This window comes from Saccostrea echinata, unplaced genomic scaffold (genome assembly GCF_033153115.1).
Source record: "Saccostrea echinata isolate AGI-Se365-2 ecotype Australia unplaced genomic scaffold, CSIRO_AGI_Sech_v1 ptg000001l, whole genome shotgun sequence".
NCBI classification, from domain to species: Eukaryota; Metazoa; Mollusca; class Bivalvia; order Ostreida; family Ostreidae; genus Saccostrea; species Saccostrea echinata.
Window position 1 is genome coordinate 16623911 of NW_026889750.1, and position 72089 is coordinate 16695999.

A 72089-nucleotide genomic window follows, 5' to 3' on the forward strand; every position below is an offset into this window, starting at 1 on the left:
CGTTCGCGAGATCTTATAAGATGACAAAGACTAGAAGCCTTCTAATTGTGGATAGATCCAAATAACTCTTTAATGGGGCGGTCGACACAGTACTCCTCATATTTCATGCATTTTAATATCTTCGTTATTATCGTTCAGGTTCAAGAGTCATATTTCTTTGATTTTATTTTTTGTTAAAGAAATGTCTCAACTTGGTTTAGATTGTATAAAAATTTTAAATTTCATTTTGTTTTTGCTGTGATATCCCCCCTTAATCACAATGATTTATTTTTTTAAAATGTTATCATTCATAAAATATAATACTCCAATCAATCCATATGCAAATTGAATTTCTAATCTAATATGCAGATTTGTTTATCATATACCTACTTTCCAATAACACCTCTTTTTTCAGTTAAAGGAAAAAAATTCCCTCATATCTGTATTCCATGTTATATCAAATATATATGTTTTAAATAATAACATGTGATACCTATCTGATTCTCATAACGACAAAAGACGTTCTAGGGGTTTTTTTTCTTCAGAAAAAAATTCTATTTCTAGAAATTGGATTTCTAAAAAGTTCAATAAGACCTCTCCGTCATCCCCGACACAGGGGACGAGCATATACAATACTGGCGACAATTGATGGAAACATCAAGTTATAGAATTTTACTTCAACTTCAATTTTCAATTTTGACAAAGTATTACATTACAAATGAAAACAACTAACCGGCAAAATAACATTTTAAGCAAGAATACATGAATGAGAGGCAATTGTGTTACTATATCATGTATATTTCAGAAAATAGCAAAGTATGGAAGCCTCTGCAATTTGTATATAATATTATTTTATATACATGTACTAAAACAAATCTAGCATTGTATAATATTAATTACTGACACAGAATAAAATTTTGCAAAGTTTGGCAAGTCCAAAAATGACTGTAGTGTCGTTACTGTTCAATAGGTCATGAAATTTGATAACATTAGGATTCATATAAAATATTTGGTACAATTTTTTTTCGTTCGCCTTCAACATTCTAAATTACAAAACAAAGGGTTTATTAGAGTTATTTCCCTTGACTCGGTTTTTCTTCTCTCTTTCACGGACAAGGGATGTAATTCGAAAATTATCTAAATCGTTTAAGCAAAAGATAAAGTTTTTGTAAACATGTATGGAAATATTCGTTTTATTTTTTAAAACAATATATCAGACTCAACAAAATTAATTAGAAAGCAGTTCATCCTACTAGTTTTATCTTTTTGCTCAACTCCAAAGACCGGGAAATCGAGTGCAATTTATGACGTCATATTATCGTTTGTGACGTTCTATGTGGACGAATTATTTGCTTTGCACAGATTTGAGATAAAGATGAATTCGTCTTACAATATTGCATATATTGTAGCATGTGTGATCATTTTTGCTGTTTATGCAGCGCCTTTTGAAAAAGGAAATGTCGAGCAGAAGTCTTCCGATGGTAAGTAAAATTGAAACAGATGTCGAAATCATGAATGATAAGGGCCCCATTATGAAAGCCATTGTACTTCTATAAAGAAGTACAATATATTCTTTATTTAAATTTAACAAAATGATAGTTTGTATTACGTTCATACACCTCTTGACAGCTACAGCTTTTAAAATTAAACTTAAAGATTACAGTATTACCAGGCCCGTAAGAAGCAATTTCAGTTGGGGGGGGGGGCACAACCATACATTTTCAGTTGAAGGGGGCACTATCAACTACCAAAAATTCCTTGACAAGCAAAAAAAAAAAAAAAAAGAAAAAAAGTCATCAGACGTTTTTATTGAGGGGGCATATGGATACAGTAGCTATGTTTTCTTTAGTAATCTATATAGATCTATATCGGTAAAATTATTGGGGGGGGGGGTGGCCCCCGTAACCCCGGTTCCTACGGCCATGATTACAATGTAGTTGAATCCACACTTTTAAATACTTATGTCCCTTGGCCGCCATCTTTCGGGGAAAACACCGTACTAGAATTCCGACATTGACCTTTGTAACTTTCAAGTTGTAATCTTGTCATTTGACTTAAAAATAATTGTTGGATTTTATATTTTGACTGCCCCAGGTATTTTGATTGCGTCAGAGTGGTGTTACCCATACATTGAAAGAAAAAAAATTAAACACAGTGAATTTATCAAAGCATGCCCAAATTTTTGACAGGTATAAAGAAGAGAAACGATGTTTTTTTCCATTGACCTTTGACGTCTCTATACATGTATGAGTGAAAAACAACATACAATCAAGCAATCAATCAATCCATTGACCTTTTGGTTGACTCTGCAAAGGGAATCAACTTTTGCAAAGAGTGGCTTTATCTAGCTTTATTCTAGACCTATTTTTTTTTGCCTCGTAAAGCGGAAAGGGGGAGGGGGGTTGGAGTTGGGGGGGGGGGTGGCGGTGTGATTGTGGACAAAAATTTGGTAGAGGTCAGGGAAAATTTTTTCCCTGAAACCAACACCTTATATTGAGAGGGAGTTCAGGTTTTCTGTGTACACACAACTCAAGGGAGGACGGGGTGTGTGTGAAATATCCTGTAGAGTATCAGTCAGTATGCACCTGTAGTGATAATATTTTCTGGTAATAATTAACCAAAATGCCAATCTGATTACAAAAATAAACGTTTTCTACTATAAATACTGGCATTATTTATTATTATCTTAATTTTTTTTTTTTTTTGCAGATTTCGTACGCGAAAAAAGAAGTTCAGAGTTATTTCCTATGGACCATGAAGACAAAATAGCAGAAGAGGTGTGTAGAAAATATGTAAAATTTCCTTAAAAGATTTTTTAAAAAAATATTCCTAATATATAATCTCAAGATATAATTAAGTATGTTTAGGTACATGAAATCTGTTTCAAATGTACCAATCAATAACAACCGAATTGTACAAAATGATAACTGAGCTAAATTGAATATCTTTGGTTACTCACAGCCAGCTCCTCATACAGAGATGGTCAAAGGGAGATAATTGAAAGTTGCCTTTAGTGTACTAAAAAAATGTATAGATGAAATAGGTTTAAATATTTAACAGAAAAAAAGTTTGATTTTTTTAATAAGCCTTTTGCAATGAAAATTTTGTTTTTTATTTTTTTACTACTTCCTTTGTCTGATTTATGCTAAGAGTATTTTTTTTTCTCTCAGAAGAATAAAATAGAATAAACAAGAGGCCCATGCACCACAACACTCACCTGCGAAGCCTTGGTCTGCTAATCTTCTCCCCTTATTCTCAAGACAAATTGTGTCCTCATCCCGACTCAGAAATACTAACATGAGCTTACAGCTCGGGTGTACTAAAAAGGAAATATTAACTTTAGATAGTTCAATCCTGAGGTTCTGAAAATCAGGGGTTGATTACTTGAAAATGCTCACAAAAATGTCCCTGAGCTCTCAGAATAATCTGATTTTACCCATGGTATTTCTTCAAAGTTCATCATTATATAGTTAAACATAGGGAAAAATTATCAAATCTTAAATATATTTTCAGGAAACCCAAACAAAAGCACGCACTATGCATTTTCTAATTGACAATTGATCAACAAATGAGTTGCGTCAAGCGAAAAGGGACCTTCGTGACATAAACGTAATTACGTCACAATAGCGCTTCAAAGACGTGACGTTTCATTTGTGCGTTTGCCAATAAAAAATATTCATACGATAAAGCAAAACAAAAATATATTTGCGTAATACATATGTTAATAAAAATAGACACGCCTATAACTGTCCCCCAAAAAATGTATAATCTCGTCAATTTATAGATTTTCTGGTAATTTTTCAAAAATAAGGGTTTGTTTTTGTGGAGGTGGATTTGGTGATTATAGCGAAAGAGAAATAATACCTTGACCGGGATCAATCACTACATTAACAGTGATGTCAGATATTCATTTACCCCTTTGCGAGCATTAACAGTGATGTCAAATATTCATTTACCCCTTTGCAAGCAATCGTACTACTCGGTCATTTCCGTGAATAATAACTCGAGGAAAATGGCCGTGTTGTTACGAATGCCAAGGCGAAATGATTTCAGAGTAGAAACTTGTTTGGTTTTGTATTGTCAGCGGTCTGTTCCCTTGTCAAGGATCCTTTCAAATAAAAATTTTCTAGAGATTGAAGCATGGTTATGTTGATGATGTAGAAAAAAAGGTGAGATAATGTCGAAATTGAATATATTCCTTGAAAATTAACTACTACCTTTATTACTTCTATATAAATGTACATAATTATAGATATTTTTTTTTCTTCAACCTTAATATTATCACTATTTTACAATGTATACAATCATATAAATACTAAAATTTGTTCTTAGATATTGAAAGAAAAAAACTTTTAAAAACATCTAGAAAAAGTAATTTCTAGTCAATACAAAAGGATGATTTAGTAATGACGTTCCAATTATCAATGACGTTTTGTGACGTTATTCAACGTTTTATAGCGTCATCTTGTTAACATTGCATTGATTTTGTTTTAGAGTTTTAATTAGAATTTAAAAGGTATATAATAAAAAATTTGGTGTCAAAATATTCAGAAAAATTAGCTCTTTCAGAAACGGTCAAAAACCTATTTTCGAAAATTTTGTCACGAAGGTCCCTTTTCGCTTGACGCAACTCAAATACATTTTAGGGTAAAAAAAAACTATAGGTATCCAGGCTTTTATCAAAAATTGCATGTTTTTTTTTTAAAATATTTATAAGGTTCTTTAGTTCTTCTATTTACTGCAATTGTTATAAAGTATATAGTTTAAAAAGCTTGTGCTATCATTGAGACATCACAGATCAGTTTTAATTACATATGATAATAATAAACATTTGGTATTTAAGGCTAGATTAAAGGAAATTTGATAACTCTAAAAATGTATTTATTTTTGTACTTTTATGGAGTACAAATGTCAACTTTTAACAAGACCCTTTTTATGGTTTCAAAGAACCTGGATTCATATTGAGATGCATGAAATGAAAATTGTTGCATGAGAAGATTTCAATTTTAAACTTCATTTTGAGACATTTTTTAATTAAATAATTTTAAGAGTCATCGTTCCTGGCTGTGGAGCAAATATCCTTAAGGAAAGGAAAGAGAACCCAACATTAGTAACATAAATCATGGCTTAGTTGTTTCAGCTTTTTAAAACTTTGGTTTAATAACTTATTTTTGACCACATGACTGAGACACTCAAAAGTTCAAGAAGGATTACATTTTATGTTTAGAAAATAAAAAATTGATGTTAGATTTTCCATAATTTTATAAAATACCATGTATTTAAAAACTTTGATAACACTTCTACTTTTTGTCATTGAAATCATCTCTCTAGAAGAAAATGGGGTAGAGTGAAAGTGGAAAAAGGGAATAATTGACATAGAAGAGGGTAAGGGGGTGAAAGGGGGGGGGGGGTAGGATGGAGAAGGGGAAAACTTCTCTTTCCTATCGCACCTCTTACATATAATTGAATTTAACTCAGTGCAATGATTAAAATCTTTAACACACAATATTTTTCAGGACAGTAAAATAGATGAAGCACCAGAGGATCATGTACAACGCAGAAACTTGGACGATGATGATGAAGATTTGGATTCAGCAAAAGGAAACTCTAGTGAAATCCTAAAAAGAGAAGTGCAGGAGGATGTAGAAAAAATAAATGATGATGATGGTGATGATGATATAGAGAAGAGGGATATTGATGATGATGATGATGATTTAGAAAAAAGAGACGATGATGAAGATGATGATGATCTAGAGAAAAGAGGTGATGATGAAGATGATGATGATCTAGAGAAAAGGGATGCTGAGGAAGATGATGATGATCTAGAGAAAAGGGATGCTGATGATAATGAAGAAGATTTAGAGAAAAGGGATGCTGATGATGATGAAGATGATTTAGAGAAAAGGGATGCTGCTGATGATGATGATGATTTAGATGAAAGGGATGCTGTTGATGATGATGATTTAGATGAAAAGGGTGCTGATGATGATGAAGATGATTCAGAGAAAAGGGATGCTGATGATGATGAAGATGATTTAGAGAACAGGGATATTGATGATGATGATGATGATGATGATGATGATTTAGAGAAAAGAGGTGATGAAGATGATGATGAAGATTTAGAGAAAAGAGGTGATGAAGATGATGATGAAGATTTAGAGAAAAGGGATGATGAAGATGATGATGATTTAGAGAAAAGAAAAGATGATGATGATGGATCTGATGACAACAATGAAGATAAAAGAGAAACTGCTGGAGTAGAGGTTGATGATGATGATGAGGATGTAGATATTGATGTAAGTGGTCAATCAAAAAGAAGTGATGCCGGGATGAGTTCTGATGATTATGTTGAGCAAAATGATATTAAAAAAAGAGATGTTTCTGATGTCCGAATGGAAAAACGTGAAATTGAGGATGAAATAGGAGATGAAGACATAAGTGATGAAGACATTCAGGATGAAACATTACGGGATGTAAATGAAAATGATGATGAGGATATTGATTTTGAAGGAATGGAAAATAATAACATCGAGATAAGAAATGCAGAGGAGGATGACAATGATGAGAACAGAAGGGATGCAGAAGACAATGAGGTAACAGAAGAAGATGCAAGAGATGAGGAGGAGAAAATTACAAGGGGGGCATCAAATGAAGCAACAAATATGGAATCAGGTGAAGATAAAGAGACAAGGGAGGCAGATATTAAAGATGGCACAAAATCCGGGAGCTTTGACAAACTGATGGAGGAACTGCAAGACTTGACTTCAAACACAAACAGTGAAAGCAAACGAGAAGATTCAGCAAGTATAGACAATAATGCAGAAAAGAGGGGTGCTAATAACCAGGGGGATCCTAATAATACATTATCAGCAGAACAGATCCAACAGGAAATAAACAAATTATTGAAACAGACCAAATAACTAAAATGTACTCGACATGAATTTAAATGCATGCTTATCATACATTACTGAAGTAAAATTAGATTAAAGAAATAATTTTCTTGACAGTATAAACTAAATATAATTGTGATTCTATTCTTAAATTCCTTTGTACAACTATATTTTGTATTAATTTGATGTTGAATTTTTGATTTGTTTGATTGAAAGGAAGAAAAACATTAAGCTTCTTTGGTAAGTCATGACAACACAGAGAAAAGGGTTTGGTTATAGAAGATTATCAAAATAAATGATTTTTTTATAAAGCTGATTTAGTTGATTTCTGTATGATATTCAGTCATATAATAAAAAAAAAAGGATGGACAGAAACAAATTTGGCAACATAGTATTCTCAGAGTCTGTACAAAACTCACTTTACTAACTTTTATGTTGGTTTTTGATTTTGACAAAAGATGTTGCAATGGTTACTAAAAATAGAAATTTCTGTGAAATCTTCCAAAAATGCTACTCCTCCACCAGTTTGGTCTGATTTCTGTAAGAGTTGGTACACAAGTAGACTAGACTAAGATCATGATGCAAAATTCAGTGTATGAAAAATAGCGTAAATATTTCTTTTATTTTAAGCTTTGAGCTGCACGTACTGTCTGTATTTTCCAGTGTCCAAAAGTCAATAAACATCAATGTCATAATTTTACAAGCTACAGACCCGAAGTATCGGGCAGACCCGTGGAACGCGGGGGGGGGGGGGGGGTCATTTTCTGAGTATAGTATTTTGCTATATAAAATTTCCTTCATATGCTGGTTGCCCCCCCCCCCCATTTTTGTTGCAGTAAAGTCGAGAAGTGGCATATTCCAGGATTTGGACGGTTAATTACTTTTTTTTTTCAATTTTTTTGTTTGGCAGATTTGGGTGTGTGTGTGTGTGTGCCCCCCTTACTTTTTAAGTCGTTTAAACGGACCTGTCGGGGGGACACCTTTTTCTCCAAACCTTGAAACCTTGGACCTTTTACCTTGACAATGTTCATTGAAAGGGCGTTTCCCCCCCCCCCCCCCCAGCAGTATAGTCAAATTGGAAACACCCCCCCCCCCATACACAGTAATGAATAGGTTTTCAAGATTGCGACATTTTTACCTTTGTTTACACTGTATATTTTTATTATTATTTTTTACTTGTCAAAGATTTTTTTAGGTAAGTTGTCAAATAATTTTCCTGACTCCCCTCCCCCATTTTCAAAAAAAAAAAAAAAAACCCAAACAAACTACGTCCCTGAGTTTAATGGTGAGATCTTCATACAATTTCATTTTCTGTGTGAAACATTTTTCAAGTGCATTAGCAGCCAATAACAATTCAAAAAATTTATTTTCACTCGTGGCCAAATATTTGTCGAGACTTCTAAATCGGTTCCACAGCCTTTTAAAACTGTGACAAGTCTCTTCATATAGAAGGCGATAACTGGATTTCGTTGTAGAAATTGCGTAAACTTATCACAACATTACCTTTAATCAAACAAATATGTGTACGTAACCATTTAATCTCATACCTTTGTTCCTTATGGTCTCCAAGACCAGTTGACTTTAACCATTAACCTCATATCCGTTGATCTTGTACTATTGCCGCCAAACTAAACATGGATAGTGCAGTTTGACGTTTTTGAAGCTAATTCTTGCCCCGACTCTATGCAGATACAAACACTTCGTCATTGTTTGCGCAAAGGCTGGGCACAACTTCATACTAGGGCATGGTAAAACATCAGACTGAAAGTGGTCACGATGTGTAGTCACTATAACCCCAAACACCCTCCCTTCCCTTGTAATGCAGTGTTTTATGTTTACTAATAAAATAAATCACCTAATGTTTAGAACTGGGTCAGAAAGTACCTTCAGGTAGAAGCAAAACGAACCATATTACAAGTGAGCAATTAAAAATTAGAGCAACCAACATCAAATAAATAATGAAATTAAATAAATATCGAATTAAAAAACAACTATGACATAAAAAAGCAAAGATCAACATTTACTTTTGAAGAATTTGTTTGAAGGTTGAAAATATTGATCATATCTTAAAATAATCCACAATAAATCTACTTATGATGATATATGACGTGTCAAACGTTGCAATATTTGATCTTTTCCATTTGCACAGCTGCCCAGCAGGATAGCGGGAGATTATCAAAGCATTAATGCATTTTCACTCCATGATCAATAGATTACCGCCCTGAAACCAGAAACTCTGACCCAGGGAATGAATTTCACAATTTTGGAAGAGGCACCGTTGCATTTAGTTGTCTGCTAATACATGTATGCAGGGGCAGAGAAGAAGATTTTTAGAGGTTTTATACATTTTACTAAATGATCAATAAAGTCCCGCCCTGAAAAATTTTGAACTTTTGAAGAAGGAGGCATCCTTGCTGATCATAACCATGGATTTAGTTTGTCCACTAATATCCAGGGGTAGAAACGATTTTAAAGAATTTATGCATTTTCACTATATGATCAGTAGAATCCCGTCCTAAAATTAACCAAAACCTCTGACCCAGGGGCCATGAATTTCACAATTTTGCTCATCACAGTTTTGGAAGAGTCATCCTTGCTCATCAAAACCATGCACTTAGTTTGACTGCTTTATATACAGGGTGGGAGAAGAAGCTTTTCAAAGAATTAATATATTTTCACTATTATAATATGATCAATAGAGCCCCAACCTAACTCCAGAACCCTGGCCCTGGGGATATGAATTTCACAATTTTAATAAAAGTTTCATTGCTTGTTATAATCATGCTAAAGGTTTTGACTGCTTGGCGTCCAATAGTAAAAAGAAGATTTTTGAAAAATTGCATTGATTTTTATGGTTTTTGGCCCCAACCCTCGACCCCAGCGGGCAGGACCAGAAATTCAAAATTTTTCCTCCTCCCCTTTTGTCCAAAGATGCTCTATACCAGAATTGGTTAAAATAGTTAAAGTGTTTATGAAAAGAAGCTGAAAATGTTCAAAAGTTTACGACCGACGGACGAAAACGGATAGCAATAGGTCACTTGAGTGGTTAAGGTGACCTAAAAATCATTAAAGCTCAGTGCACAATTTCAGGGTGATCAAAATTAAGTTACCTTGACCTTAAAGATAAACACGACTCTCCTGTACATCTTGTGCAACAACCACAGGCACTTGATGTTTAAAACATTCTCTTCATAAGTAAAAAATCAATACTGTAATGATTTATTATCGTACGGAATGGGATTTTTTCCTTATAAAGAAAAAGTTTAAAATTAACGTCAAGTGCATGCCTAAGGCAAAGGCATATGATTCAATTCCAGTTAAGGTTTTTAATCATGATTTCAAACAACAAAATTAAATGACCTTGGCCTTGAATCTGACCCATTACACCATTAAGTTGAATTCCTACAAGTCTTGCTAAGTTATTGAACAGACACATTGTGCGACAGACAGACAACCGATGCAAAACCAGAGAGTAATCTATTATTTTTATTAGTTTCAGGTTTGAACGTATGAATTAATATGAATATCTAAAACTGTCCCATTCATAAATACAAATAAAATTTTCAAACATATGGGAACTGATAAGAATCTACTGTAGCAGATGAGCCCCCCCCCCCCCAAAAAAAAAAAGCTAATCAATTGAATGTAATTATGAATATGCAAAAAATATGTCTATAGCTACTACCTAGTATTTTGATATGCAAAGCAGACATTTTTGGCATCTTCTTGTCCTCTACATGAATATAAAGACTCGATGCTTCGTAGGTACAGATGACATTTCTTCAAAACTTCAAGTTGCCTCTGAGCATCGGAAGCTTCTTTAAATTACCTCTAAACATTCGTAAGTAATATTAGCATTGAAATGAAGAAGAGTAATAGACCTCAAGAAAATTGAAAAAAAAATAAAGATATTTACTTAAATAAAAGGTAAAATTATTTCATCCATTTGTGACAGAAAAGTTAACCCCTTTCAAAGACACTTTCGATAAAATAACTCTTAACAAGTACATCGACGAAAAGAAGTTGTCGATGGCATATTTATATTTATAAAATATATACTAGTAGTGATAAAACTGCCACTGACTTCAATGAGAGGTGACTGAATCAATGACAGAGCTCTGCCATTCTGCCACCTTCCGAAAACTTTCGGTAACCATTCAATCGACTGAAAGGTACCGTTTCATCCTGACTTATGTCTTGTCCTCAAATTCACACATGAGTCTCTTTTCTAATTTAATGAGATGTTCATACACATTAACAAATAATATGCCAACAAATGCATGAATGAATTAGATTGTTATGAACATCTGCATCACTGCAATTTGGACCATTTACTAATGTGCAAGTTTTTGCAACTACAGTGTATTTTATTTGAAATTAATTATTATAATTAATAATTAACAATTAATACGTATAAATTAACCCTCGTTATTTCAACTTTAGGCGTAATTTATATACGGCAGCAAATCTTTTGTGAATTCTCTTAACAACATGCGGGTTAACTCGTATCCATTTTACTGCCTTGATCATCTACATTGTCTGTTTCCATGTCGGTCTCATTTTTTGGGTCTTTTTTGCCTTCCATCATCTTTTCTTCAGCTTTCAATAATGCTGCCACGTCACCCTTTTCCTTATCACTCATCTCAGCCCCCGTACCCTCCTTTCCCTTTGTTTCCTCTGAATCTATTCCTAATCTTTCCTTTTCCTCTTTCTGTGAATTTCTTTTCATTTTTTCCTCCTTTTTCTTCCATTCCTCGTTGGAAGCCTCATCGATATCCTCGCCTGACTCGTCCTCTAACTTTCTTTTTTCCACCTCTTTCTGGTTTTCTAAGGATTTCTCCACCATTTTATCTACCTTTGCACTTGACACTAACTCTTTTCCGTTTGTTTCATCATCCGGGGAGTTGTAACCTGCCTCCATCTTTCTGATGTAATCTTTCAGTTGCTCGCGATCTTCCTCACTTTTGATGGTCTCTAGCCAGTAGCGAACACAGCTTTCTAATGTATTTTCTAACGTCTCGTGCTCCATTGCCTCCTGCAAAGTAAACTCCACAAACGGACGTTTGTAATGTTCATAACCAAATTCTCCTAGAAACTTCAAAATCCTGGTAATCCTTAAATAGTTATGGTACGATCTGCAAAGACAAAAAAAAGTTTCATTAATATTTCTAGTGTTTATTAGCTTTATTTGAGTGAAAATGGTTATCAGGTTCCTTAACTATCTAGCAGACAACGCAATTCTCATGTTGGCCAAAGTGTTCGCAGTATAGGGTGCATTAACTTTTATTGGCAAAAAATTTGCAAGCATTGCAAATAATAGCACACTAAATCTGGGAATGATCCAGATTCAAGGTCATACACATAAAATGCAATTTTGACATACTTTTTCATATCTATGCAGTATATTATTATCTTGCCATTTTGTGCCGATCAAGTACATTGTAAAAATGCAGTTCCCCCACGAGCTAAACACAACTCCCCACCCTTAATCTGACATTAATTCGTAATTATCATAAATTTCTCCAGTACACCTGTTGTACATCAAGGTGAAGTCCTGTTGAATCTTAAACATATAGATGCCAAAATAAAAGGATAAAATCGTCAGAAGCTACATTAGATACTGATTAGATATCAAAAACCCAAACGCTACAACTGGTTGTGCACTTGGAAAGGAATTTCTGAAGAGGTTGTTTGAATATGTTGAAGAGGCCCTTAAATTCCCTCTCCCACATAGTAGTGCAACGACAGTAAATCCTGCACTGATTAAACAAATACATCAGATAACTATTATTGAATATTGAACACTTACGGATTTATCAGGTTATCTTATTGATCTGAGTAACCCGAAAGGCATTTTACTTATGAGGTATATATCTTATGCTTTATTTCTTTTGGTAGCAGACCCAATCATGAACTTGAAATACATGTTCTAGGGGAGTTTGAAATAAAATTAACTTGCAGCTTCATTTGTCCAATTTCCGTGAGATTTCAGTGTCACCTCTGCTGTATACGTAGATGTGTAAAACAGCTGGCTAGGTCTGCTTCGACGAAATTATTCAAGATATCTTAGTTAATAAATAAAGGTAAAGAACACTGTACATGTAATGCCAGCTATCTATCCTTATTCAAAAAAAAAAAAAAAAAAAAATAACATAACTACATGAATTTCATATTGACCAAATAAAAATTACTTTGTTAATACGAACTAGCAGCAAAAGAAGGCTTATGATCAGAGTATACACCTTTCAGCATTGCCAAGTTACAGGGATCGTTTTGCCTTTTTTTTCAAATTGCATGAAAGGTTAGCCAGTTATTGCCTCGACACGATTCCTACGATAACTAAGGTTGACTTTCTATATAAAAAAGGTTAGTCATCAAAGAGGTGTAAATTGGTGTTTTATCATTGTTGATAAGCTAGTTTTGTCGTGTTTACCTATCCGTTTAGCTTTTACACAAGGTTTTGTTGCCATCTACATGTCTTTGGAAAGTATATATCAAGTTAAAGAATTGTAGCCTCTATCTAAGCATGTAAACAACTCTTTCGTCAACAGAAGCAAACAGGAGATAGTTCAATACCCTAATACATAACCATTTGTTCGTTTTTTGCATTAACTCCTATTGATGTTATTTTTAAGGTACAACCTTTCAAGCAAATGACAAATTGTGTGGAAAAAGGTGACTTTTTCTCTACCTATGGATAACACTTGCCGTGACAAAAATTAAAGTCAAAGTCATTCAAACTCTGCGTTCACTGAAATAAGCAACTTCATGATATGATCTATATCCATTTAAATTTCTTTCTGAAAAGAAAAATTATACGAACATGTACTGGATACCATGTATAATCCGTGTCCTTTATTTTAAATCACTATTACTTAAGAAAATTACATCTAAATCATTAATTCAGTAAACAGGTAACTGGTCAAAAATTTTGTGTACACTTTTTTGAAGACAATTTGAATTCATATTTATATTTTACATAATATACCCTACAAGCAGTAACTACTGAAAATGAAAAGCTCTCTCAAAGTATGCAAAGCCATTTGACAGTAAACGATCTCCGTTTTGTATACTTTTTAGCTCACCTGAGCTGAAAGCTCAAGTGAGCTTTTCTGATCACCCGTTGTCCGTCGTCCGTCCGTCCGTCTGTCCGTCTGTCCGTCCGTCCGTCTGTAAACTTTTCACATTTTCAACTTCTTCTCAAGAACCACTGGGCCAATTTTAACCAAACTTGGTACAAAGTATCCCTGAGTGATGGGGAGTTTAAATTGTTAAAATAAAGGGCCAAGTCCCCTTACAAGGGGAGATAATCAAGAAAAGACAAAATTAGGGTGGGGTCATTAAAAAATCTTCTTCTCAAGAACCACTGGGCCAGAAAAGCTGAAACTTATGTGGAAGCATCCTTGGGTAGTGTAGATTCTAAATTGTTAAAATCATGACCCCCGGGGGTAGGGCGGGGCCACAATAGGGAATCCAAATTTTACATTGAAATATATAGGAAAAATCTTTAAAAATCTTCTTCTCAAGAACCACTGGGCCAGAAAAGCTGAAACTTACGTGGAAGCATTCTGGGATAGTATAGATTCTAAATTCTTAAAATCATGACCCCCGGGGGTAGGGCGGGGCCACAATAGGGAATCCAAGTTTTACATTGAAATATATAGGAAAAATCTTTAAAAATCTTCTTCTCAAGAACCACTGGGCCAGAAAAGCTGAAACTTATGTGGAAGCATCCTTGGGTAATGTAGATTCTAAATTGTTAAAATCATGACCCCCGGGGGTAGGGCGGGGCCACAATAGGGAATCCAAGTTTTACATTGAAATATATAGGAAAAATCTTTTAAAATCTTCTTCTCAAGAACCACTGGGCCAGAAAAGCTGAAACTTACGTGGAAGCATCCTGGGATAGTATAGATTCTAAATTGTTAAAATCATGACCCCCGGGGGTAGGGCGGGGCCACAATAGGGAATCCAAGTTTTACATTGACATATAGAGGAATAAATCTTTAAAAATCTTCTTCTCAAGAACCACTGGGCCAGAAAAGCTGAAACTTATGTGGAAGCATCCTTGGATAGTATAGATTCTAAATTGTTAAAATCATGACCCCTGGGGGTAGGGCGGGGCCACAATAGGGAATCCAAGTTTTACACTGCAATATATAGGAAAAATCTTTAAAAATCTTCTTCTCAAGAACCACTGGGACAGAAAAGCTGAAACTTATGTGGAAGCATCCTTGGGTAGTGTAGATTCTAAATTGTTAAAATCATGACCCCTGGGGATAGGGCGGGGCCACAATAGGGAATCCAAGTTTTACATTGAAATATATAGGAAAAATCTTTAAAAATCTTCTTCTCAAGAACCACTGGGCCAGAAAAGCTGAAACTTATGTGGAAGCATCCTTGGGTAGTGTAGATTCTAAATTGTTAAAATCATGACCCCCGGGGGTAGGGCGGGGCCACAATAGGGAATCCAAGTTTTACATTGAAATATATAGGAAAAATCTTTAAAAATCTTCTTCTCAAGAACCACTGGGCCAGAAAAGCTGAAACTTACGTGGAAGCATCCTGGGATAGTATAGATTCTAAATTGTTAAAATCATGACCCCCGGGTGTAGGGCAGGGCCACAATAGGGAATCCAAGTTTTACATTGACATGTAAAGGAATTAATCTTTAAAAATCTTCTTCTCAAGAACCACTGGGCCAGAAAAGCTGAAACTTACATGGAAGCATCCTGGGATAGTATAGATTCTAAATTGTTAAAATCATGACCCCCGGGTGTAGGGCAGGGCCACAATAGGGAATCCAAGTTTTACATTGACATATAGAGGAATAAATCTTTAAAAATCTTCTTCTCAAGATCCACTGGGCCAGAAAAGCTGAAACTTATATGGAAGCATCCTGGGATAATGTAGATTCTAAATTGTTAAAATCATGACCCCCGGAGGTAGGGCGGGGCCACAATAGGGAATCCAAGTTTTACATTGAAATATATAGGAAAAATCTTTAAAAATCTTCTTCTCAAGAACCACTTGGCCAGAAAAGCTGAAACTTATGTGGAAGCATCCTTGGGTAATGTAGATTCTAAATTGTTCAAACAGGACCCCCCGGGGTAGGGCGGGGCCACAATAGGTATTACAAGGGGGGGGGGAAATCTGGTAAGGACAGCATGGCCAAAGTTACTCAGGTGAGCGATGTGGCCCATGGGCCTCTTGTTGTCCATACTACAGATTAGTGCCGAATATTTGTCTTCGTAAGTCTAATTGTTTTTGTTTTTCCTGGGGCTCATAAAATAATAGACGTCACTGTAAATCATGATTAATTCAAATAATGGCGCCTATTTCGAAAGCTGAGAAACAAGAGACTGTGGTATTGCAAGAAATCAACAAGACACGGGGGGAAAAGGGAAGGAGAAAGTTTATCGTTCTTCCAGACGACTGTTCATTTGTCACCCTAAGTGTGACAGGGAGATACTTCTAATCATGTATAAATATTGAATTTACACCTTTATAAGGGTCCGAGGGTGACGACCACTCGCCAAGCTATCGCGATGCAGGAGATAAATTGCCCCTAAACATGCATATTATCCCAGTACTTCTATCCATATCATAATAAAGGCGAAAGATTTCAATAAAAGGTATTTTTGCTTTAAAATTTTGTCATTCAAATATTAATCTACATATTTCACACGGAGAGCATCTTTTCCTGTACACTTGTTTTATCTTTAACTAAATGTATGGCGAAGTTTGAAGCCTGCATGTATCGTAAGACGGGAATAATGCCAAAATATAATAAAAAATACACAGTCATCGGTAGTTCACTGAAAGTCTCTGTTATCACAATGCACCTAGAAACATGACAAATCACGAAAAACGTTAATTAAAAGTAAACATAGTAACAAAGTTTGGTTCTATACACCTGTATGTATGGAAAAGATCCACCCAACATTGGAAGGTCGATTATCTGTCTTGTAGTCCTTTAAATAACACTTAGGGAGGGCACAGTCACGTTGGGGCGCTAGACTTCAAAGCAGAACTTTTCCAGGTATTAAAAACGTTTGTTGTATTTTGCACTTAAAAAAACGAAACATCAAAAGTGCATAAATCAAAGGGCATATCAACAGCTCTGACAATGTGGAATATTTCTGTGAAATGCCAGGTTACAGAACGGGGTTAAATTTCTAAATGATTGGGTGGTACATAATTTATTTTAAAGATACAGTGGAATTTTCACGACAAAAAACACCCTGATCTGTAAGGGTATATTTCTTTGGAGGGTGTTAAAATCATGCCTTGTGCTTTAAAGCACAAACATTTAAATTAAAGGTTTCCTTCATAATAGATATACCAGTAGTATTTATCTGTATGTAAAAGAATGCTACAATGCTGCAAAAAGTGTTCACTATGTGCAACTTTTAAATACACAAGACATGAGAAACCTTTAGGGACATTTAGTGCATTGGAAAATTGGGGTCTGACCAAGTTGTATCACTTGAAAACAAGACGACGTAGGATGCAAGATTTACATGTAATTACCCGTACATGATTTAACATTTGACCCATCCACCCACCCCTCCCAACTAGGTGGTGAAATATCTCTTTTGCCATAATTCCCTATTTGTTTGTCTGTCATATACTAGCATCACAGGCACGTAGTATCGGGGGGGGGGGGATGCCCCCCCCCCCCCGCTTTTTTTTTCAGACATAAGTTTTTCTATAGGAAATGTTCATTGAAAGTCCGGTTGGCCCCCACTTTTGGTTGCAGTATTGTCAAATAAGAATAATATAAGGGGAATGCAGTGTTTGAGTAAAAAAATTGGTACTAAAAGAAGTTGGAATCTCCCCCCCCCCCCCAAATAGGATTGTCGAGTTTGCACAATTTTCCTTTTTTTTTTCTTTTGCTTGTCAAGTTTTTTCAGGTATGTTGAAAATTTTTTCCTCGGGTTGCCCCCCCCCCCCCCCACTTTCAAAAACATGCTACGTCACTGCATCATTTTTGCACAATTATATATATTTTGAAACCCTTCACTGGAATAAGCTTTGTATGCTACCGCGCAATTGCTTATTTATGAAGGTGTGTCATGACATTGACTCAAGATCATTTCTGAGTTAAAATCATTTGGCAATGAATTATTTTAAAAGTTGTTAGGGCTATAAATATCTCTCACTGGTATGAATTTAGACTTTACATATAGGTATGTTGTTACCCATAAACTTATAGCATGTAAGGTGTCAGGACCTTGAATCTAGGTTATACACCTAAAAGTTCAAGGTCACTAGGCAATGTGTTTAGCCTACAATTTGCAGACCTTTTATCAAATGAATTCTACTGTATTGTTATCTTCATTTATTATTACAGAATGTCTCGATCAAAACATTGACTTGGCAATGATATGTAGAGACTGTATACCAGCTAAAGATTTGGAATCTAATTTCTGTATAAGAATAAAATCACTTGCAATGTTAATTTTCATTATATTCAAAACAATCTTCTGAATTATGATCTTTATTAAAGGACATATTATAAAATCATACAGTCAAAGCCAGGAATAAATCTGTAGATTTGTTTCTGTTTTTTTTTTTTTTTTTTTGGGGGGGGGGGGGGCATGTATTAATAACTTTTAATAATAAATTGTGTACAATTTACAGTAGTTCCAGATTTTGTCTTCAATATCTTAAGTTTTTTTCTAGGATAACCTAATTCTGAACAAAAACAAGACTAGTAATTAGAATGAGTTCCAAAAATGGTTCTAAACACTTCAGGAATGTACACTTTGACATTGAAACCAATCGGAGGAATTTGGATGAAAATATGGTCCAATCATGTAATGCAGGGGGTTTAAAAGCTAACTTACTTATGCAATGCTTTGACAACTAAGGAACATGTAATCTGTTTTTGAAAGGAACCGGTTTTAGAAAGTCTAAAGATTATTTAAGTGATGTCACTATGCACTGCAATAGAAATATCCAAATGAGTTCCATGTAACCAAGCATTGATACATCAGGATGTGTATAAGGAATGTGACAGACTGCAACTACATACAGAGACTTGCAAGCTGCTACAGCCATCACTAAAGTATTTTAATTTACACACTCAGTATTTACTAAAACAGAGTCAAATTCTGCTTTGATACTACTTGAATGCAAGTAAATTAAAAAGTGACTATTTTTCAAAGTATCACTGATACCAGCAGGTTTTAATTTTTTATCATCACCCCCCCCCCCCCCCCCCCCCAAGGGGAGGGGGCTTATAGTGACAAAATTTAATGAGCTTCTAGAAAACCATCTTAGCACCATTGTCTTCCTGTCAAATGAATTTGTAGATGTATGCAGATGTAAATAAATGAAATCTCTTATGGTCATCTACAAATAAAAGTCTAATATGATTTCAACAACTTTAATTTACACAATGAAACCTGTCTAATCTAACAGCAATGAGACACAAATTTTGTGTTGGAATAGACAGTAGTTAGGTGTCGGACTGCCAAGTGTAGAGAACATGAAAAATAGTTATTTAAAAGTAGGCATGAAAAATAATGGTCAGAATTCACAGTGAAATGGATTGCACAGGTGTCGGATTAAACAGTTTTTACTGTAGTATACTGAGGCTAGATGTTGACTTTACAAAGTGTAGTCTTCTTTTTCTTCTGAATGTCAATATATTTCTGTTTAAAGCTTTGTCCCCTATTTGTGCCCCCAACTTAGTTCCTAAGGTCATATGGTTCGAACAAACTTGGATAGATCTACATGAGTTGCATTTTAATAACTTGACAATCTGCACCCCTGCTCTCTTGAGAAGATGATTTATTGAGATTTCTGAAAAGATGTTCAATGGAGATTTTTACCTAGATACCAGTAGCCACAATATAATCTAGACTCTTTAAGGAAACTTACACCCAAATTTTATCTTTTCTGTCGTTGTGGATTTTATAATGACCTAACTCTATTTCTTCATTATCTCCCCTTGAAGAAGGGTATGGCTCTCCATCTGATCTATTTTCAAATTAAATTCCCTTCAATCAAGAATACTTTGTACCAAATTTGGTTAAAATTGGCCAAATGGTTCTGGAGAAGAAGTCAAAAGTGGGAAAAGTTATTGACAGACGACAAATGAAACAATACACACAAACAGATGGATATCAAACACTTTTTTGATTGGAAAAGCTCATTAGAGCCTTCATCAACTAGGGTGAGCTAAGAAGGGGATCATCAAACTAAGTTTTAAATGCAAAGACAGAAAATAAACAAACTAAACTACAAATGTACATGTACATCAGCAACTCAGTAAAGCTGTTTGCAGTGAAGACTGTCCCTAGTTTGTTTTTAGCATCTACATGCATGTTTAGGTACTTTTATTGATTTACACAGAGGCTTTGAGGAATGAAAATTTTGGCTAAGAGGGAAAAAATTTAAAAAGAAATTTAATAAAAAGAAAAATGCAAAGAGCAATAGCCAATCAGTAAATCTCCAGTTTTAATTTGCATACTCATACATTTGGACCACAGTCCAAACGTTACAAAGTTAAATCCCTGGTATTTAAGAAATTAGTTTCCTGATTTGTGTCCTTATCTTGCTCCTTAAAAGAATTTACCTTCATTTTACATCATTTATTTTTTTTTCTCTAAAATTCCCTATCTATATAGTCACCACACGAAATAACTGGGGTCTAATTTAAAGAATTTGTTGGGTGATTTTAACATTCCAAAGGCTGTAACTCTCCAGGTAGCCTTATTTATGGGGACTAGGTGAGAAGTGGTTCTCTTTTACACTGCTTCTGTAGGGTTGCTCAGAACTTGCATCAAAACATAGATTAAGCGTCTCAGCACTGATTGACAAATAGCAGAGTATCACGGATAAAGTTGATTATGTGATTTGCGTTTATTGAACTTCACACAAGTAGATCATGAGAACTATGTGAAGTATTACGTGACATTGGGTCTCTCCTGCAAGTTGGTTAGATAAGCTTTAGGAGGAAACATTGTACTCATGAGTATAACATTGGTTGCGTAGGCCAAATTTCTTAAATTCCAGTCAAATTTCGGGTCTCTCTAAGGTTATTCTGTATGACTATCTGAAACCTGTTTGGGTTATTGACGTCTTTGATGGCAATTTACAGCATAATGCTTCTAAATGGTGGTTACATAATGCTCTGTTTGATCCACGTTTTATCAGATTTCATCAAAATGAATTACGGCTTTGATAAATGACTGAGGGGTGAAAAATGCGCAATGTGGATTTTGCTGTTTATTGCTTTTTAAAAGGCCAAGTGTTGTCAATTTTAAATTAGGTAGAAAATCCATGGACTCATTTTTTTTCGCCCATGACACTGTTTACAAATTTATAAGGAATCAAGAACAAGAGGCCCGTGGGCCACAATGCTCACTTATTTACTTTAGCCCTGCTGCTCTTCTTCAGATTTTTATATTCCCTTGAAAAATTGTGAACCCATATTATTGGCCCACCCTATTTTACGGGGTCTCTGAATCCACACACCATGGGGATGCTTCAGTATCAACATGATAACATGGCCTTGCAGTTATACGGAGAAGAAAGTTCTCTTCCTGTACATGCATAATGTAAAATTTGATCCAGAGTTTATAGCCAACTCTAACCTGGGATCCAAAATTAAAAAAATAACTTAATTCACATAATATGGGAATGTTTGCAAATTGATGGTTCTTTTTTGTTTCTTAAGAAGACTTTTAAAAAAAATCTTAGATAGTTCCATGCAAAACTTTTATCCCCTTTTGTGGCCCAACCCTACCCCCAGGGCCATGTGTTGAACAGTTAAGAATCTACACTACCTTGGGAAGCCTTCACATAAGTTTCACTTTTGGTCCAATGGTTCTTGATAAGAAGATTTTTTTCTTATGAATTTCAATGTAAAAAATTGATCTATTATAGTGGCCCCACCCTAACCTTGGGGTCCATGATTTGAAGAATTTACAATCTATATTTATGTCTAGAAACATTCACGTTTCATCTTTTCTATTCCAGTAGCTCTCGAGAAGAAGATTTTTAAAGATTTTTCTTATATATTTTTAATTAATTTTAAACTTTGACCCCTTATTGTGGCCCCATCCTACCCCAGGGGTTATGATATGAACAATTTATAATCTATGCTTCCACACAAGTTTCACCTTGTATGGCCTAGTGGTTCAGTTCTTGAGAAGAAGGTTTCTAAAGATTTTTCTTTTATATTATTGTAATGTAGAACTTTGATCCCCTTACCGCTGGGGTCACGATTTGAACAATTTAGAATCAACACTTTCTAAGGAAGCTTCCACATGAGTTTCACCTTTTCTGACACATGGGTTCTTGAGAAGAAAATTTTTTAATGACCCCACCCTATTTTTGCCTTTTCTTGATTATTGCCTCTTGGAAGCGGGCTTGACCCTTTAAAGTAAAACAATATATTTATAACAAAGGGTTACTAGGTATTATGCAGGAGTTTTGACAAATCCTTGTCCTATTCAATTGATGGAGCTAACAAGCAAATTCAGAGAATTGTGGTCCCTAGTTTTCAGGTGTTATTGGTTGAAGTGCAGTGATCTACAGCATATTGTAACTGTGTTGTCTATCCATCATACTGAAACAAGTTCTATACTTTTTATACTTCTTGATGTTATAATATTCTGGTGTGAAAATTATGGCCAAGGTTAAATTTTTTTTAAAGTAGATCACACTTGAAGGTCAAGGTCATCAGGTCAAAAATCACAGTACATTTGGAAGGTCTTGTCATAGGTAATGCATATCACAGGGTGGGTGGTGGTGGTGGTGGGGATGGGGTCCTGTCAACAAGCACCTGTGATGCACATCTGAAATGTATGAAAATCCTATCTTTCTCATGCAAAAGCTATGTCCAAGTTAAAATTTTTGAAAATGAGATCAAACTTCAAGGTCAAGGTTATCAGGTCAAAAATTATAGTATACTCAGAAATGCCTTGTCATAGATAATGCAAATGTGAAATATGACGTAAAACCTATCTCAAAAGTTATGGCCAAGGTTAAAGTTTTTGTGACAGACTGATTGACAGACAGACAAATGAGATTTAATGCCTCTGTGCTTTCATGAAAGCGGGGGACAATAAATGCACTTCTTCCTAAAATAGTGCGACCCTAACATCCACAACAAGTCTAACAATATAATCACACATGCAATAGCTTAAGAAATGGAACTGTTGCTAATTAAGCCCTCAAGAAGTTCCTGTCTGTAGTGTTTTACCTTTATTTCAAAGTAAAGGGTAAGAGATCAATTGTTACAGGCTTTGGGTTGATGTTTATGACAAATCTCTGTGGACCTTACAATTAAATTTTAATTTCTTTTATTTCAAAGCAACATTTTTATCATTTGAAATGGTCAATTTGGTGGTTAGCCTGTTCTTTGGGAAAACACTATCTGTACTTGAGTCTTTTGACTGAAACTTGCAGTGTAATTGAATTTTAACAGCCTTTGATATATTAAGTCTTTGCTATAGTTACTTCAGAATATACATTTAATTCTGGAGGAAGAAAAATTCACTTAAAGAAATGACTTTTTCACCAGGTTCAGGGGTGCATGTCTAATGAGTCAGAATGTAGGAGTTTTCCAAGCACTAGCTTATGAAAAATCAGCTGTATATGTACAGTGTGTATATACTGTACATCCATCTTATAAATATAAGAACAGACTTTGATATGTTACAAAATACTGGAAATGCACATATTTTTATGGGGTCAAATTTTAGTGGGTTGAGGGGAAAACAAATTTGGTTCTTGGGAGATTTGATTTCATGGTTAAAGAAATGCTGAATTGTTATAGAATGTGTATAAAATTTTACATTTTGTAGAAGCCATGAATTTATGGGTCTCTATATACCTCAAAAACAACAAAAATAAACCCCCATGAAAATTAGTAATTTCGCAGTACATGTATTGATAATAATACAACTTAAAAGTAATAAGAAATCCTGTTTTACCAGAACACTGACAGAGACATATTGATACTAAGATGATACAGACTGAGGAGCTTCTTAGGAAATTCTGCTTTATAATTTGAAAGACAGGTCTTCTTTACATCACTTAGACACATAAATGTTAAAAGCTAGCTTCAAAATATGTTTTACATTCATCATAACCTTGAGCTGTTCTTGGTTTGCAGGAGAAAGAAAGGTAACTCTTGTAAGTTTTCAGAATGATACATGTTCCAGATGAAAATACCGGGGTGGTATGTTCCAAGTATATGGAAAAGGTTTAATGCAAATATGGAGTGTAGATCTAAATATACCATATCTAAGAATTCTCTAAAATAATTTCTTACTCTTTTATTCTTTTACCTATCAATAAAGAATACACTTTCTTTACATAACTATATCTAAGTCAAATAAAAAATTTACCTATTTAGGTGACTAAATCTTGCTTTCCAGTTTTTAGCTCTGCTAACTTGTCCTGTCTTTTCATCCAATTTCATTCCATAGAAATCCAACATCATCTCATATGATTTCAGCACCCGAGCAAAAGCCTTTGGGTCATCCATTATTTTCTGCAGCGATTAAATATCTATCATGACTTATGTCACCTAATTTCTTGTAAATATTAATCATAACCTCACAAAATAAATTCCATATTGTATTTTATTAGTGCAGTACTATATTTTTGGCATGTCAATATTTTCATCATTGACAGAAACTCTGATCTTTCATACAAACCTCAATTTCAAACATTTGTAGTTCTTGTGCATGGAAATTCATCCCAGTTTCTCTAATTGGAAACAACCTGTTGGGAGAAAAAAGCTCTATATAAAAATTATATGATTATTTTTCAGTTCTTCATGTCACATTTCACACAAAATTAGCATGAAATACAAGTAGTCTATTTGTATATACCTAGTAGTTTGTATGAAAAATGAAATGTGGAATGTAAATACAATGAGAATGCAAGCATAAAACTGCATGGCTAACTTAATATATATACATGTAGTCTGAATGTCTATAAATTTCATTTATTGCTGGTACATTTTAAAGTTAAATAAATTACCATTGTACATAACCATGATGCCTCTCAAGCCTCTCATAATCTCCCCACCAATTTTTGTGAATATTATCTATGAAGTCACCTACAAAACAAGCAAACACATTTTACAACAATATAACAGTATTTTGCAGCCCTGTCAATATTGCAGACTAGTGAAATTTAGATGGTATTGCAGCTTGAATGAAACAGCTATGATATACATGCCTAAAGAAAGTATATGATTAAAAAAATGAAATGGAGAAGAAACACTTAACGAGATTAACGCATGTGAGTTACCGCTAGATATAGGTGTTTCTATGCAAATGAGCTTATAAAAAGGCATAAGAGGTAAATTTATTATTCAGAGAAAGTTTTGATTTCATTTCTTATACATATTTAGTACCCACGATATGTCTTAGCAAGTACACATTATGACGTCATATTATGACATCACTGATCTTACCTACTGGAGGTAATAAAATACATCAACAAAACAGCTTCGGCACAAGGGATTACCCTATTTATTTTTACATAAAAATTGTATAATGCTAAGAAGAATATTCTATAGATTAATAAAACTGCTGCATAAATCCTAGGCATTTTCTCATTTGCTTGGAATTTGAGGAAACTTATACCGGACTGTACATTTTTACCCTTATTCAACTTAAAACTTTACAAATAGAAATTATTCAACTGAGCTGTTAATATTTGTGCAGCAGTACCAACAAACTTTGGAATATTTTGCTTCTAAATATACCTTGTTTCAGTTAAATAAAATAGAGCATGCCCTTGCGCCAAACCATTTTTGTTGATGTCCACTATAATCTCATGTAGTAAAGAACAAAGACGTCATAGTATGATGTCATAATGTGTACTGGCTATCTCATATCGTGGGTACCAAGTATGTATTAGACAATAAGTTTTAACTTTCTGTGTATAATAGATATAATCCTTAGGCATTTTAATTAGTTTATTTGCATAGAAATTCTTTACCTAGCCTTAACTCACCTGCGAAAGCCAACACTGAGGAATTGGCCTCTCTCAAAAAGGTGAAAATTCATCATTTCGCAAGTTCTATGGTTGATACAATGACCTTGTCAGCAAATACAATCTATCATTAAGTTGAATGCTGATTGACATTTTTCGTACTAATTGTTGAGCCATTATTTAAACACTGAATTGTCTACAGACTTTTCCATTTCCTGATCATGACAATGAGCAAACGGCAGGTGTAACTGGTTGACAGGGGATGCTTACTCCTCTATGGCACCCGATCCCAGCTCTGATGATTTTTAGAGGTCCGTGTTTGCTCTGCTCCAGATTTGTATTGTTTCAATGTACTTTTGAGCTTGATTGCCATTCGTTATCTCCATATTTCATTGATACAATCATACTGTACATTTATGTTTAAGTTATTAAAATGCATTAACTTTTAGGTCCACAATAAGGGGTTTCAATTATACATTCTTTATTGTCAAGAAGAAAAAATTGATTCTTGTGAGCATTACGGCCCTTATAGGCCTCTGTTTTCAGTGTCATTCAGTTGGTTAAAATATTTTGACTTGTCATTCTACAGTACATTTTGTGGCCATGTTCACTCATCCCCAGACTGAAAGTGGCCTTGCTTCTCTTCAAAAGTTCTGCCATATATTAAACGTAGTAGCATTTTCAGGCAATATACTTTACCATCTGGGTAAGACTTCATTTCATTTTTGTAGAACTTCATGTTGTCTTGCAATTTCTTGTTATCCTTTTTACCCTGAAAAGTTGAACATATTAATATACAAGTATACCTCCCAAAAAAGTAGAGTAAATCAAACAAATTACATGCAATGTAATGTAATTACAGTGTAACGTACAGTATTTCTTTTTTTTTTAATTAGGAAAAAAGATACCATTATGATTTATGAGAGTTTAGTCAAACAGTGTTGACAAAAGAGAAAACTTTCCTTGCAGACTTCATAAAGCAAATTAAGTTTTTGTGATTCAAACACCAAATTCAAAACTTTTTAAAGTTCAAAGACATGCAGGTACAAGTATTTTTACTTGATGCAGAATTTAATTTTGTGGCACAAGAGCCTTTTTCTGTTTACAAAATTTTTATTTTGATATTAAATTGGTGATGTATTTATAACGATATATTCAATATCTGCAGTATGATAATTTTTGGACAAAACCATAAAATTAAATTCTGCATCAAGTAAAAATCATCTGCAGCTGTTCCAGATAGTGTAATTTATACTACAACCACTCCTTGCATTGACTGCATAAAGGTATTCCAATAAACCAAAGCTAATATAGCCTCGTGCATTTCAATGACTAAAAGCATTGTGACATCATCTAAATTGCATTGTTTACGCCATGGCATCATAGTTTCAACTGCTGAGCTGTGCCCAATTTGTTGAAAATAGCTCATTTTAGAGCTGAAATGGAAAACTATATTGCAGGATAAACAAAATACATAATAACTGTGAACTTGATATATAAACAATACTTGGGCTTGGTTTGAGCACTCAAAGAGGGCCCAGTTAGCCTTGCCCTCTATCAAGTTTTCTTACCCTTGCCCAAATATTGCTTATATTTTCAAGACAGTATAATCATGTATTTTATGTATATGACTGTGTCTCTTTTCATGAAAACAAAATTTAACTTACTGGATATCCAAGTCTGTATTGTTCTAAATCATTCCTGCGGTAACTTGTAAAATATGATGATTCATCATCAAGAACACTTTTCTTTTTTTTCATCTGCAATGACATGATATAATTATAATCCTGGAGATCAAATAGTTCTTGAACTTAAAAGCGTCATATATAAATATACATCAGCACTTGAAAGGAGGGATTTTACTTAGATAGTATCACTGTTAAATACTACAGTGTTTACTGCTAGTAAAATTGGGCAAGGGTAGTGGACAATATAAATTGTCTTGCATTACATTAGTATGGTCATATAAAAGAAATAAACAATATTGCCAAGGGTCGGGTTGTTAGATATTGATTCACATTTAAATATACTGAGCAATTAACATGCTTTCGATTTAGGAGGAAAATTATAATTTCATTTTTACTTTCTTTGGGCTTTCTTGGAAATGACATGACGTGTTTCTGTTTTAAAACCTCAAACATATCTTAGTAATCTTAATCTTATCTCTGCAAAATGGTTCACAGGTTAACAATGACACTGACTGACTTTCTTATTGACAGTGATAAAAACATACACTCGGTTTCTTCGCAGGTTTGCTCCCTGAAAAAAAATTTCCCATTGTTGTTTGCTTTAAAGAATCATTTTTGTTTGTATTTATAGAGGATGATTTCCCATCACTTTTGGGCATTTTTCCGCTTTCGGTTTCGACCGGAAGTATCACAAGTTATGCAGTAACTAATGTAAACAAAAGTGCTAACCAAGAATTAGGATTAAACCAAATTGTTTTTCTTCATAAGACATCAATATTTTTTCAATGATAATGTATCCTTTAAGAATATCAAGTCCGATATTTTTTACGAAAGTAAATATCACCTAGCTTTGCAGAAATGGCTGCCTCTATCATCATGTGAAAATCATTTTGACTGTTGACATCTTTAGGTTTCAATTTACTCTTTAGCACACTCAAATTAAGATGACATTGGTTTCCTTATTAAGAAATTCTTGTGTCTTAAGGTAATATTTAATAAAAAAAAATCTTGATCTATGTAAAATCTATAAAATCAGCTAAGCTTTGAAGGTTGTTTAGAATAATGTTCGAATTTCCTCACATACAACAGGTTAGACACAAACCACCAATGTGGTTTAACCCCTGTTTGTTGGTCAATTGCCCATACCGGAGACAAAATTACTGACCAAATAGTGGTCTTCTTATTCGAATCCAATTTTTATTGAAATAAAGCATAGGTGCATTTGGATAGGCATCAGGGAATGTTAGTGAACATATTCCTTCCACAATTTAAACAGTTCGGTCGATTTTCTATGTGAAATTTCTGATGAACTTCGTAAGAACGACTCGAAAGCTGTAATGGCCGAACTTCTTACTCAATTAATCAAAAAAAAAAAAAAAAATTCTTGCTATATACTCATTTGAATTGAGACAAATAAATTTTTATCATTTTTTTATCTCATTCTGTCACACAGATTGAGAAAAATAATTAAAAGTATTAATCCTATATCAACAGTAAATATTGATATCAACTACTGTAATTTGCTCCAAATTTGACCTCTACTGTCTGGTCAGAGACCAGAAGACCTTATGCTATAGTGAGGTGTCCGTCCTCCGTCCATCTGTCTGTCTAGCTGTCTGTCGGTCTGTAAACAATTTTTCAAAAATACTACTCCTCCTACAGTTTTCGTCTGATTTCAATATAACTTAGCATACAAGTATACTACACTAAGATACATAATTCAATGCATCATTTTTTGATTTCGATGAAACATATTGCCATGGTTACTAAAAATAGAAATTTCTGAGAATATTTTCAAAACGCTACCCCTCCTACAGTTTTGGTCTGATTTCAATAGAACTTGACACACAAGTAGTCTACACTAAGATACATAATTAGGTGCATCGTCTTTTTGATTTTGTTGAATGATGTTGTCATGGTTACTAAAAATAGAAATTTCTCTGAAATTCCTTTAAAACATTATCCCTCCTTTTTTTTTTTTTTTTATTTTTTTTTTTTACCTTTCTCACGTATGTTTCCATTTGCATTGATAAAGCAACATATTTTTATATGTAGAGACATTTTGACTCTCAATGTAAAAGTGCTATATACTCAGTATACTAGTATTGAAGTTCAATGTACATGTAAATAGCATCCCTGAATTTATCTGTCTTATTCATGAGTTGTAATTTTTTAACACTAAAGTGAAATTACATTGAGTTTGCCAAACATATGGAAAACAGTAGATTCTAGTCATCTGCAGGACTAATTGGATAGACATGTAACTAGTCCCATTAAATTTAACTAGTACCCCTCAGACTACAGGATTATGTTTTGCATTGAACCCTAGCTTCTTTAGCCCTCAAAGACACCAACTCAGACCCTTCCCTTGCAGATCTTTCTCCTCTCATTTCCAGAGCAATGCACTACATGTAACAAGAAGGGAGAAAGGACATTCAAGACCAAGATGAAAATCTTGGTCTCCTTAGGTATAGAGATATGCTGTGTCAGCCAACTGGCAAATATAAAAGTGTTTCATAAAAAATAAGTTGTATGCAAGTTCTTGGATCCGACCTGGACTTCTATCAGTAGGAATTTTTAAACTCAAAAGTGTTTCCAATTGTCAACTTAAATACATTTGTGGCAGGTAGTTTTGTTTGCCAGAGCATGACAAGGTAGTTCTGTAAAGCATCCATCTAGAGTTCATTGAGCAATGCATATGGGTTCAAATCCTTGTCCATTTTCAAATTTTTCGTACTAGTTCAAGGTATACAGTATTTCTACTCATGTGTGTAACACAACATTTATGGCAAATGATTATCAAATTGAATTTAAAAAAGCTTAAAGTAAAAGTAATATTAATTTGTAAATATCTTTTTTAGGAACTCTTTTAGAGATATTTGTCACAATGTACATTGAGAATATACTGGTACATGTTTCTAATGTGTGTGTGTGTGTTTTTTTTTTTGAGGGATATGTTGTAAAGGGTGTGGCCTTAAAGTTTGTAAGAAATGAAATTACCGTAAACATACTTATTTTAGCTGAAATCAACATGATAAATTTTAGCACCTTTTAATAATTCATGTACATGCTAAAATATATGATTCAAAATAATACTGTACATGTGATATTGCAAGAATCAAGTGTGCTAATTTATGATTGCATTAATCAATTGAAGAGGAAGATTGCACTGAATTTATGTACGTTTACAGTAACTACATACTTATTCTAATTTAGTGCAATAATATATGTTTACAGTTACTTATTTGAATTTTGGTAAAGTTAAAGTATAATTAGCTACAGCTAAGAGTAAGTATAAGACATAAGTCTTGTTATGTGTATATTAAAATTGCATAAAATTCTTATTTCTTAAAGTGAATTTTAATTTTAAGCAGTGTAATTTTTTCTAGATTGTTTAATTTATTATTATTATTTTTTTTTTTTGGTTAGATTTGTTCACCGTGCTCCCCAATTTACTTTAAAATTTCAACAAACATGGACCCACACAGGGAAGTCCTTCCTGAAGAACATAAAATGGAATTATTCCTTCACACGTAGAAAACCATTATTAGGAATTAAAAAGTATGTTCTGTCTCTGCCTCTGGGATATGGTTTTGTGACTCTAAAATTTAAAACCCGAACTGTTGAATGTGCACCTAAAGTCAGACATTCTCGTCTTGTGGAGAAAAATGGCAGTGTGGGACCTGATGCCAAGTTTGACTGGAGACAGTTCCTGCAGATGTTGTACCCAGAAATGTGGTATCTACTGGCTGCAGTCATTGTAAGTTATTTATCTCCAAGTTTTTCTGAAGGTTCAAATCAGCATTTTTGATTCAAGTTAAATTTTTCTGTCCAGGCAATTTGAAAAATGCTGGCATAGGTCTGTTCAAATATTCATTGCTTGTTTGTTTTGTATGTTTTTTTTTGTTTAGTTTGTTTGTTAATTTCTTTTTTTTTAATTGTATTTTTTTAAAGAGGGGGTGGGATCTCAGTTACTTTTCTTTTATCTCACATTTTGTGTTTTAAAAAAAAATGTATAAGAGAAACTTTTAAAAAAAAAGCATATGGATGTCTTGATTTAATTGCTTGTAAAAATTTCTGTACTGATATATCGTATCCCTGGTACAATGTACTACAGACATTGTTTCTTGCTTTATTCTCCTAATCTAATGATCAGTTTAAGATGTTCTATGCTTTTATTTTCTGTACATATATCTTTGACAGGCTGCAGTGTCTGCTGCTTTGGTTAATATTAAGATTCCTCTGTTGTTGGGTGATGTCGTTAATGTGGTATCCAACATGACAAGAGAAGCTACAGGGGATTTCATCAATAACCTCAAAATCCCAGCCATCAAACTGATGATGTTTTATGGTTTACAGGTAAAAGTTATTCATTGTTAGCCATTGTGATCTTTGTTTTTTTTTTTTTTAATGTTTTAAATTACACATAAGTTTTTGTCATCATGTTTTTTACTGAATGATTCATAGAAAGTTTAGAGTGATTTTTAATGTGAATTTCAAGAATTAAAATGATTTATATAACTTTTAAATCAGACTTCTTAGATCTGCAAAATTTGTTGTAGCATAAATAAGAATACAGTCAGATTATCAAGAGTTATTGCCCATGACTATGTTATTTACTAAATTTTTCATAGTAGCCTTTCTTGACAGTAAAATACTTTCCAGTATTTGGAAAGAAGAAGAATGTGCATGGTAATTAAAAGCATGTTTTTAAGACACTTGTGAAGTATGCATGATATGGCTCTGTGGTCAAAGATTTTGGGCAGTAAACCAAAGGTTGCTGGTTCAAAGCACATTGTGGGCATTTGATGTTGTGTGTTGTGTCCTTATATAAAGCACTTTATTTGCATTGTCTCAATCCACCCAGCTGTGATGGATATGGGCTTATACTGGCCAAGGGAGTTAATCATTGATGGACTGGTGTCCCATTCAGGGAGAGTCAATGACTCTAATCCGCTTTGCATAACATAAACCAGGTATAAGTGCTAGTCCTATAAGTCTTTGGTTCAGAAGAAGCTTTAACTTTTTCTTTGAGACACCAAAATAGTTTTGTCACAGTTACTTAGGTAGGACATTAAACTTCTTACAATAGGTGGGTACATGTAAATCTTGTCATCTTTACTTTCATTTGTATAGAGAGACCACCTGAAACATCTGTTCATTTTAAATACAATTCATGGGCTGATAAATTCAAGATTTGTTTTTTTTATCTCTTTCAGCTCCTCCTCTATAATATTGTTTTAATTTTAACAAAATGTATGTGGATAATGATACATACAGTACATGCAACTGTTATTATCCAAAGGAAGTTTGAGGGGATATAGTAATGTGCTTGTGTGTGTGGGTAAGTGAATGAGTGAGTGCGTGCCTAACGGAATTTACACAAGTTATAATTTGTATGGGGATCGTTGTGCTTTTTTGTGACGGGATGCTCTGCTTTGCGATGCCCTTGTTAAAAAAGTAATTAAGCATTATGATATTTGAAGATACAAATGCTTGAGTTGAAAAGTAAATTTGTCATTTATAATTTTTTTCCAGGGCCTATTAACATTTACTTACATATCCCTGTTATCAACTGTGGGTGAAAATGTCGCTGCTCGAATGAGGAGGAGACTCTTTGACTCTCTGCTACGTCAAGATGTGGAGTTTTTTGATACACACAAAACTGGAGAGCTGGTAGACAGGTCAGGTGAAAGATTATAATCAAATTATATGAAGTATTAAGTACACTACCACTGATTAATGTATTCTACATTTAAACATTACATTTGTGTTTATTTAAGTGGATGCATAACATGTAAAGTTCCGCCAACACAGATATCTCTGGATTATTTCTAGGAAATGATATTTTAGAAGTATTATTGTATCGTTTAAATTTGAAAGGACAAACTCTTAAGAGTGCTAAATATTTATTGGTTTGTGAGAACAAAATTTTGTGGGGAAGGCATCTGATCATCATAGGCACTCCCCAGCTTAATTTGTAAATAAAAATATATCTAATATACTGTAAACATTACTTGGATTCAATGCTTAATTTAAGGTTTTAAGAAATATTTTCAAAAGGTTTTAGTTTCTTTTAGTGTTTTAAATAAATTATTTGAATAATTAACAACAATGTCAAATTTTTTATTACAGATTAACTTCCGATATCCAGGATTTTAAGAGCTCCTTCAAACTTTGTATATCTCAGGGACTGCGAGCTTTTACACAGGTCAGTTCTGCTGTAATTTAGTGACAGATGTACACATTCTGTCCTTAATACTTGACTAGCTGGGCAATAAGCTGACCCAGTGGGCATTATACATGTATGTGATATCTCAATTTATATATGATACAGTAATGATATTATGTGATGTTTTATTTCAGAAATATCTGACAGACAATAGGCTGTGTGTTTACGTTATATGTGATATCTCCCTGTGTTATATGATACAGTAACATGATGTTTTTATTTCAGACAATAGGCTGTGTGTTTAAGTTGTATGTGATATCTCCCTGTGTTATATGATACAGTAATGTGAAGTTTTTATTTCAGACAATAGGCTGTGTGTTTACATTGTATGTGATATCTCCCTGTGTTATATGATACAGTAATACGATGTTTTAATTCAGACAATAGGCTGTGTGTTTATGTTATATGTGATATCTCCTTGTATTATGTGATACAGTAACATGATGTTTTTAGTTCAGACAATAGGCTGTGTGTTTACGTTGTAGGTGATATCTCCCAGTGTTATATGATACAGTAATGTTTTATTTCAGACAATAGGCTGTGTGTTTACATTGTATGTGATATCTCCCTGTGTTATATTATACAGTAACATGATGTTTTTATTTCAGACAATAGGCTGTGTGTTTATGTTATATGTGATATCTCCTTGTATTATGTGATACAGTAACATGATGTTTTTATTTCAGACAATAGGCTGTGTGTTTACATTGTATGTGATATCTCCCAAACTCACCGTTCTGATGGTGACTGTGATTCCTGCCATCATTGGGGTGGGGACGGTGATGGGGTCGGGGTTACGGGCTCTGTCCAAAGCTGCTCAGGATCAGGTAAGTCCATAGTAACATACCAACAGTATAAAAGAAGCGAAATGTTAAGGGACACATTGCTGTGTTTCACCCTTTGTATTCAAGGAGAAACTCACACCATTGTGACGTCACATGAGACTTGTACCAAGATGTAAATGAAGTTTAATATAAGGTTGCTGCAAACACCAATCTTTAGTGCATTTTGACTGTTAAAAATAGTATGTAAATAAATGGAATTTTATTAGTGGGTTTTGTAAATGTTATTGGTGACAGACTTGTCACATAAGAATGTTTTTCATGAACCCTGCTATAGCAGTTTACCTGTTTCATTGCTGTTATCAAATTTTTACTTTATTCATTTGATTTTTTTAAAATTCATTTAATTTTTTTTTTTATACCTCCCGCAAACGAAGTTTAGGGGGGGGGTATATTGGAATCAGCTTGTCCGTCTGTCTGTAGACGAGATTTGGTCCGGACCATTTCTTGGAAACTGTTGCGAGGGTTTGTCTGAAAATTTGTACACTTATTATTTGCCATATGAAGGTGTGCACCTGGTATTTTCATTATGATTGGATATTTTTTTTTGCATTTTACAGGTGTTTTTTCCATTCTTATGTGGTTTTGTCCGGATCTCTTCCCAGAGACTATTGCATAGATTTGTATGAAAATTTGTACACTTATTATTTACCATATGAAGATGTGCACCTGGTATTTTCAACATTATTTGATAATTTTTCTGCATTTTACATTTTTTTTTTTTCATTTTTATTGACTTAGTCATTTCGGGTTTATGTCTAAGGTTTGAGACATAGAATCTAGAACATCTGTACAAAAATGTGAACTACAGCTTAAAACAACTCATTAGAACTAAAAAAAAAATCACAAAGTATTAAAAACAGTTTTTACATTACACAGCAGATAGTGTAAATCCATTTGTGCCTTGGGAGTAATGAGTGGACATGCATCCAGTTAAAGATTAATTAATGAGTTCAGTGTGGGAAGCTGTTAGGGCATCTCTGATCAAGCAGGTCTTATCTATATCTCTTGGGAATTGGGCAGAAAGAAATAAAGATCTCTGTTGTCTAAGTCTCTTAATTGTAATTTATATCTGTCAAAATACGTAGTTACTGGAACCAGCCTTTTCTTTTTAAAATGAGTTTGATATAAAGGTATTAAGATCAATTTGATTTTGTATAATTAATTATTATAAATTTTTTTCCAACAATCAATTTGCAGAGTGTCATGTCTCACAAAGATGACAGATAGTTGCAAACTATTTTTTCAATGTAATAAAAAACACTGTAATTATATTAGTATTGATGTTTTATTAGGCTGCACCTTAGTTTCATTCATTAAAAAAAATATGAGTAATTAAATTTTCACTCTAAATGTTTAAGCAAATTGTGAACACCTCACATCTAGAAAACATTAGTGATTTGGTACCTTCTCTGAAAAACCCAGCGGGGGGTATTTGTCCCTTTTGGACAGTTCTAGTTTTTACTTTATGCATTGTGCTTGATTCAATATAATAACAATTAATTTATTGCATGAATATTTTGGAGATATGAGGATTTCTTCACCCATGAAAAACCACATTCCCCCAGCCCCTTGGCTGTTTCCCTCAGGAAATATGATTTTTCTTGGGTGAAGAAATCTTCATTTACCCAAACATTCATGCAATAAATGTAAACAGTTGAATTGTTCACACTTTTACAAGAGTTGTGTTTAACCTTTTTTTTAAAATTTAATTTTGTAACATTCTTGTAGGTAGATTGTATACAATTTGTGTCATTGAATTGTACACAAGATATGCAGCTGACATGTTTTAAACTTCTTGGTAAACTTAATCACTGATTTATTTCATGCTTGTCGATACATTGTGTACAAAGACAAGCAATACATGTATACTGTATACAATATACAGGTACTGCTGATTATTTTTCAATTAATGGACAGATTCAAAATGAGGTGAATTTGACAGAAACAGAGTTATCTCTCTTTAAACACAACTTTAATAAAAGGCAAAACTCTTTGCAAGTGTGATAGTTTTGTACAAAAATAACATGAGGCAAAAATAAACCTTTATAGAGTAATTGTGTAATAATTGTTCTGTTCAGTTGTTCCACAGACCTTGGTGAAGTGAGAACTAATGGTACTCCTGACTTAGCCTCATGTCTTGTTAACTGTTGTGTTAACAGTTAATGTCTGATTTGCTCCATTATTTCAGGTTGCCACAAGCACTGCTGTTGCTGATGAGGCTTTAGGAAATGTCAGGACTGTGAGAGCTTTTGCCATGGAAACAAAGGAAAATGAGTAAGTCTTAAGTATGTTGGGAGTTGGCACTATCTAGAAAAAAAGATTGAAAATTGAGTGTAGAAGATTGATTATAAGATTTTCATTCTTCCACACCCACTTTAGTGTTTGTGATGCAGATTATGAATAATATCATTAAAATTAAATTCCTTTCTTCTACTTGAAAGTTTTTTTATATTTGACCGAAGGTTTTAAATAATGCATATTTTGATTAATATTTACCATATTATTTCAGGTTATTCAGTCAGCAAGTGGAGTTGTCAAGGAAGATGAATATTAATTTAGGTTTTGGCATTGGAGCATTTCAGGGTCTTGCTAATGTAGCTCTAAATGGTAGATATTTTTAATCTGATTCATTTCAGTTGAACTAACATGTAAGATCATGATCAGCTTCTCTTTTCTAACCAAGCAAACTCTCTGCTCTTTATACCTTTCCAAAGTCGGATTGCTTATGGTCTCAATGCTTAATTAACTTCATACACACACAGTTGAACTTTGGTATCTTAACACAGATATTGCAAATTCCATAGATATGTCAAAGTCTCTTGGAAGTCCCAACTATTTTTTCTTTATGTATTTTTACCTCACTATCTTGAATCCTTGGATAAGTCTAAATTTTTTCTCAGTCCCATCAAATTCAAGATAATGAGGTTTGACTGTAGAATACTCCATAGACAAAACATCACAGTATTTTACAAGTGATTACTTGTTCATAAAGAATTGTCAACAAGTATTGGATCAACATGAAGAACAAATTTATTTTATAGGGATTAATACTGTAGTGAGTACATAGAGGATGTTCAATGTTTTGTAGATGAATATGGACTTTATTTCACGAGTGGGACAGGATTTTTTATACGCCCGTCTTTAGACGGGACATATTATGTTATGGTGATCATGTCCGTCCGTCTGTCTGTCCGTTAGCTTTTCTCGTGTCCGGTCATAACTTTAATACGATTAGGCCTAGGATTATCAAACTTTGTCAGCTCAGATTTTCTTGCACTCTAAACTGTTTATAACTATTGAACAATATTTGACGGGCATATCATGCTGTGGCGGGGCACTTTTTGATATTTTCACAAGTGCGAAGCACTAGTGAAAATATAAAAAGAATCCTGTCTCATGAATGAAATAAATTCCATATTCATCCACAAAATATTTAATTTTCTGTTTTTTACATTTTCTTTGATTTTCCCTTTGACTCTGTCTTCATAACACGGTGTCATAGGCTATGACATCATAGTTGAATGGTTGAGACGTCATAGCTAAGCAATTGCGAGAACGTTGTAAACATGGATTTTTAACAACATATTTGGAGAAACTTTGGCAGTTCTATTCTCTGTCAGAATGGTTTATTTACTCTCTCTATATTATAACAGGCCAGGGAGTTTTTTAAAACACTATTTGTGATGGGAAGGAAAATCGAGAACTTTGCCGCACTCCTGATATTCTCAAACTGTGAGAATACCATTTTGATATCTTTTCACACTGTGTCAGAATATCACTTTTACTCAATGAATAAATTACAGTATTTCACTGTTGGAAATGTAATAAATTAGGTAGTTTTATCCACAAAGGAAAAAGCACATAGCTTGTTTCAAAATGTTTAATGATCAATGTACAAGGTACATACGTGTCTTGCCTCTTACAAAAGGGGTAATAATTCTGACATAATGAAATGGGGATGGGGTCATTGTAAAAATCTTGACTTTCTAGAACCACCTATCCAAAAATGTTGAAACTTAATTTAAAGCTTTTTTCCCCTTATACAGATAGAATCAAGTTTTGTTCATACTCATGCTCTTCAAAAGGGATCAGGAAAAGATGGTCCAAAGTTTTACATAGTAAACTTTTTAAAATTTTCTTCCCAAGAACTTCATGGCTACAATTTAGCATATATGTGAGAGCTTCCTCGTAGTGCCGATTCAATTTTTCCATCCATGGCCCCAGGGGGCTAGGATGTGTCCAGAATTTTATGTAATAATTAGTCAGAAATATCTTTCAAAATCTTCTCAAGAACTTCTATGTACATGTACAAATTGTTAAATACACAAGCACCCTCATGCAGTGTAGGTTCATGTTTTTCAAACCATGGTCCAGTGACAGGGTCGAACCAAGAGAAGAGAGTCAAAGTCTTACATAAAACTTTGTACATGTAAAATAATTCTTTATAAAATCTTGTCCTCAAGAACTATAAGGCCAACATTGTAAATGAAGGTTATTTTGATGGTGATTTATCAGAATATACTGTTGTAAGAGTAATATTAATATACAGTAGAATTACTGAGAATCATTATTTTCATTATTTAAAGCTATATTCACAAATACAGCCCTTGCATTGTTTTGTAGGAATTGTTTTGGGAACTCTGTTTGCTGGAGGACACCTGATGTCTGGAGGGGAGATAACTGCTGGGGATCTCATGTCCTTCCTGGTGGCCTCTCAGACTATTGAAAGGTACAGATCCATTCAAGTCTCAAAAACTAAGGGGAAAATGTCTTGTTTGTATCATATATATTTATCTGGAATTATAAGATAAATTACCATCTGCTAAAAGAGATAACTCTCATGCAAGAGAGGTAACTCCCATGTAAGAGAGCTAACTTTCATGTAAAAAGGTTAATTAAAAAAAAGAGAGATAACTTCTATGTAAGAGAGATAACTCATGTAAGAAAAATATACAGTCCCTGAAACGTTCTACTTTCCCATTTTTCCGTTCGCTCACCGTTCGTTCACCGTTCGTTCAGCGTGCGTTCACCGTTCGTTCACCGTGCGTTCACCGTTCGCTCTCCGTTCACAGTTTTGCGTTCACCGTTCACCGTGCGCTCGCGTTCACCGTTCACAAAGCGTTCAGCGTTCGCTCTTCGTTCCGTTCACTTTGCGTTCACCTTGCGTTCAGCGTTCACCTATCGTTCAGGTTTGATTGTCATTCGGAACTCCGAAGTGAAAGGACTTATCTTTTTGTAGGTAAGGAGTTACAGGTTTTTTTAATTTAATAACTAACATATCGTGTTTGAAGAATCATTATTTCATGGGGAAAAATATCTACGATATATATATTTATTATTCTAACTTAGCTGTTAGGTTATTTATTAAATTACTCTGGAAAATAAATGTTGTTATAAGCACATTCTGTACCTATGTAGATCGATGCTGAAATATTAAATTTTACTTAGGGCAATGTGCAAATACTTCAAGCACTGCAACAATTTGTTGTTTTGTTAAAGACCACAAATCGTTAATGGTGATATAATTATCCAAATAAAATAATTACGCAGCAAAATTACGAAAATATTTATTTCTAACACTTTTTTTCAATTACTACAGAAAATATGATAGAACTAGTTCTGAGAGTTATACATAGTACTGCGGATATCCTGTTAATTTATTATCTTTGGAGCGAATTAAATTGATAGTGTGGTTAAAGGAAATATTTATTAAAAATGTAATACACTACAGAATTTTCTCTACTATAATATGTTAAGTTTATATATAGTTATAGAGAAAAAAATTCTTTCTTCACCGTAACTTTATATGTTTGCCATTCGATATGATTAATAACCCCCCCCCCCCCTTTCCCCCTAAATCGGTTACTTAGTCAGTACTGTATTTCCAGAATATTTTAATTAACATTTAAAAAAAATGTTAAGGTCTTTTTTAGAACAAAAATTTCAGTCTCAAAACAAACATGCATCTAAAAAAAGTCACAAAACAATAGTAGTTCAAAATGTACACGTGTCGGCGGTGGTATTTGAAATTGGCAGAGAGTATGTTTCAAAGTCAAGTGCTAATGCCCAATGTATTTTATTCATTTATTATTCAAATGTTGGAATCAAATCTAGAAATGATAAAAATAAATGTTATAACTTGTTGGAAATACTCGCACTTCGTCTTCGATGTGACGAAACTTTCACACCTGCAGAGTGTCGAATGACTTTGATTGACAGGACAAGCACGTGGACTTCGTGTGAACTTGAAGCAGGAAAATAAAAACGAGTATGACTGTCAAACAAATGGATATGATTTGTTGATAAAAAAAAAAGTTACTTTCACTGTCTGATATATTTAGAAAAAAAATTCAAAGTTTTTGTTTTATATAGGTACAAACATTTAGTGAAGCCTGAAAGGAGGGGGGGGGGGGCTAAAACGGAATCTCTCTCTCTCTCTCTCTCTCTCTCTCATTTGTCTGTTTAATAAACACTATAACAGCATATTACTTAAATATAAAGTTCTGAAAATTGAATTTATAACAAATAATATGAATATGCATCTTTGTATTATCTTGTCCAAGTATAATCACGGCCATCTACAGATACATGTAGAAGTCTGCTCAATAAATCATCATGAAAAAGTAGAAATGACACACAATATATTATTGTATTAAACATTTAAATACGAGCGTATAAATGCAAAACGTCCACTGACCTTTGTAATTATTTTTATTTTCATTACTTTACACGAAATCGCCTTGACACGGAGATATATGAATGGATGTTACAACCGCTTTAATTCATTCTGTAAGTCAGAAGTTTTCTCTGATTTGTTATCAAATAAGAATAAACATTCTTTTTTTCCAACTAAAAAAAAACATCTTTTTAATATATTCGATCAGTGCATATTATCTATTCAAGATATATTACTAAAGTCAGGTACTCTTCACACAATTGCTCCGAAGAAAATAGTTCCATTCATGATCAGTAGATACAACATTACAACAAATGTTAAGAATAATGATGTATATTTAATACGTTAAAGAAAACAAAATTAACGTAAAAAGATTTTAAGAAAATCACTTTTCCCAAGAAAAGGAAATAAAAAGTTTTCATATTCCTACGCTCGCTGCCTCCTCAGTCTTTTTCACGAAAATATATAGGTCATCCTTCGATTGATAGTGATAAATCTTTTCACCAATTATATAACTGTCATGATTATTGTTCGTTAATTGCCGTATATTTTCTTTTGAGTGAGAATATTAATCATTAACTGTGTGTGTGTGTGTGGTTTTTTCTCTTTTTTTAAATAACGGAATGGTTATTATGTTGTTAAACACCTGCAATCGTAACTTCTCGGCAAAGCAACGTGATTTGCCGAGCTCGTCTGAAAGGATCTTCACACGTGTGTAAACCTAGTCTATTTGGTCTTGCAAGCACAGGTATGTGCATCGTTCGCTAGTGACGCTTAGATCATGTAGACTGGGTATCAGTATTTGCTACGGACATGAAGAAGAACTATACACCAGTTTCATAACAAGTGCAGGTTTTTTTACTCAAGCCCTAGACTGGGCTAAAGGGGCTGAGTTACCTAAAACGATGCTAGGTCATTGATCTACTCAGTTTAAAAACACGAAAATATACTATTTTTGTAAATAAAAACATTTCTAGAAACAAAAATGAAGTTTATCTTCAAAACGTCTCTATATTCAAAATCTATATAAAGTGTTAAATGTCGGATTTTATTCTATGACGAAGGAGTGATGCTCCACAGCCGCAACCGATCTCGCGCTTTCCTTTGCGTTTAACAACGGCCGTCAATGCATCTCTAGACGAGTTCATTGATTACTCTTGTTGACCCATCTTTAACATCTGCCTATACTTTGAGTTAAAGTACTTTAATAGGACAAAATTAAAAAATAAATTAAAATCTATCCTTGATAGATCTATAGTTTTGCTATTTATAAAAATTGGACTATCTTTGATCTTTGCTTGGACTTGTTTCGAATTTTTACAGAAGATTCTAACATTGGAAAGTTAGATGGTACACATGTAGCACAGGCCCATAGTATGCGGGATTTTTTCGGAGCCCCCCCCCCCCTTTCACTTTGAAAACGTTGCTACAGGCCTGTAACATGCTATTTGGATTAAATATTCCTGAAAATGAGTGAGCTGTTAAATACATCTTTAAAATTATACGGTTAATTATATTTAGTCTATGTTCTATGTGAAATTAAAACTTTTTCTATAGGCATCTGCAACGTTGTGATAATAAAAGTCACTAATCGCATGTAACGTTATATGTACATGCAGTTTCCTTAGTACATGCATATTTTATTCAACAAAAGATGTTGAAACCCAGTAGTCTAAATATTATGTCATTTTAGGTTATTTATGGCCATTGTATAGTTGACTTTCTACAGCTTGAGTATCTCTGACGTTTTATCAGTAAATAGTTTTTTTTTTTAAAAATTAGAAATCATCTGAGCACAATGAAAATTCGAATAAATTAAAAGTCGAATATCTTGGATATGGGGTAACCCATATCTATTCTTGTATACTTCAGCGTTCGGCAACAATTACAATGTTATAATGCGATAAAAATCGTGTGATTAAAAACTTATTGTGCATGCATCGTCTTTCTTAGGACAATTTTGGAGAATTTATTTTATTGACTTATTTATTCATTCATTTATTGGTTTACTTATTTATTATTTATTTATTTATTTATTTTTTGGCACCTGACATTATAATACAATAAAATAGTTTCAATGCAAGGAAAAGATCAGAGGCATTCCGAATATATCGTTCATCTTGCGTTCACCGTTCGTTCACCGTTCACTTTGCGTTCGCGTTTGCGCTCCGTTCGCGTTCTGCGTTCGCTCACCGTTCACACATCGTTCACCAAGTTGCGTTCAGCGTTCACACATCGTTCACTCACCGTTCGCTCTGCGTTCGTTCACCGTTCGTTCAGCGTTCGCTCACCGTTCAAGTGGGAAAGTAGAACGTTTCAGGGACTGTAACTTCCATTTAAGCCCCCGTTCACACATAGACGCCGCTGCTACTACGATCAAAGTGTGGCCGAAAACTTGGCCGATCGTGACAAATCGCAGGAGAAACGAAGTGGAGTCTTTATAAGCGCAGTATGATCGCCGTAGGGTGTTCATGATCAGAGAGCTCTACGCTCTTGCCACGCTTATTTTGAACATGCTCAAAACAAGCGTAGCGGGATCATGGCAAACAAGAATTGGGGTAAAGTCGTAAAAAGAGCGTAGTAGAAGCGCCGTAATCGTACAAGCAGCGCGGAAGCATCGTGGAGAGATCTTCGTGATCGTGGTAAAAGCACAGTAAAAGTGTAGTACATTCGGGAACTTATCAAGTATACACTCCTACAACGCTCCCACTACATTCCCACTACGATCTCTCTACATTCCTGACGATCCTACGAAGACCTACAATGACCTTACGCCGATCATACCACAACCTATCAGGCAGCAGTTTGTTTTTATAGCGCTGATATTTGACCAAGCATCATCTGTCAACTACACGTAAAAGGTGACACTATACTTGACGATCATTTGCAGTTGAGACTTCGAACTTTTCACATCTTGTTACAGTTACAATTGAAAATGCCCCGTAAACCCTGTGGTAAAGTTTGGACAGAAGTGAAAAATATGTTTCAAACCCAAGATTTTTATACATCATCGCCAAAATCGTACTAGAAGCGTAATACAATCGTAATATGATCGGCACCACCGTAGCGATATCGTCGTACAGTCAGGCAACGGTCTGCGTAACATCGTAGTAGAAGCGTGTTAGCAGCGCGTTTGACGTAGGGGCATCAAAGTACGGTCGTAATGAAGACCATAATTTGCCAAATTGCTCGATTTAGACGTCGATCGGCTCCGATCCGCCCCGATCTAAAACTTTTTCAGATCATGGCTTGATCGGGATGATCGTCGTAAAGTCCCAGCTCTGTGTGAATGGGGGGTAAGAGAGATGACTCCCATCTAAGGGAGATAAATTCCATGTAAGGAAGACGACTCCCATGTCAGAGAGATAACTTCTATCTAAGAGAGGTAGCTCCAAAATAAAGAACTGTTTCCTTCAGCAATGATGCCCAGTATGATGTGAAACTTATGTGTATATAAGCCTCTTGACGTAGTGTAGATTCAATTTTGTTCAAATGAACCTTGAGTAGGACGGGGCTGCACTAGGAGATCAAAGTTTGACAAAGGATTATATTGGAAAAAAAACTTGAAAAATCTTCTGCTCAAGAACAGCATATAATTCATATTTATATGGAAGCATGCTCATGCAGGTAGGTTAAGGCTCCCTGTAGAAAATCACAATGCACTCTGTACCTTCACTTCTCTGAACTACCAAAATATGATGTCATAATGGAAAATGACGTCAAGTCAATGCCAACTTGAGGTGTTATGACGGGGAGAGTGTCATAAATTTTACACTTTATTTCAAACTGCATGTAAAATGCTAGACACCTTTTGCAAAATTCACTGGTCCTTAAAGGTTTTTTCAAGTCTTATATGTATAATTTTTTAAAAATACATCGCTTACGTACCCTTGATTGAAATTCAGCATGTTCAAAATGCTTACGAAAAATATACTTTTGAAATGTACTCTGTTTTATAACTGTGGTTTGAGGTAGAATTTATTTTGTGCGTATAAAAGAGTCTGGCGCAGGTGATTAATGAGGATTGATCTGAGATTCTTTGTGGAAATCTGTAAGAAGAGGTTGTACTCTAACTGAATCTTGCTTGGGAAAAATGTGTGATGGCTTTGTTTTAATACAGAGTACGATATTGTGTGGAAAATATCCTCAAATTTGTAGGCAAGTTGAATTTCTAACGAAATATTTTGTACCCAAGTAATACTATGACTTTTCCCAAGCACATTTCTGGTACACAAGGAAACGATGAGTTTATTTATATAACAAAATGTTTATAATTATTGTGTTAATCAGCTGCGCCGAAGCGATTTATATGAAGCACTTCAAAAAATTATAAATGACTGTCATGTGATCAACAAAGTCATGTGTTATCATAACAAACATGTTAGTTTATAGCCGAGGGAACCATCTATATAAATTGGAAGTACTAAAGTACAATACTTATAAATTAAAACCAAAACTGACCTCGCAATGAAATGTTATGTTTTGAGCGTATTTTAAAGCTTCGGGAAGCCTTAACATTGCTGCGCAGGTTTTGTAGATTCAAATTTGTTCAAATCATGACCACTGGGCATAGGGTGGGGCCACAATAGGTAATCAAAGTTTTACATAGGAATTATTTAGGAAAAAATCTTGGAGAATCTTCTTCTTAAGAACAGGAAAGCCATGATTAGGTATATTACTATCGAAGCATCCTCAGGTCTTAGATTCAATTTTCTTCAAATCATAACCCTGCGGGAGTATTAGTCTTATTAGGACAGTTCTAGTTATGATAGCTAAAACATTTTTTTGATTTAATGTTTGATTTTTGTAGATCACTTGCCCAGATGTCTTTCTTGTTTGGAAATGTTGTTAAAGGAATGAGTGCTGGGGCTAGAGCATTTGAGGTACGTCTGGATAAAAATAGTATCAGTACATGTAGATTGTAATTTCTTTGTAAAGATGCATCTTTGAAACAAGAATAACAAAGCTGCATAAATATAATACTTTATATATTTTATATATTAAATTCAACATATTTCAGTTTATCAATCATCAACCAAAGATCCCAATAAAGGGAGGAAAGATAATCCCGTACTATTCTATGCATGGTAATGTGGAATTTGAACATGTCAACTTTTCCTATCCAACTCGAGCAGAACAGGTAAAAAGCAGAGCTGCTCAAATTTTCTTTATGATCAGATGTAGTTACAATTTACATATTTCATTTCCCTTTTACTCCTGCACACATCAGTCTGTGGAGCTCACTCATCTACACTGACAAACTAAAGAAGGCTTCAGCAAAACTGACCATTCATATGACCATCATATCACCAGGAATTCTCCTTACTCATATTGATGTTGCTTACATCAAACCTTTTGTTTTTAGTAATTAAGCTGTATTAATCTAAATATTTTTAGAACATCATCGTAAATATTTAATATTAGTGTTTAATAATATGGAGTTGTACGTACCGGTATATGACATCAAGCTGTCATTATAGAATTTTTCTCTTACAATATCTTCTAAATTTCAGAAAGTTTTAAAAGACTTTTGTCTGAAAATCCCAAAAGGAAGTGTAGTTGCATTGGTGGGACTATCTGGAGGAGGTAAATTAAGCATTGTGTTGGAGTTATCTTTCTTTTTACATCTACCACATTTTCTTGTTTTCTTATGTAACTTTTTTTTTTAGGTAAATCGACTGTGGCCGCTCTGCTGGAGAGGTTCTATGACATTGAGAGTGGGAGGATCTGTATAGATGGAGTGGATCTACGAGAACTGGACCCCTCATGGCTACGGGGCAAAGCTATAGGCTTCATCAATCAGGTACTGTGATTCTGTACTTAACAGTTATTGTATGATCATATACTGAAATGCAACATCCTATTTTAGGGGGAAAAAATTACATATAGGGTATAACTTTGTACTTAAAAAGTAAGGACATCTTCAACTTTGCGAAATTGGTAATTTATCGGTTGAATGGTTTTCATTCCATTACCGGAAGTTAAGTTTGAGCCCTCTAAACAGAAATAAAAAATTGCATGATTAACGAATTATTTGGCAATAATTTGGATTTTTAAAGGTTTGTATCTGTTAATCATAAGTATTGCAGTAATATTCTGAAAAAAAATTCTCCTATTTTTTCCCAAAATAATGCCAAGGCTTCCTCAAAAAGACGGAAAGCATGCGTTTCCATTGCTCTAGCTGGAAATTCTCAAAATAAAGTTGAAGGAGAGTTGTAGATGCAAATATGCAATACATCACGCCTCACCATGCTTATACGTATCATAAGCATGAATGACAGTCCATGTTCTAAAGTTAAAATTCAAATCTCTAATGTTTTTAAATCAGGTTTTACCTAACTGTATTCATTTTTAAAAACCATTAGGTAAAAATTCCGATATTTGTAGTTTACATCTTGTTGCGTTTCTTTTGCGTGTCAGTGTATTTGTAAGATGTGCTATTTTTCCTTAGATGAAAAGACCAAAATTGGATATCATAGCAGTTGTGAACACAATACTATTTATAGTTGCATACATGTACATTATAGGGTAGAATCTGCATGGAGGCAAAAAATAACAGAAAATCAACTTATTGCTGTTTTTGTTTGAATATTAGAACTGCATGATCATGTTTGGCAATTTCATTTAATATTCTTAATCATGCACACATGAAAAATCATTTTTTGATTGTTTTTTTGAGGAATGATAGGACTAAATTTTGTCTGCATGATAACCACACAAGCAATCTTTAAACTGTGTTAATTTCTCAAATAGATGAATGTGGAATGTTGTTGTGGAATTCGGAGTCACTGGGTTGACTAATTGTTTGACACAAATATAGGTACATGTAATACCTATGGTTATAATGGGTATAAGGATATTATGGATGAACAATTTTATGTAAATTTCTGCCGATTTAAACTGATTTATTTGCTATTACATGTATCAGCATATCAGTATGTGTATATACCATGCAGTTCCAGGCGTACATTGATCCTGAGTGATGTCTTCATAATAGAATTGGATCAAATCTTGTCAAGAATGTTCTATATATTTGTCATTCATTATATACTGAATTTGCCACTTAGTGAGGAGAAATTTTATAGAGCACAGTAACCAAGGATTTTATAGGTTATATTCAAATTATTATGCATTAATCCAACAAATTGGCAGATTACGTATTTCTGTATAGCCAGATTTTGTTATATTACAGGTAATCTGTTAAAATCATGCAGGAATGTTGATAAGTACCCAGTTAGAGGATTGACAATCATTTTTCAGCTATTAATAACTTTTCAATTATCTCATGATTAATCATCAACTCAGAATGCAGAATATTCTATGAAACTTTAAATAGATTGCAAAAAAATGTGCATATAATCTACAATATAGTGCACTTGAAGGCTTTAACTATATATACATCTTTTTTGTTCATGAGAATCTTATTTTACATCAACCAAATTGATTTTTGAATTAAGTACCATACCTATATTGCATTCCAAAACTTCATAAAAATCCTTACAAACAAAGATACATAGCAGGATCTAACAAATGTTCTAACAAACTTTTTTCGTTATTTTCTCACCAAAATATTAACAGCAGTGAAGGGGAAACAGTCAAACTTCAGCAGCAGAGGTGGTGTTAATCAAATGTGGATACTTAAAGCAATTCTCTGAAATGACTTAACTCTTATATACATGTAGGAGCTGTGGCATGCATAGTCACAGAATTTCTTCAAACTCACTATGGTAAAAGTATTTGATACCATAAACTCATATCAGGCAAAAGCTGGTTGCTATGTGTCTTGGTTACCATGGCAACATGCCCTAAATTTTGATTAAAATTATCATTTTTGACCATGTTCAGAGTCCCATTGTTAAAGAGTGCAGCAATGCAGAAATGTTACAGTGACTTTTTCCAAAAGTCAATGCCTTGATGTCTTATATGCATGATAAAAATATTTGGGAAGACAATTCTAACATATGATACCATGGAAACAAAATATTGAAATGCAATAATTTTTTCATTCATTTAGATTAGTCATATATTTCACAAAATAAAAGCAATTTTAAGTTTAAATGTGACCAAATAATAGAAAAAGATCCTTGTAACATATTTTAAGGAAGAAATTTGATATTTTTTTATTGGTTTGCAACGGTTTCTATGGCAGTAAAACCGAAAAGTGATTTACAATTAACTCTCTGTATGTGAATTCTGAAAGGCAATGATTTAGTCTGTATTTCCTCACTTCAAAAAAGGTCATTAGGTGGAATGTTGACTGTCTTTCATACAAATTAATTGTTAGACCATTATTTTCTTACTGAATTGACTACAAATTTCTCCATTTACCTGATCATAACAAAGGGCACAAAGTGGGTGTGACCGATTGACAGGGGATGCTTACTCCTCTATGGCACTTGATCCCACCTTTGATGTTTCAGAGGTCTATGTTTGCTGTGCTTACATTTTGTATTGTTTCATTGGACTTAAAAAAAACTGTAAATCAAACAGCAATAGACATGGGTCTATGTACTTTAAGGGATACATGTAACCCCAGTTGTCCATTATCTCACTAATTATTTCTATTTGCATAAACGTATGCCTACTTGTCTTTTTTGACTTGCAATTACAACCATATGCCACGAATTTTCAGTTCTGGAAAAATGTCAGTACATGCAAAATCCCCTCTGGAGATTTTAAAAAGACTGCATGTATGCATGATTATTACACTTAAATTGGACTTTAAAAAACTGTAAATCAAACAGCAATAGACATGGGTCTATGTACTTCAAGGGATACATGTAACCCCAGTTGTCCATTGTCTCACTAATTATTTCTATTTGCATAAACGTGTGCCTACTTGTCTTTTTTGACTTGCAATTACAACCATATGCCACAAATTTTCAGTTCTGGAAAAATGTCAGTACATGCAAAATCCCCTCTGGAGATTTTAAAAAGACTGCATGTATGCATGATTATTACACTTAGATTTAATTTTAAGTATACATAATGTTAAGTTGACTGAATCTTATAACCTTTAGATTTTAATTGTTATTGCATGAATACCACTTTTTTCAGTCAAGAGGCATGGTGATAACCAGTTATTACTCCATAATATCAATGAGCATATTTCCATTCATACACCAAAAATTATTCAAATGTATTCTAAAGTTCATTCATGTAATAAGACTTTAGACTTTGGTAATCACTTTAAAAATTCCTGTACTTTATTAGTCACCTATTTCATATAAATATGCTTTCTGCACTGTTAAATGATTTATCACTTACATGTACAAATGCATTCACCTGGAAAACAATTTACCCCCAATGAAGCATTGCTGTAGAACTTTTCACTATATTCTTTTTTTGTGGACCATTTGAAGCCCAAAATAGATTTTGTTTCCGTCTAATGTGAACTAGGTAACAATTTGTGAGGTCATAAATATTTCACATGAACATTAGGTTTTTCCCACTTGGAAATTATGCTGGACTGTGTTTATTAAGAATTTATGTTTTGTTTTCTTTGTTCGTTCATGTGGGTGTGTGATATACATGCAAGACATGCCTACATATCAAGGCCCCAGTTGGGATAATTAAATTTACTTTTAATTACTCCTTATTAACTTTGCTCTTTCTCCAAGTGATGTAGTAGGTTCGATCTTATTATTACAAATGATCTGGAAAGAATAAATCATCAAAACAATAAAATTCAATATAATGATTATGAATAAAAAATGACGAAAAATTAACTTGTAATCTTACTGGGTTTCATTTATCAATTTTGCTTCAATGCATCACTCTTCACCACAAGGCTCTGCACAACCTTTTGAATTTGTATGATTGAATTTAGTATTTAACCATCAGTTAATGCTAATAACTCGAGGGTGTATTGAGACTCAGAAAGCGGAAATTTTAAGGAAGTGGAAACGTAAATATAATCATGATAATGTATCCAATAAAAACACCTTGTCTATTTTAAGGAATCCCATTAGGTCTTTAAATTTGTTGTTGACCTAGATGTTGATGACAACACCATTAGAAGATGGTTAGTGGGCAATGTAATTTTGAATTCACCTGAGTTCCCTGGGTAACCTACATGTGTTTTTCTCATTTTTTACATCTCCAAGAACTAGACCAATTTCAACCAAACTCTGAAGCTTAGTCTCCTTAGAATGACAGAGATTCTTCATCATCAACTGAAAGTCAAAGGGGAGATAATTACAAAATAAGGAAAATAGACTGGGGCCCATTTAAATTTGTTTTAAAGGAACCACTGTGCCAGAAATAAGAAAAACTTTTGTGGATCCATCCTCTATAGAGGAAAATAAGATTTTGCTTAACTGTGATCGCACTAGTCAAAATGAGACCACAACAGGGCTGCAAGTTTTACATAGAATTATACATGAGGAGAAATCAAAACTACATGGCTACAAATTGCAAAATCTACTTGCAAGATTCTTCAAATTCAAATTATAGCCCCAGCTAGGACACGTCAGGTCAGTCAGGCTAATATTTTACATGCTAATGTACACGAAAAAATTCAACAAGGCTAGATATTTTCAAACATTTAAAGATCCCCACATATTGAAAAGTTAAGATCTATATTATGGTGACAAAGAAATTACTGTATTTTAACACACATGCAAGGTCTTTGCAGGAAACCAGATTGATAATGATTTTCCTTTTAGCTTTGCTGGTGACAGCTAGACCAGAAGAACTTATGCAATGGTTAGGTGTCTGTCTATCTGTCTGTAAACATTTTTTTTCAAAATGCTACTCCTCCTAGTTATAGTCTGATTTCAATAAAACTTGGTACACTAAGTTCCATCATTCTTTTTAATGGTTTTTTAGTTTGACAAATACCATAACATTGCCATGGTTACTAAAATATTCATGTGAAATTCTTTCAAAATGCTATTCCAAACACAAAGTTTTAATTTCAATTAAGCCTGGAACACAGGTATATTACACTATGGTGCACATTAAAACTTTTATGAACAATATTGATAAAAAATAGAATAATGTATCAAATTCTTTCAAAATAATATTATTGGCATGGTAATTCTATCAGATTGTAGTTGGAAGGTCATGGGTTTGTGCCCATGCCTTTACAAACCTATTAGTCTATAAAAGATAGGTTACGACTGTTCCTTTGCACTATTGAAGAAGATGTTTTGATTCTTTAGGATTAAGCCTTTAAAGCTGAGGCCCCAGGTCACTGCTGGGATTGCCATGCTAAAGAATCGTCAATGCCCAATGGCCTTGAGTGCCGACTGCTGAGTAAAGGTCTAATTTTGAAGCCTTACACCAGCAACTAGTAACATCTCGTGTGAGTGAAAAATCTCCGAAGGGACATAAAACAACAAACAATCAATCAAAATGCTTCTCCTCCTGCAGTTTTTGTCTGATTTCAGGATTAAATCCTGGTTCACGAGTATACTACTAAACTAAGACAGATAATTCTAGTTATCGGAATTGCCATAGGTACTAAAAACGAATATATATATATGTGAAAATCTTTCAACGTGCTTCCCATCCTACAGTTTTGACTTGATTGCAACAAAACTTGGTACAAGTATAGAAGACATCAGTATACATAATTCTATAAATCTTAAGCTAAAAAATTATCCAAGTTCTACCTTTTCTCTTCCTTTTATATAAGTAGAAACCAGTGGAGCTACAGTCTCATCAGAGTGTTCTAATTTGAGGTGTAATACTTTATTTCAAACAAATTTAGATTGTCTGATATTTCACAGGAACCAGTTTTATTTGCTACCTCTGTGATGGAGAACATTAGATATGGCCGTCCTGATGCCACAGATGTGGAGGTATGTAGAGCATACACTTCATGTAAATTTGGGAATACCAGAAACTGTCTTCTCATTTGTTTTTTGCAACTGTTAATGCTGATTTAATAATCGCAAACAAAGTTCTACTCGTGACGCGTAAGTGGTGCCTGTAAAATGGATGTTTGCGACCTTTCAATCAAAATTAACAATCGCAAATAACAAATGAGAAGATATTTATTCCAATTCTAATGCAATCTAGGCATTTTGTTTGATGTTTACATCTTATTGAGTTCTGTTAGATGAAATATGTCGCAGTGTTGTGTTTTTGCATCTATGTATTACAACATCACAATCAAAAGTTTTCACTCTCATTAATGCTCATTTACCAGCCTCAGACATCAGTGTATTAGCGAATCAAAATGCAGTTTACTTAACAATTGCACTGGAATATACTTCAAGCAATCTTTCCTTTGGTGCAGCTTTATTTCACAATTCTGTCATCTTAGGTGATCAAATTTCAAACTCGTATAGGTTAATCACTTGCTAAAGAATGTTGACTTACTCAATTTCAGATACTTGATGTAATATTGAACAAGAGCATGGAAAGGAAAGTTATAATTGAAATTTGTTTGAATTGTTGCAACTATTACATGTTGTCTGGTTATTTATGCCCCAATAATCAAAGATTCGGTGGCATATAGTTTTTGCCCTGTCAGTCCGTCTGTTTGTCTGCAAAAACTTTAACCTTGCCTTTAACTTTTGATTAGTTAGAACTATAGCTTTCATATTTCACATGTGTATTCCTTGTGACAAGACCTTTCTTTGGGTTCCATTATACTTGACCTTATGACCTTGGCCTTGGAGTTTGACCCAGTTTTACAAAATTTTAAGCAACTTTAACCTTTGCCATAACTTTTGAAAAGTTGGTGCTAGGGCTTTCATACTTCACAAGTGTATTCTTTGTGACAAGACCTTCTGTTGGATACCAACAACTTTGACCTTTTGACGTTGACCTTGGAGTTTGACCTACTTTTGAAAAACTTTAACTTTGGTCATAATTTTTGCATGGTTGACGCAAGGGCTTTCATACTTCACATGTGTATTCCTTGTGACAAGACCTTCTGTTGGATACCAACATCTTTGACCCTTTGATCTTGACCTTTAGTTGGAGTTTGACCTACTTTTGAAAAACATTAACCCTGGCCATAACTTTTAAATGGTTGATGCTAGGGCTTTCATACTTTACATGTATATTCCTTGTGACAAGACCTTTCTTTGGATACCAAAGCATTGACCCTTTGACCTTGACTTTGGAGTTTGATCTACTTTTACCTTAACCTTGGTCATAATTTTTGAACGGTTGATGTTACATTGTAGGACTTTCATACTTTACATGTATATTCCTTGTGACAAGACCTTCCTTTTGATACCAACAATTTTGGCCGATTGACCTTGACCTTGATTTTTCACTTACTTTTGTAAAACTTTAACCTTCTCCATATCTTTTCAATGGTTGGTGCTATGGCTTTCATATTTCACAGGTATATTCCTTGAGACAAGACCTTACTTTTGTTACCAAAATTTTTTATCTCTTGACCTGAAGTTTGACTTGCATTTGAGAACGTTTAACCTTCGCTATAAGCTGCCATATGGGGGCATCAGTGTTTCACAAACACTTCTTGTTTTTCACTGAAAACAGACTTTTTTCATTGTGAAACAGATAACCTAAAACTTTGTTGATATCGATTCCATTGATGTTTAGTTTATATTCATATCTAGGTGATAGAGGCTGCCACCCTGGCTAATGCTGATGGTTTTATTCGATCCTTTCCAGAGGGGTATAGTACAGTTCTCGGGGAGAGAGGGGTCACAGTGTCTGGGGGACAGAAACAGAGAATTGCCATAGCCAGGGCACTCATCAAAAATCCCTCCATAATGGTGCTTGATGAGGCCACAAGGTAATTTTATGTTTTATTGAAACAATAATTTTTTTTTTACTAGATGTCAAGAAAAAATGATGATCAAGAAATTGTAGCAGCATAATTTTTCTTTGTGGAATGATTACTTATACATTTGTATATAATTCAACTAGAATCTCAATCTTTACAAGTCTGTCTTTAAACAGACATATTGTGATATGGTGTGTTGTCTATCATTTGTCTGTGAGCAGTTCATTATATCAATTCAATATATCTGTAAAATATGAAAGCCCTAGTTCCCACTGTTCAAAAATTATGGTGAATGTTAAAGTTTTTCAAAAGTAAGTTAAACGTTAAGGTCAAGTCAAATGGTCAAAATTGATGGTGCCTAAGGAAAGATCTCATCACAAGAAATACATATATTGAATATGAAAGCCCTAGCACCAACCATTCAAAAGTTATGGCCAAGGTTAAAGTTTGTCAAATGTAGGTCAAACTCCAAGGTCAAGGACAAAAGGCCAAAACTGTTGGTATCCAAGGGAAGATCTTGTCAGTAGAAATACATCTGTGAAATATGAAAGCCCTAGCACCAACCATTCAAAATTTATGGCCAAGGTGAAACTTTGGTAAAATTTTGCATAAGTGGGTCAAACTTCAAGGTCAAGGTCAAGAAATCATATATGTTGGTTCCCAAAGAAAGGTCTTGTTACAAGGAATACACATGTGAAATATAAAAGGCATAGCTCTGACCAATCAAAAATTATGGGCAAGGTTAAAGTTTTTGCAAACAGACAGACCGACGGATGGGCATGACAAAAACTATATGCCCCAAATCTTTGATAATGGGGCATAAAAAATTTTTATACATGTATTCCAGATTACCCACTGGTTTACTATGTGATTTATTGTACACATCTAAAACCATGAGTCATTATGCCCCCTGTAATCGAAGATTCGGGGAACATATAATTCTTGCCTTGTCTGTCTGTCAGTCTGTTTGTCTGCAAAAACTTTAACATTGCCCATAAATCATGATTGGTTGGAGCTATGGCTATCATATTTCATATGTGTTTTTCTTTTGACAAGAACTTTCTCTGAGTACCAACATATTTGACCTTTTGACCTTGGAGTTGGACCAAAATTTTAACTTTTGAACAGTTGGTGCTAGCTAGGGCTTTCATACTTCACATGTTTATGTCTTGTGATAAGATCTTTCCTTGAGTACAAAAAAATTTGACCTTTTGACCTTGGAGTTTGATCCACTTTTGAAAAAACTTTTAATTTGGCCAAAACTTTTGAATGGTTGGTGCTAGGGCTTTCATATTTCACATATGTATTTCTTTTAACTAGACTTTCCCTTGGGTACCAACAATTTTGACCTTGGAGTTTGACCAATTTTGAAAAACTTTAATCTTGGCCACAACCTTTGAATGGTTGGTTCTAGGGCTTTCATCTTTCAGAGGTGTATTCCTTGTGAGAAGACCTTTCTTTGGATACCAACATTTTTGATCTCTTGACCTTGGAATTTGATTTGCATTTGAGAAACTTGAGCCCTTGCTACAGGCTGCCATCGTGGGCATCAGTATTTCACAAACATGTCTTGTTTTCTTTTAGAAAATCCTGTGATTAGAAATGAGTAAATTATTGTTTTTACGTGTATTTTATAAATTCCAGTGCTTTGGATGCCGAATCAGAGAAGATAGTTCAAGCAGCATTAGATAATGTAGTAAAAGGTAATCAAAGAAATTAAAACACATCTATTTTTTATCACTGAGTTTGTAATGTTTTTCTTTGCTAAAAGTTTATAACCTTTTTTTTTTCGTTGCAGGTAGAACAGTTCTAATCATAGCACACAGACTTAGTACAATCCGTGATGCTGATATAATAGCAGTCGTATCTAATGGGCAGATTGTGGAAGTAGGTCAAAAGTAGTCATATTGAATATTTAATTTTGATTTCGATTATTGTAATTGGCATCATGAGTATTCATGTCTTAGTTAAATTTTGACACTGTAAAAGATTGTACTAGTACTTGAAAAAATTTGTGGTGTCCATTGCAGCAAGGTACACATGACGAGCTCAAGAAGAAGAAGGGGTTGTACTGGGAGCTGATTAAGAAGCAGGAATTGGAGGAGGAGATTGAGACCCATCAATGGGGGAGACCTGAATTCTAGACAGAATGGGGGATTACCTGTACTGATAACACAAGAGGATAAGAAATGTGATTTTAGAATTGAAGGACAGAATTAGAGAGTTACATTTAGAATAAAACCACAGTCTCACACAGTGAGTGGTAATCACACCACGCTTGACAGAACACCCCCACATAGATTTAATGACTATATTACACATATATACTATGGTTCCTGTAATTGTTAAATGTGCCAATAAAGTGGGTGGACATTGATGAGAATTATTATTAAAATATTTTTTTTGTTTTAAACAGACTTAGTTTTTACCATAGATATAAGAATTATGAACCATCTGAGTGACCCTTTGGTAGTCATGAAGTGTTTATTTTTAATCAAGATTGAAGCAATATTCATGACGTTGGGTGCTATGCATTAATGTTTAGAGTGGGCAGTATGTTTCACTATTTATAATTCATAGTATACTCATTTGTAATTCTTCTAGTTTTTGAATTAACTGGTGGGTGTAAATACAAATTTTAGAACATGACAATGTTAATCTTATTTTTTGTTCTTACACCCACCTAAGTAAAAAATTAGAACATGATATTATGAAAATGATGAATTGAAATATAAAGTACTGAGTAATGAAATACACATTAATATTTAAAATAGTATTAGCATATTAAATAGATGCATTCACATACTTAAAACAATTCATTTTTACTCTGGTAAGAAGACATTGGTGTACTGTATATATATATGAAACATGCAACCGAAGTAATCAGAATTTTAAATGTCAACTATACATGTAAAGTGTGTAAAAAAAAAAGGGGGGTCTTTCTGTGCAATTTGTGATGAATGTAGTGCACGTGCAGACCAAATAAATAGTAAATTAGCTGAACTATTTATTTACGGGCCATTAATTATTATGTGGAAGTAGGATATGAGCTTCACAGACAGTTATCTCAAGTCAAAGTGATTATAATTGTTGTTGCATGATGTTAAAAATATGTACATGTACGTCTACTTTAACTCGTTAGAATGACAAACGCTCTTAAGCTTGAAACACCTAAGTATGAAACTGTTAAGGCTATCAAAGACTAATGGAAAGTTGTGTGCGCGAATATTTCGCTTCGCATTTAGACCACATGAAATGTGATTGCAAATTACATGTAATACTATTAGCATTATATCTTGGTACGAGGGATTAAGCATTGTGCAAGGGTGGTGCTAATGTTACATACTTGCCCTCATGTTCCTGTCCTATCGCTTTTCCCCCCTCGACCTAGTGGCACTAGGTCGAGGATAGTGGCCCTATCAGTATGGTGCTGTTTCATACATTTTGTAAAGAATACTATTAAAAGAACTACTACAGTTATGCTGAGAAAATATATTGCCAATTCAGAACACTAGCAAGTTCCAATGAAAATATTTTCATTCCCTCTCTCTTTTTCTCTCTCGCTGGAAACCCCTTCTTTCTATTAATGACTTGTTGGAAATTACCCATCGAGTTAGAAGCTGAATTAACAATGAATTGTAAATAAAAAAAAAAAAGTGACAGACGAGACAGCTTAAGAAACGAATCGTTTGACACAGGCTGTAACCCCCTGTCGAGATGTGAACATGTGAACTACTTTTCCGCACTACAACGAACTCTTCTGCTTGTTGAGTATCATTAATATTGATTCCGCCGTTTCCCGCAAACATGCCAAAGGTCCGCTTCAATCACGGACGTCCTGCTGTAGGTAAAAGCGTGTTACGTTATACACAGCTATAGGTGAAGGTAAAGTGCAGAGATTTCTAGAGAGCAGACATAGCCCAATGATTACACAAGATACATCATGCATCTGTTCCATGAGTACATGTATGCTTGTAAAAATACTGAAAAAACATGGATATTATGTCCAAATGCAGGTGGATATTATATCCAAATGCAAGCTTTGGATTTGAATTCGCACGACTAGATATTAAAAGAGAAAAATTACTGATCTCGCATGAAAAAAAAAATTACTGATGTCGCATGGTGTAGACAAACTAGACATATGGCTTCCAGTAGATTTCTGTTCTGGTGTTGCGTACCTTGATTTTGTGTTTTGGAGCAGATTATAAAGTGTGACAACAAATGAGATATTTTCAATTTGCTTTTTGAAAAGAACTCTGATATGCAATGTATCAGGCTGACCTTATCGTTGCTAAGCCATCAAAAGAAGATATTTGATTGGGAGGGGAATTTGAAGATACAATGTATATGCAAAAATAAATTTAACTAGATGCTGTCATAAGACAGTAATGCCCACATGTAGGTGTTTGCCTTTAAATGTACTCAATTTCATATTTGAGTAACAAGGGAAGAAGCCACAATAATTCTATAATTTAAAAAAGTCCTTTATCGACCCCAATCGCCTCCAGGGTAAAAATCGAAATGCCAAAACCTCAATGCACATCTACAGGACACTCCAAGGATTAAACAAAACAAAAAAACCCACGTTTTTTTATCCCCATTTGGCCCTAACAGTGAAAATCGGAATTCTGAAACCTTATTGCACTTCTACAGGACACCACCAATTACCATCCAAAAGATGGTTTGCTTACTGAAAATTGTAAAAGGTACAGAGGAGTTCAAGGGAGCAGTTTTGTAGAAAAACGTCTTTTTCTATCTCCAAATCACATTTTTTACATTTTCTCGTGATTTACGTTAACTTTGACAGTTTTAGGGGGTGGGCGCGCTGGTTGCGCCCTCTTAAATCCGCCACTGTTATTGCACATATACAGGACACTACCTGTCATATGATATGGCTACTGCAAAAAATGTAAGAGTTCAGCTAAGGAACTAGGTTTTTGTAGAAAAAATACAATGTTTTTCCCCCAGTCGCCCCCAGGATGAAAATGAAAATTTCAAAAATCTTTTTGCACATGTTCAAGGCACCACCCATCTTATTCCAAAAGATTGGTTGGATACTGCTTAAAATGTGAGAGTAAATTGAGGAAGACGATAGTTTGACAGCCGGACGGACCAGGATAACAATAATTTACTCGTACTTTCTTTAGAAAGTGAAGGCATAAAAATTGTCCATTTCTCTTTAAATGTCTGCTTTTCATTGCATGATAAATGTAAAAATATACATGACGCAAATTGTGATAAATGGTTATCTTTGCATTTTATATGGAGTGTAAAAGTGAGGATAACAAACAGCGATCGATCTAAAACAAACAAACAAACAAACAAACAAACCAAGCAAATTCAAAGAATTGTGGTCCCCCGCTTTCGGTGTCTTAAGCTTTTGGGATGCAATTACTTATGGCATATTGTAACTGTCTTGTTTGTGTGTCCTTCAAACTTCTAGATCAATATCATGAAGTCAAAAATTATATACCTTTCTTAAAATTGTTGTCATAGGTAATGTACATGTAAAATATGGAAGCTCTATCTTCTGTCATTTAATAGTTATTACCAATATAAAAAAATACGAAGAAAGACTATAGGTCACGAGGTCAAAAACCAGAGTACGTTCGGAAAGGTCTTGAAACAGGTTTCGCACATGCCAAATATATATACCCAATCTTCTCTCATTCAAAAGTTATCAGTAATGTTAAGATATCTGAAAATTAGGTCAAACTTCAAGGCCAAGGTCATGGGGTTAAAAATCATAGTACATCGCGAAAAGTCTTGTCACACGTAACGTGCATGTCAAATATATCTGTCCTTTCTTTCGTTAAAAAGTTACAAACAATGATATTTTTTAAAAATAGGTCAAAATTGAAGGTCAAGGTCACGGGGTCAAATATAATAGCACATTCCAAAAGTTTTTGTCTAAGGTAATGCACTTGTCAAATATCAATGACCTTCTGTCATTCAAATGTTATGAAAAATGTTAAACTTTTTAAAAATTAGGTCAAACTTGAAGTTCAAGGTCATGGGGTCAAATATTATAGCTTATTCCAAAGCTTCTTGTCACAGGCAATCAACTTGTCAAATATGAATGCCCTATCTTCTGTCATTCAAATGTAATCATCAATGATAAAATTTTTGAAAATTAGGACATACCTTAAGGTCACGGGTCAAAAAATCATAGCTTGTTTAGAAACATCTTGTCATAGGAAATGCATATGTCAAATATGAATGCTATTTTCATTTAAAATTCATAAGCAACATTAAAATTTTTTAAAATTAGTTCAAACGTTCAAACTTCAAGGTCAAGGTTACGGGGTCAAAAATATATTTGGAAAGGTCTTGTCACAAGTAATGTACAGGTGGAATATGAAAGCCCTATTTCGTCTCAATCAAAAGTTATGACCAAGGCAAAGTAATGTTCTTTTTTTTAATTAGGTCAAACTTCAAGGTCAAGATCATGGGGTCAAAAATTATAGTATATTCGGAAAGGACTTGTCACAGGTAATGTACATGTGAAATATGAAAGTCTTGTCCTTTCTCATTCAAAAGTTATGACCAAGGTTAAAGTTTTTGTGACAGACAGGCTGACAGACCAACAGACTGACAGACGAATGAGATTTAATGTCCCCTTGGTTTCGCGAAAGCGGGGACCAAAAAACCCTACAAACAATACAAACTGTGAACAATGCGTCACCATTATAATGTAAAATATACCTAATAATATAATAATCCCTGCTCTGACTTTTCATCTCAAAAGTGATCACAGGAACAAACATACACACACGTAACACTTCTGCTCGAAAGTTGTATTATTCTACAAACGTGGATCCAGGAATTTTTTCCCTGGGAGTGGTGGTGTCCCACCCCTATTAAAAAAATTTCCAACCCAGAAATTTGTTGACAAGCATTTAAAAAAAAGTAAACTTCCTTCCCAAGGGTGAAAAGAGGTGGGGTTGGGGTGGTGTTGTGTTGAGCCGTATGACTCTTTCTGCCAGCTTAAGAGGGGTCCGTGTTTTCTAGGGGGTTTAAGGTCATTTTTAGTTACTTTACTATGTACATTTAACACACTGCAACAAAATCCGGGGGGGGGGGGGGTCAGGAACCCCCACTTCCGACCCCCTCTAGATCCTCACATGTACAGACAAAAATATTAAATATTATTAACAATAGGGTTCTCAATGCAAAAATACTCTTCCTTATTAAAACTTTTACTCTTTTTGCCTCTGATGTGCCCAGATGCAGAGAAGATTTTTAAAGAAATAATGCATTTTTATTACAGATTCACTATATTATCAATAGAGCCCCCCCCCCCCTCCCCAGCAAGAAACACCAGAGCCTCTCACCCTAGGACCAGAAGTTTGCTCATCATAAGTAATCACTTTGTTTATCTGCTTAACAATAAGAGCAGACAGGATTATTTAGTAGAATTAATGCATTTTCACTATATTATCCAGAGCCCCACCCTTACACCAGCACATCTGACCCAGGGATCATGCAATTCACTACTCTGAAAGAAGCACTCTTGCTCATCATAACTATACACTTAGCTTCTTTGCTTTTTAACCAGGAGCTGAAAAGAATATTTTTAAAGAAATTTTGCTTTTTCACTATATAATCAATAAAGCCCCACCCCCCTTTTCACAAGAACCCTTGATCCTGGGGCCATGAAATTCACAATTTTGGAAGAGGCATCCTTGCATATCGTAACAATGTACTTAATTTGTTTAAATAATACCCAGGGGCAGAGAAGAAGATTTTCAAAGAAATAATTCACCTTCACTATAGGATCTATATAGCCCAACCCTAACACCAGAACCCCTGATCCTTGGGCCATGAATTTCCCAATTTTGGAAGGGGCATCCTTGCTTATCATAACTATGTATTTAAAGAATACCAAAGAGTAGAGAAGAAGATTTTTCATCTTTCGACAACAAAAATATCTCTCGAAAAGAAGATCATTGTTCCTCTTGAATATATTTGATGAAAGCCAGAATAATGATAACTTTCATAATGTAGATTATTTGTTAATATTTACATTTCCAGGTATTTTTCCTTAAGATTCTTTGCAAATTAGAAGATTGTTCATTTTCTCATGAACTACCATGAGATGAGCATGAATATCTCCATTATTACTTCATAATACTGTACTTGACGTTAAAACTATAGTGCAAACTGTTTTGCTTCAAAAATGACAGTTGAATCTCGTAACTTGTGGAAACTCATCAGAAAAATAATGTAAATATAAGAAATGAATTTAATTTTTGAAAATTCATGAGGTACATGAACTATAACGCTTCACGCCGGCATATTTATCATGAAGCGCTAACGCGTGTTTCGAAAATATTCATGAAACCTCTTTCTACCAACATGCTTTGTTGCAACCACTACTGAAATAAAGACCACTATTGAAATAATTATTTCAGTAGTGGTTACAATGTACAAACAGTGTTTGGTTTTGAAATGCACTCTCAATCACTAATGAAATAATTATTTCATAGTGGTTGCAACAATGATTATATAAAGCATTATCTTTATGTAACGTGTCCACCTGAATTAATGAGAAGTTTCATGAGATTTTAGTCATTTTTTAACATACATCATCTACATTGTCGACTTTAAATACGTCAGAAATACAAAACAAATAACTTCGAGTACTAGTATACATCCGTGAATTCTATTTCTGTGATTGAATTTCTCAGAATATATAGCAGGAACGATTGCTATATCATGATAACAACTATGTTTTATTGTATTTGATAAAATTTTACTTTACGTTTTATTATTCATATATAACAAGAAAACAACAATGAGATCAGTACAAATATTTACACATATTGAAATAGAATACACATATAATAATTCTGTTGTTATCAAAAAGTAGGATACCAGTTGAGTTAATACCGAGATCAAATAAACCATTCATCTTGTACATAACTTCTAGCATCAAGAGATGTCTAAAGAAACATCCAGATAAAGATATCTATCTTTCATAAAATACTTTGTCTATTGATAATAAGAATCACGGGTATTTTAAATAATAAAATTCATATTTTTAACTTATTTACTCGAATTGATGGTACAGTTTATATGAAACCTCTTTTTTACACCACGAAAAGCAGCGCATTGGTCCTTCTCCGTGGTTTTGATATGTTGTGAAAAGACTTCTTATGGTCAAAACAGGCATTTTAGATTTAATATCACAGTGCTTGAATCGTATCACAACCACAAATGCAATACTATTTATAGAATACACAGTTTATAAATCACAGATAGGCTGGACAGAATTGGTAGACGAGGCGTTTGGAGTTGGCGGTTTTCTTGATGATGCCTTTACGGTAATATTGTCGTATTGAGCGACTTAATTTGTCGTAGTTCATTGCTGGTCGATTTTTTCTCTTACCCCAGAGTTTGGCTACTTTTGGGGAGTCCTCGATTTTGAAGATCCCTTCTTGACGATTGACCCATCGGATGTACCTATCATATCTCTCTGGCTGAAGCAGAAGTTCCTTCAGGAAGCGCCAAAGATGTATCGTCTGCTTCTGTTGGTATTCTACAGGGTAGCCTGGGAGATCATCTGAAATACAAAAACGTCTGTAAATCAAATGGATTACTTACACTACATCTGCTTCGACAATTTGGTGTGTGACTTATTAATGGAAACATTTAAATAGAGCCTGAAAACTTTGTTGTTGCAAAAGTGTATTTTTTTTCCTTTGAGACAAAAAATCCATGGTATGACGAAGCTTGCTTTTTATCTATCAGTTGAAAACTCACAAAATGATGGTATAAATGGTCATGTAACTTACCAGTTTGTGTGTAAGATGTATCTGGGTGACTGTCATAGTAGTTATAATCCGTATAACTGTAGTAATCGGAGTATGACGACATTGCCTCGTTTTGAGATGGGTAGTCAGGATGATACCCCACCGGCTGCTGCATGGCGTTGGAGGATGTGGGATACTCAGTCGAGGAGGATTGATGGAATATGTAATCGTCCCTCCTCATCACGGCCCCCGAAGCCTCGCTACATTCGCTAATCGTCGGGGACGATACACTGTTTTGTCTGTAGTTATAGTAATGGGCCGACGGTGCCACGGGCATTTGCTCTCTTCTCGAGGATAATTTACAAGCTAAAATAAGAAAATAATGTACATGTATATAATGATGGAACATAAATGTTAAAAAGACTCTTTTTTTTAAATACTTCTGTTTCTCTTCATGTTTATAATACATTTTGACATAATTCATTCTTTATTATTATATTACCAATTTTTGACGATGGGTACTCATTTAATTAAACGTTTATAATATAGATTCTTCTTTTTTTTCTTTTTTTTTTTTTACTTTTTTATTACATACTTAATTCTTTATTTTGTTTTTATACATGTGTACTTTAATTACCACGGAAAACTCTGTTTTATTTTTTCTTAAATAGCTTTGAGAATTATAACAATTTAATTACTACACATGTATCAAAAAAATAAATAAATAAATAAATAAATAAATAAATAAAACGGAAATTTAATGATGTATCAATCACAATATTTTTTTTTTTATTTTCTAAAGCACATTTGGACGAAGTTTTGACATTATTTTTATTTTTATTTTTACAGATCAATTAAATTGAAAGTAAATAAAACTTTAACTTACCATTTTTCCAAACATCCAGCTGAGCATGAAAGTTAGCTCCTGCATCCTTAGATCTGTGTTTAAAGTCCTCCAGAGTGAGGCGGCAGAGCTCCTCCCCACTCATACGGAATCTGTCAGTAATCCCCTGAGGGGCACCAAACTGATCCCCGTACCATACGATCCATTTGTTCACCTCTTGATTTGTCCATTTAGTGGGATCTTCAAAATTAAATTTTAATGTTAAGATACAGAAAATATTTTTTTTCTTAAAAAAAAAAAAAAAAAAACGAAAAACAAAACAAAAAGCAAAAACAAACATACATACAAAGATAAATATTTGTTTTAAAAATACTACATGTGAAAAGGTAACATATGAGATTTTAATTTATTTTTTAAGAAATGGTATTGTAATAATTGATACATAAAAATATGTGTGTATAATTCAAAATGATTACACTCTAGTTTTCAATCAATTAATATATGTTGTGTACCTGGACAAATTTCAAGAATCTGGCAAATGTGGTCGATCTCCTCCTGGAGTGCCCGCAAAACAGATTCCTCAAAATTGTCTGGTTGATGTCCGGACTGCGACATGTACCCCGCGTGTGGTGGCGGTACAGTAGGAGAAATATCTTCAAAATGTGTTTCAATTTTAAGCCCTGGTCCTCTTGGGGAGTTCTGAAAGCATTTTTGCATTGGATCGTCGTACACTAGAGGTGGTGGCGACCTTTCGAAGTGTCTTGGAATCTGATCGTCTGAGACTCCAGCCATCAAAACAGGACTTGGGTTCCGCTGCATGGGCTGTAGAAGGGTGTAACAGGGGCTAGAGTTATCGTAATGTGAAGTCGGATTTTCTTCGGATGCCATCATTTCGGTCTTGACAATACTGTAATTCACGTTACAATTGGCTCCTCCTCCTCCAGATAAGCACGAGTCCTCCAGAAGTGACTGGACGAGTCTTGGATCAGGAGAAGACGGTACAACAGCCGACATTTATTTTCTATAGTGTTGCCCAGCATAGGAACGTGAAGAATGGGATAATTATTACTTATGATTGATTTTAAATGATGGTATGTAACCACGTGAGTTGACCGGAAAACTTCAACATGTCCTCTTATCACACAAGAGCGGACATTTCCGGACAATCTACTTGTCAATGTATTGTATCTGCAGCACTATAAGATACATTCCTTCACATGGCCAGAAAGATCAAAATTGATACATGCTCTCAAGGTCTCTATTGGCCGAAGATGTTTCCTTGAAATGGTACTTTTATTTATTCTGACTACTTAAATAATCCACTAATCGTTACTTTTTTTATATATAAAAATGAAAACAGGATTCCGCTGAAATGGACAAATGAATATTTTTCATGATGATGCAGTCACATATATATAAATATTTTGACCCCATTTTCACCAGAGGTTCCGTTTTGTACGTGTCCAATTAAATGTCTGCTATTATTTTACTCTCATTTAATCTAATTTTTGACTCAATCGTAAACGAAATTATGTAAAAATAAAAATCTCAGTCTAAATGCGTATAGAATAATGCACGATGTTGAGGCACGCGGGAATCACCAGGATTCGTATCTGCTCTGAATATTTAAATGAAATAATTCAGACTTGTCAATTACCACTTCATTATTGAAATGAATATTGTGTAATTAATTAATATACATTTATTTTATGTGTTGAGCGTTATTTGCTAATCGGGAACATTTAGCATCTAAGATCTTTTCTTTTTCATTGACATATTTTGTGTATTTTGAAGCTATGTTACAAAAAAAAAGTTTTTTCGCAAATCATTGTTTTTGCATGTGCAATTTATTTTGTTCTCTTCCCATTAAGAAAAAAATGAAAATTAAGAGAAATTATTACAATCCTCAGTCTATGAAGACAATTTTCCTTTAGATTACGAACTAGACCTATGTAAAATATTCTAATTTCACAAACGAAGAACGTCAATATTTAAAATATTGTAGCAAAAGATTTAAATTATTTTAGGAAAAGAAAACCGTTTGTATTTGGGGAGGGGGTGTCTAAATTCCCAGTACGATCATACGTGATTTGCTCAATGTGAAAAGAAGAGAGAAACCATTTGGTTATGGTTCCTATGCTGCAAGATTTTTACTTTATTTCATTGAGAATAGAATTGAGGGGGGGGGGGGGAGGTACCAAATATGAATAGATGTAGAAACTCAAGCAGTAATTGATTAGAGGTGTACAGTCATTCACTTTATTACTCTATTTTTTATAATAAATGAATTAAAAAACAAAACAAATTATATTATAACTATATGTGATGACAATTTTTCCTCCGTTTAATAACTAGTCCATGTAAAATATTCGACTTTCTCAAATTGCTTAGCCAATGCAACTTATTTAAATCTAAAATATTGTTGTAAATAATTTATTTGTTAAACCGTTTTGGGAAGGAGAGGGACTAACACCCGTGATTTTCTCTATGCTTACAGAGTTAAACTAAATTTTACTGCAAGTAGAATTTGGGGGAAAATGTAACAGTATAGATGATTAGAGGTGAACGGACACCCACTTATTCTCTATTTTTACAAAATCTCCCCACGTAATGCATGTATCACGAATACGAATTTGTTTGATTCTATAAATGTGGTAAAGTGTGTTTTAAATCATAATAAACTCCCTGACATAATAAATTTTAAAACAGAGCTACTTGAATAAACAGGTTATGCATGACGGATTGAAACGACGAAAAATCCCCTTTCTTTTTAGAAGGTAAATTGGAAATACTCGTATCTCAAGAAAACAATTTCAAAATTAAAATATATATGTGTATGTATGTATATATGTATGTATGTATAAAACACGAGTTAAATTAGATTTTATAACATGGACGTAAAAGAATGAGCATTTTATGCATCGTTGCCCTGAATCTAGATATTCATTATAAATTCACTTCTGTTACTTACATGACAGATGCAGTTTGATAGCAAGGCTTGAGCGAATTTAACCGACCCTCTACGTGGAAGGGGGAGGGGGGAGGGTCCTAGAAGCTTAATTCCTCTACAAAAAGAACCAAAACTAATACGTGTAAATGGCAAAAAAAAAAAACAAAACAAAACAAAACAAAACCAAAAAAAAACCAACAAACAAACAAACAAACAAAACAAAACAAAACAAAACAAAACAAAAACAAACAAACAAAAAACTAAAAAAAACCACTACAAGAATTAACTGGTTTATGACCTATTTCGTATTGAATTTAAATACGGAAAAAATTTATGAAAGGATCAACATGTTTTTAAGGATAAATGTACGTATAAATTTTAATGAACAAATATGACACAAATTAAGATAGATTTAACATTAAAAAAAAAAATACAAGTATTTCTTTGGTCTGTTTATTATTAATTTTACTTTGATGATATTTTAAAAAAAAATCTGCAATTGGGACTTTTGTTTCTATAACTCTAAAATTTCCCCCCAAGAACCGAGAATTTGTAACCAACAAAGAAAGTCCCTTTTATGCATTAGATAAGATAAAACGATTACGATCTTTTTCAAGTGGATTAATTCATTACAGTGTTGTTTTTCCTCTGTAGAGATTATGAATGAGAAAATATATACTGTTTTTATTTTGCTAAAGTACCTATTTTAAATACAGAAGACAAAATGTTCATGTTGAAAAAAAATACGACATTGAATCTTAAAACATGTTGATGGTTTACAAAATAATTATCTCCTGTTTATCAAATTCAAAAAAAAAAAAATAATAATAATAATAATAATACACAAGTGATGCAAAGCATCAAATAGGCCTCAAAAATATATTTCATTTTAAAGAATTTCCACAAGAAAAAGTCCAAAGAAAAAAAAACAAATAGAAAAAGTATATGATACATTTTTACACTTGCTAATTTACTTTAGAAGTGTGCATTTTTTTACACGAGTTTTCAGTGGTCAATTGTTGAATATTTATGCAAATAGAACATCGGACTGCAATAAAGGATAGGAATGAATTATCATCAAATTATTTGATTCAAGGACAAATGCAACAAATATTTAAAATAATTGATTATGAATATCTGAATGACACAAGCTTCACGTGCTGATACCCTGGATTTTTGTCACTTTATAATGCCGATCAGTATTGTGATAAATATATGTGAAGTGCAGAAAAAATATTCATTGTGTCACTTGCAATTGCAGTGTAAATTCAAACAAAATTCAGTTATTATTCCAATTTATTAATTATTTTAGGCACTGTAATTCATATCCGGAAGCTCAATACGTTTTCTTTTTTATCTAAGGCAAGCCCATGTTAGGGAACAGTTCATGAAATAACTTTTTTGTAAAATCGTTAAATTAATAAATATTTGACGAGAAATGAAAAACAAAGCGAAAAAGCGAAACATCATGACAAATATATAGACTTAGTTTTAAGCAAATTTTTAAGGCTTTTATTCGTAACTTTTATGTTTTTTATAATGCAATAAGGAATTATTCCAACGAAGCAATAAAAAATAATAACGTCTCATTTCCTCATGTGCACATTCTAACACAACCACAAGTAGATCGGCCGCTGTTGCGGCCGATAATAAGACGTATATCTTATTTTTGATAAGAAGCAATTTTATTTATCATCATGAGCAAATGTTACAAAATATGCTTAGGTTCACAGAAAGACGAAACCCACATGTAAAGAGATGTGGCGTAATAGGCGAATTATTGTGTGGTCGAGAGGTGTCAAGTTTTCCGGCCTTTAACCTTCAGTAAACCGAGGGACATGTACATTTACTCTGCTAGTGATATTTCAAATTTTAGGTTTACGTAACCGTGAAGACAAAGTTTTAGCAATGCTTCAGAAATATTTGCATCTGTATTCTTCAGCTTTTATCCATCTCAGGTTGTGAAAAAATATAAAATTTTTGTTTCGATTTACATGTACATTAATAGATACGGATGCGCAGAAACTAAAGAACGTGGAGAAATTTGTGAGAAAAAAAAATCAGTGACATGATTAAAGTCAAAATTACCACGGTATAAAAACGGTGCATTTGTTATGATTCGAAAAATACAGATTTAAGAAGATTTGTCTGTGAGATGAACGACTCTTGCACCATATATTTTCTGTGATTTCAAATGATCTTGATTCGTGGTCCTTATTTATATTCATATATCTATATATTTTCAAGTCAACAACAGTTTTTTTCTTCTTCTATTTTTCCCATTTACAGTATTACTAACCATATATAAATTAATTCCATCTTTTTACAATAATATTGATCTTGTTCCAGATGAGGTTTGGTCAGAGTCTTCTTCACTCACCCTCTCATTACAAGCTTCCTTCCTGGCTGGGACAGGTGTTCTACAATTCCAATTCCTGTGATCTCGACCTTGGTTCAGGGTCACAATCACCCTCAGTTGTAAGCTTCCGTCTGACCAAGCACAATTCTTGAAGTTTATTAGAGCGAATTTAAAGACTCTGTCCGAGAAAAAGGAGAGTCAGAGAAGCAGACCAAAAACAAAATGGATGAACTTCTAAACTTGTGTTCATAATGACAATTCATAAACATTGTGCTATAAATGTTCCTTTTCAGGATTTCAAAGTGAAAGACTTTAACCTTAAGTTAACTGTTGCCAAAGGCTGAAGCAGAAATATAAACAGTAGATCATAACCGTGATACTATACACATGTAGATATATGTATGTGTGTGCATTTGATGTTTAATATATATAATGTTAAATTTAAAATGGTATCAATTCTTTCTCCATCATTTATTAAAATATGTATCTAAATACAAATAAATTCAATATAGAAATTAACAGGATTTGCACATAAATTGTGTATTTTGATGAATAATGACATTGATGATTAAAATATAAAACATCATTTCAAAATGGTAAAATGATTTTCTTCAAGTATAAATTGGGAATGATGTCATACTTTCAAATGATTATTACTGTAAATATTTAGAGACATGAACTCGTACAGACACGTTTGATGAGGTGGAGGTTTGGTCCCGTCAGAGACTTCTGATTTCAGAGATATAAAAGAGGTTTCTCACTACTTTACATTTGACAAGAATTGCAGCTAATTTTAAATCAATATAATATAAAATTATAAAACAATAGGAAATTTTGTAAATACACAATTTACTAATTTATTATTTACTCAATGAATATTCATGATGTACACAATGTTAATTTCTACACAGTTAACAATATAGTACATTTCTATTGTACATGTACATCTATGATTCTGCGGGCTTGGATGTAAATATCGTCACCTCACGAACTGGTCCAAATCTGGACGAGCAGACAACATCAGTAGTAAACAGGAAGACCATCTGGAAACTGTTATTTGATTTTACGTGAGTACATGCCAAGCCATAGTGATGAACCGGTGACCGGTCTCGACTCCTCAATAGTGACGTCAATAAATCATACAGATAGGTTCAATACTATCAAAACATCTTATCT

At 33.7% G+C, this 72089-nt stretch overlaps 4 protein-coding genes across 5 annotated transcripts; 2 read left to right on the forward strand and 2 right to left on the reverse strand.

The window, feature by feature from the left end:
* The first annotated feature begins 1320 nt into the window (after window positions 1-1320).
* LOC133185903 (serine-aspartate repeat-containing protein F-like) lies at window positions 1321-7180 on the forward strand. Of its 2 annotated transcripts, XM_061321205.1 has the most exons (4): window positions 1321-1460; window positions 2689-2756; window positions 5496-6075; window positions 6226-7180. In XM_061321205.1, the coding sequence occupies exons 1-4, from the start codon at window positions 1355-1357 to the stop codon at window positions 6897-6899; spliced, it is 1428 nt and encodes a 475-aa protein (XP_061177189.1). In that variant the 5' UTR covers window positions 1321-1354; the 3' UTR covers window positions 6900-7180. The 2 variants fall into 2 exon arrangements, with proteins under 2 accessions (XP_061177189.1, XP_061177183.1); XM_061321199.1 differs by having other exon boundaries at window positions 5496-7180.
* Window positions 7181-11172: 3992 nt separating this feature from the next.
* LOC133191878 (opioid growth factor receptor-like protein 1) lies at window positions 11173-28213 on the reverse strand. The gene is made up of 7 exons (XM_061327660.1): window positions 28078-28213; window positions 27512-27604; window positions 26544-26616; window positions 24882-24960; window positions 24554-24620; window positions 24242-24387; window positions 11173-12004 (listed from the first exon to the last, which is right to left on the reverse strand). The coding sequence occupies exons 1-7, from the start codon at window positions 28189-28191 to the stop codon at window positions 11368-11370; spliced, it is 1209 nt and encodes a 402-aa protein (XP_061183644.1). The 5' UTR covers window positions 28192-28213; the 3' UTR covers window positions 11173-11367.
* Window positions 28214-28429: 216 nt separating this feature from the next.
* LOC133185921 (mitochondrial potassium channel ATP-binding subunit-like) lies at window positions 28430-57415 on the forward strand. Its single transcript, XM_061321215.1, has 18 exons — window positions 28430-28517; window positions 30962-31292; window positions 31736-31891; window positions 33071-33216; window positions 33668-33743; window positions 34451-34591; window positions 36798-36883; window positions 37119-37216; window positions 39233-39338; window positions 46096-46168; window positions 46306-46425; window positions 46799-46871; window positions 46955-47088; window positions 53021-53092; window positions 54833-55011; window positions 56647-56705; window positions 56801-56889; window positions 57033-57415. The coding sequence occupies exons 1-18, from the start codon at window positions 28477-28479 to the stop codon at window positions 57144-57146; spliced, it is 2094 nt and encodes a 697-aa protein (XP_061177199.1). The 5' UTR covers window positions 28430-28476; the 3' UTR covers window positions 57147-57415.
* A 6717-nt stretch (window positions 57416-64132) lies between these two features.
* LOC133191958 (DNA-binding protein D-ETS-4-like) lies at window positions 64133-66666 on the reverse strand. Its single transcript, XM_061327783.1, has 4 exons — window positions 66117-66666; window positions 65647-65844; window positions 64803-65126; window positions 64133-64570 (listed from the first exon to the last, which is right to left on the reverse strand). Exons 1-4 carry the CDS (start codon window positions 66616-66618, stop codon window positions 64260-64262), a joined length of 1335 nt encoding a protein of 444 aa, XP_061183767.1. The 5' UTR covers window positions 66619-66666; the 3' UTR covers window positions 64133-64259.
* Window positions 66667-72089: the final 5423 nt, after the last annotated feature.

Coding starts and splice junctions, on each gene's coding strand:
- LOC133191958 (XM_061327783.1), bottom strand. CDS start 66,618: ATGTCGGCTGTTGTACCGTCTTCTCCTGATCCAAGACTCGTCCAGTCA. Junction 65,127..65,646: donor GCTGGATGTTTGGAAAAATG/GTAAGTTAAAGT, acceptor TTCTTATTTTAG/CTTGTAAATTATCCTCGAGA. Junction 64,571..64,802: donor TACATCTTACACACAAACTG/GTAAGTTACATG, acceptor TTTGTATTTCAG/ATGATCTCCCAGGCTACCCT.
- LOC133185903 (XM_061321199.1), top strand. CDS start 1,355: ATGAATTCGTCTTACAATATTGCATATATTGTAGCATGTGTGATCATT. Junction 1,461..2,688: donor CGAGCAGAAGTCTTCCGATG/GTAAGTAAAATT, acceptor TTTTTTTTGCAG/ATTTCGTACGCGAAAAAAGA. Junction 2,757..5,495: donor AAGACAAAATAGCAGAAGAG/GTGTGTAGAAAA, acceptor AATATTTTTCAG/GACAGTAAAATAGATGAAGC.
- LOC133185921 (XM_061321215.1), top strand. CDS start 28,477: ATGACATTGGTTTCCTTATTAAGAAATTCTTGTGTCTTAAG. Junction 34,592..36,797: donor CCAAAGCTGCTCAGGATCAG/GTAAGTCCATAG, acceptor CCATTATTTCAG/GTTGCCACAAGCACTGCTGT. Junction 36,884..37,118: donor ATGGAAACAAAGGAAAATGA/GTAAGTCTTAAG, acceptor ATATTATTTCAG/GTTATTCAGTCAGCAAGTGG.
- LOC133191878 (XM_061327660.1), bottom strand. CDS start 28,191: ATGCCCAAAAGTGATGGGAAATCATCCTCTATAAATACAAACAAAAAT. Junction 27,605..28,077: donor AACCTGCGAAGAAACCGAGT/GTATGTTTTTAT, acceptor ATGTCATTGCAG/ATGAAAAAAAAGAAAAGTGT. Junction 24,621..24,881: donor CATCATGGTTATGTACAATG/GTAATTTATTTA, acceptor TTCTCCCAACAG/GTTGTTTCCAATTAGAGAAA.